Source organism: Microtus oregoni, unplaced genomic scaffold, assembly GCF_018167655.1.
Source record: "Microtus oregoni isolate MIOR12 unplaced genomic scaffold, Mior012 000012F_ref0000307, whole genome shotgun sequence".
NCBI lineage: Eukaryota > Metazoa > Chordata > Mammalia > Rodentia > Cricetidae > Microtus > Microtus oregoni.
Window position 1 is genome coordinate 24,862,906 of NW_024543071.1, and position 60,948 is coordinate 24,923,853.

Genomic DNA, 60,948 nt, shown 5'->3' on the forward strand with positions numbered 1-60,948 from the left:
TGGGTTCAAATCTGTTGACCAATTCAGAATACTCTACAAGTCGCTTGGAGAGACTTTCTGTGTGCTAGTCACGGACTCCTTCAGCTGGGATCCCTCATCATTCACACATTTCTGAAAGAGAGATCCAGGCAGCAGTCCCCATGATTTCAATTTACATCCCTCCCCGCAAATGAAAACATAAGTTGAAGCAAACCAACAGCCAGAAACCAAACTATTCAAGGATTAAAAAGTGGCATTTGATCACATCTGGTGTTATTTCACTTAATAGCTGAGAGGGGAATGTTTTTTAAAAAATGCATGACTTTTGTAAAGCCAGGAAGTTCCAGTCAGAGGTCACTCACTGGAGCTGGGTTATGCAAATGCCTCCATCTCTTTGTCCTCTTTCAAATGATTCCTTGTCATTCATATTCAACCCAGAAAAGTAATGCTGTATGCTTTAATTTCAAGGTGGAGTTGATTTTTATTTTTTGCCCCCTTTTTAAACATATCTCTTCTCATCTTCATTTTGCACAGCAGGATTTATTACTTTCATTTTGTAGATGAGAATGACGACTTTCGTGAGCACTCATAATCAATTAGAGGGACAAAGCTTGACCTCATCATCAAATCCTAAACTCAGCCCGGTTTCTGCTGTGGAATAAAGATGTCTCGGGAGTTAAATCCAGTCGGACCACAGAATCAGAATATCAGACATTGCTTTAACTTTTAAATGCGATTTGAACGTGTTGGACTGTAATCCTCATCCAGACTTCTCAGAAATGTGCCGGTTTAATTGAACCATGGTATTTAAAGATGAAGCCTTTGGGGGATCAGTAGGATTAGACAGGACCTAAGTGTGTCTCCCATAATTAAAGTTTGTTGGATTTCTAAGAAGAGACAAACCGGAACATACGCACTCACTCACATACACAGAGACTTGTGAAAGTTAAGTCTCCCCTTCCTTCATGTCAGTTCTTCCACGTCAGCGGCAGAGAGTGAACATGGGCCGTTAGGGTTGGTAACAAGTGTCTATGAGGTGGACCATCTTGCTGGACCCCTGAGACTTCACTCAAGGCAGTAAGGATGTAGACAAGGTCAGGGTCAGGCAAAGTCAAGAAGAGTCTATGGACGAGCAAGATACTTTTCAGTCGACACTGAACAGTTTATGGTTGTAGGAAAAATAGGGTACAACTCTTTAAAGATGGGAGGCTTTGCCAAGGATGGGGATGGAGAGGCTGGTGCTGGTGATAATAAAAGAGACAGAAAGTGAAAGAAAGGTATAGATCCTTAGTGAAGGCTGAGCCTTGTGAGATTAACCTCCATGTTCCCTGGAAACATCCAGGTCGATTTTATCCCTACCCTCTGTCCATAAGAAACTGTGAGATTTGTGACTGAACGAGCACAAGCATGGAAACCCTAGCTTCATGTTTTAAATACTACGGTAAGTGATCTGGACTTTTCAAACTACTGTGTTTGCTTGCTTGTTTATGGGGAGAGTGCTGTGGGGTTTTTGCCTCTGCTATTAACTCTTGAAAGAAAGCGGTAAAATTTCCTAATGTCTGGCGGGCCTCCATTTCCTTTCTGTAGAATGGTGGGGTTGCACAAAATAGATCAGAGATGACATACTTGTGGCGTGTGGGCTGCTGCCACTCCCGATTCTGATGTCCCTTTACAAACTTAATCAATAGTGATGCCTTGCTTGCTAAGTCTTAGCACATTCTGGGTCTCTTTATAAACATGATGCTTCCAGCCAGTCATGATCCATTGACGCAGATGACCAGCAAAGAAACCAGCTGGGCCCTAGGCAGGGAGTAAGACCTATCTTAGACCCAAGTCTCAGCTCTGTCGGCTACCCTGTGACACTGAGAAAACACTTAACCACTGTGGCTCTTAGCCTCCTCCTCTGTTAAAATCTAAAAATGATCCCTTCTTACACAGTTCTTTAAAGGACCATCTGAGACCACAGACATCAACCTTTGCGGATGACACAGGGTTGGGCACAATTGAACAATTCTTGCTCCTATGGTCTTGGTGAAGTCTTATTTTATTTTGTATTTTATTTTATTTTATCTTTTTGGTTTTTGGAGACAGGGTTTCTCTGTAACTTTGGAGCCTGTCCTGGAACTAGCATTATAGACCAGGTTGGCCTTGAACTCAAAGAGATTCACCTGCCTCTGCCTCCCGAATGCTGGGATTAAAGGCTCGGTGAAGTCTTGCACAAAGCATGTGCTGTGTAGATGACTGTAGACGCTCAGAGAAAGGTAAACAGACGACGTTTGTTGCCAGTTTTCTCTCCAACTGAATTCAGAATGGGGAGCTTAGCCATGAGCATGGGGTTTGAAAGTATAGATGGCAAAGTTAGCACACTGATGTTTGGGTCCCAGATCTCTTCCAAGGAAAGTTTTAAGCAAATTAATTTAAGGCATTGAACTCAGTTTCTTTGTCTATAAAATGGAAAAATGCAGTAAAGAGTTACACTGAGGTTCTTAAAATGAACCAATCAAACATGCCAAGGCTTGGCACCTGGCAAGTGGCCATCCATGGTATTCAACAATTGAGGCTGGGAATAGTTTAGAATTTGTCCCAGGTAGGAACTCTTACATCCTACAGAGCCTTGCTGAAGACTTTAAACTCTTTTAATCAGTTCCAAGAGCTGTAAATTGAAGAGGAAAGTATTTCTGTTTTTCTGGCTTGGGTTCCCCTAGAAAAAAAATTGTAAAAGTAAAACAGAAAACCAGGCCAGGCCTCGCGGTTGGTGAGGTGCTTCAGTGGTTAAAGCACTTTTTGTGCAAACATGAGGACCAGAGTTCGGATCCCCAGCGTGAAGACCCGAGTTCACATCTCCAGCATGAGGACCCGAGTTCATATCTCCAGCATGAGGAGCCGAGTTCACATCTCCCGCATGAGGACCCGAGTTCACATCTCCGGCATGAGAACCCGAGTTCACATCTCCGGCATGAGGACCCGAGTTCACACCCCCAGTATGAAGACCCGAGTTCACATCTCCCGCATGAGGACCCGAGTTCACATCTCCGGCATGAGGACCCGAGTTCACATCTCCGGCGTGAGGACCCGAGTTCACACCCCCAGTATGAAGACCCGAGTTCACATCTCCCCCATGAGGACCTGAGTTCACATCTCCAGCATGAGGACCCGAGTTCACATCTCCAGCATGAGGACCCGAGTTCGCATCTCCGGCATGAGGACCCGAGTTCACATCTCCGGCATGAGGACCCGAGTTCACATCCCCAGTATGAAGACCCGAGTTCACATCTCCAGCATGAGGACCCGAGTTCACATCTCCAGCATGAGGACCCGAGTTCACATCTCCAGCATGAGGACTCGAGTTCACATCTCCAGCATGAGGACCAGAGTTTACATCTCCAGCATGAGGACCCGAGTTCACATCCCCAGTATGAAGACCCGAGTTCGGATTTCCAGCATGAAGACCCGAGTTCAGATCTTTTCATTATTTTTACTGTGTGTGTATCTCTAACATACTGCTCAGTAGCCTCTCTCTCAAGCCCCTCAACAGTAGGCAGCTGTCCAGTGTGGCTGAAGTTGCTCAGTTCAGATGGTTTCCTGTACATTCTAACAGTCTGCATTCTGAGGGCTTAGTTAATCAAAGGACTTTAATAAAAAGTTGATTTCTCCAAAGGTCTGTTAGAAATTTCTCAGGCACCTTTTACTCAGGGGGAAAAATGTTTCTCATATGGGTTAAGTCTCAGGCAAATAAAACTGTCCTTTACTCCAAAGAATAAGAAATCTCAGTGTTCTAGAAGGTTCTTGGCTATAGCCACAGCAGAAAATAATAGGAATTTTTGATATTTTAGAACCCTGAGGTAGCCAAATTCTTTGGACATTCTTCCAAAAAGAGGGTGTGTCAGAAAAATAAACCAACAAACCCTTCAATAGTTTCATTGTTGTACCTGCTCTAATAATCTGAGGGGAACTAAGGAAGATGATGCGTATGTAGCCAAGTGATCATAGCAGAGGCAGAAATGCAAATTGATTTGGAATGGAAAATTGACTGTATTACATCAAGAGGCAACTGCCAACAGAACGCCTTAGCTGCTTTTTCTAAACAGGGCTCTGGCTGTGTCCCTTTCCTTCCGGACCTGAGGTGTCTGGATTTCAGTGGACCATAGTCTCTGACAACCCTTGGTTTCCTTAGTTCTGGGCAGGATGCAAGCATTGCTCATCTGTGGTGATCTCAGCCCTCATTGAAACCTCTGACCATATTTGGGCCTCTGTAGCGCTTGTTCCAGCAACAGAAAATGCAGCTGAGCAGCAGCAGGCAGCAGCCACAGTCAATGTGGAATGCAAAAAAGGAAGGTGGGAGATGGAAAAAGATGAAAGAACAGGCAGACAGCCAGAGATAAGAATACACCATGTCCTGTGGGAGAGACAAGAACACCCTGCTCAGGGGTCCAAGGAAATGAGACCCCGGAACCGCTATGCAGACTCTGGCCGATCTAAGGAGTAGAAGACAGAAAGACTTGAGCTTACTACCTGCTTAGCCATCCACATAAGTATATTAATATAGAATGTGTGGGAGTCCTCAACCCACTCAAACGTCCCCCAAAAATAAAATAAATAACACACACCAACATAGCGTAGCCCCAGAAAGACCTAAACCCCTGTTGGCACAGACTGTGGACTTGGAGATTTGGTTTGTGTGGTTTGTGTATAGAACATGAGGCATAAGGAGTTTGCTTACGTCAACAACCCTTCAAATACAGAGATCCTGCCTCACTTTTGCTGGGAATTTCAGCTTATGCGTGCCAAGTTCTAAGCGGCACCCCAACTTTTGCCTAAATTGTGGTTCACTTTAGCTGAAAGTACCTACCTGGTTAGTTTTTGTTCTTGTTGTTTCTGTCTTTATTTCTTACTTTTTTGGTTAGAACAGGGTTTAATTTTCTGGTATGAATTCTTTCCCTGAAATAATGCCCTGTAGTCCTGAAACTGTAGTCCTGAAATTGCCTTGTCATTTTCTGATGCTGAAATGAGTTTGTTAGAGGAAAATTATGGCATACGCATGCTTGTGTGCATGTGTGTGCGTGCGCCCGCCCACACACACACACACACACACACACACACCATGCCTTGAGCATTGGGGAGTTCAAAAAAGGACACCCCAAGACCCTTCTGGGATTTTTGTCTCTTTCCTTATGATGCTATATGACTTCCATGATCTATTTATTGCAAGTTTTGGAGTGCTTCGCTGATGTAAAATACTCATACAGCATAAATAACTCCTCCCCATGATATTCCAGAACTTTCCAATCTGGAAATCTGGCCTGAGCTCCCTGCTTTAAATAAACCAGAGACAGATTTTTCCAAGGGAAGATAGCAAGTTCCTATTGGGCTAAAAGCGGTCTTTTTTACTATATTTACTCATTCTTAGTATGCCTGGCTACTAAGTGTTGTGTTTTCTCCTTGTTGTTCTATGTATTGCTTTTTGCTTTGAATTTTATTCTGCCTCATACTATTATTAACCTTTCTATGTATTTTAGCAGTGTTTGTACGCTATCTCCTTCCAGCTCTTCTTTTTTTTTTTTTCTTTCTTTTTTTAGAAAAGAGTCCCACTCTGTAACCCAGGCTTATTTCAAGTGCCATGGCCTCTTGCGTCACCTCCTGAATGCTGGAATCCCTGCCGTAGCCACTAACCCTGAGCTCAGTGTGGTTCTGGCATAAGCAGTGTCTCATAAATACCATAGCTTTGGGTTTCCATGATTTTACAGTAAATAAGAGCATCTTTTTTGATGGTTTTAAGATGATTTGTTTTTCATTCATTTTTCTTCTTGATTTTGGTGGTAAGATACACATACGATTTACACATACAATTGTGTCAGTGTTCGGTTCCGTGGTGTAAAAGTCATATCATGTGACACTCACCACCATTCACCTCCACGGCTCCTGACACGTGCTTAAAACCAAACTCCAACTCCCTACTTCTCTTTTCCCCAGCCTCTGAGTACGCTTTACTTTCTGACTCTTTGGTTTTGTTTTAAACTAAGTGCTGAAGATAAGTGAGATAATAAATTGTTTGTCTTTGGGACTTAACCTGGCTCAGCAAAGTTGTCAAGTTTCACTCGTACCTGTCAGTCCCTGGGATAATCTTCCTCCCAAGGCTAAATGGTATTTGATATCTGATCGTATGTAAATACTATACCAGGCTTCTCTCTTTATCTCTTGATGGACACTTGGGATGCTTCCACATGTTAACCCAGGCTGCTATAAACTTGAGTGTATAAATATCTATTTAAGGGAAGGGTGAGTTGGCTCATTGGTTAAGAACGGTGACTGGTCTTGTGAAGGACCAGGGTTTGATTCCCAGCTCCCACATGTGACTCACAGCAGTCTGTAGCTCTAGTCATTAGGTGCTGGACACTTTCTTTTGGACTTTTTGGCACCAGGCACAGATGCAAAACACATACATACATGCAGGCAAAACACCCATGCAGATGCAATAATAAAATAAATATTTAAAAATAAGTAAATGTTAAAAAACACAAATATTTTTGCAAGATCCTATCTTTAGTCATTTTAGGTTTATAGCCAGAGGTAGAATTGCTAGTTCCTAAGGTTAGCTGCCACTTAAGGGACTTATTTAACTCATATTTAGAGATTTATGAATAGATCTGTCTTATATTCCTTCTACTTTAATTCATATATTTTAAATTTTTACTTATTATTATTGGGGGTGTGTGAGTGTGTGGTTTGTGGTGTGCTATTGTACACATGTGGAGGTCAGTGCTTTCGTGTGTATGTATGTGTGTGTGTATGCGTGTGTGTGTTGTGGACATGTGGAGGTCAGTGTGTGTGTGTATGTGTGTGTATGTATGTGTGCATGTGTGTGTTGGGAACATTTGCTATGGTACTCATGTGGAGGTCAGTGTGTGAATGTATGTATGTGTGCATGTGTGTATTGTGGACGTTTGCTATGGCACTCGTGTGGAGGTCAGTGTGTGTGTGTATGTGTGCACGTGTGTGTTGTGAACATTTGCTCCGGCACTCATGTGGAGGTCAGTGTGTGTATGTATGTGTACATGTGTGCACGTGTGTGTTGTGAACATTTGCTCCGGCACTCATGTGGAGGTCAGTGTGTGTGTGTATGTGTGCACGTGTGTGTTGTGAACATTTGCTCCGGCACTCATGTGGAGGTCAGTGTGTGTATGTATGTGTACATGTGTGCATGTGTGTGTTGTGAACATTTGCTATGGTACTCATGTGGAGGTCAGTGTGTGTGTGTATGTGTGCACGTGTGTGTTGTGAACATTTGCTCCGGCACTCATGTGGAGGTCAGTGTGTGTATGTATGTGTGCATGTGTGCATGTGTGTGTTGTGAACATTTGCTCCGGCACTCGTGTGGAGGTCAGTGTGTGTGTGTATGTGTGCACGTGTGTGTTGTGAACATTTGCTCCGGCACTCGTGTGGAGGTCAGTGTGTGTGTGTATGTGTGCATGTGTGTGTTGTGAACATTTGCTCCGGCACTCATGTGGAGGTCAGTGTGTGTGTGTATGTGTGCATGTGTGTGTTGTGAACATTTGCTCCGGCACTCATGTGGAGGTCAGTGTGTGTATGTATGTGTACATGTGTGCATGTGTGTGTTGTGAACATTTGCTCCGGCACTCATGTGGAGGTCAGTGTGTGTATGTATGTGTACATGTGTGCATGTGTGTGTTGTGGACACGTGCATTGTCACTCATGTGGAAGTCAGAGGGCAGGTTTATGCAGCTGGTTCTCTTCTTTACGGATCAAACCCAGGTCAGTGGGCAACCAGTCCTGTACTGCTGGGCCCATCTCCCTGGCCCCTTTTGTTCGTATAGTATACGCATGTATTTACTGGTATAGTCAGTAAATATTTTCTTCCCTCTCTTATTCTCAGAAACAGGATCTTTGGAGACTGCAGATAAATTTTGGTTGTAACCATGGTGATGCTGATGCCCAGCCCAAGTGCACCTTCAGATACAATATCCTAACGGAACCTGTCTTCAAGTTAACAAAGGCAGCCTTGGACAAAGCTCTCTGATTAGTGATTGCCATTTGCACAGGTAGGAGTCGACTTGACTTTGAATTGTAGCTCCTCCCTCCACATTCACTAACTGAATGAGTTTGAGTATTTAATTAGCGTCTGCACCTGCTAATTTCCTCATTTGTAAGCTTCTAGTGATTGAGGAGCTCACCTGGAGTGGGAAGCATTTCTCCCACGGGTCTAGGCTCAGTGCATGGGCTGAGCCATGTCTTTATATATATAAAATAACACTCATCTCCTTCAGTTTGTGAAGCTGCTTCCTTTTCAGAGCTGGGGTCTGGTTGGTATGCAGAAGGCATGTGAGCTATGTAATCTGCTTGTCATCATGAGAGGAGGCAAGTGCCAGGCCATTGGTTGAAGCACTTCCGGAGGACTGTGGTGGGCCTTGGAATTCCGAGATAAGGAAGTGCTAAGCCAGACCGCAGGCTTCTGCTGCTGGCTTGGAGAGGCAGAAGCGTGGTGGCTCTGAAGGCCACCAAATAAGGAAGGACAACATTTTTCTCCACCTTATCTGTGTGCATGCCAGTGAGCAGAGCGACTTGCCTCATTTATGGCAGTGTCCCCAGACAAGGTTTGGAAGATAACTAGGTGCTGCGTTGATCTGAGAGGTTCCGCAAGGAAACGAATCAAACAACTTTTCTTTTCCTTTTCTCATAAGGTTTCTATCCTTTCCTTTCGTTTCTTACCTCCTCCTCCTCCTGTTGACGTACGTCATTTACCTAGAAAAGAGGACAGCTGTCCTTTCCCAGTGCTCCCACGACCCTGCCCCGCCCAGTGTGACTAGCCCAGGTTGGTGATTCTGCTCTCTTGCCAACCCAAACTGGCTCCTCTGGGAGCCATTTGATCTGTGTCCAGGGGCCGTTTCCTCGCCAAGCATTCCTGTTCAGTGAGAGGACATTTTTTTCATCCCTGATAAACAAGCCTGGCCTGCCACAGCTGAGAGGGGTGGGTGCTTGGCTCTCCCTGTTGCTCCACTTAGGCCCCAGCAGACACAGCCCCTGAGGCACCAGTGGCTCTGTGAATTCCTTTGTGAAACCCAAGATCCTTGTCTCCAGAGGAGAGCAGAAATTTCCAAGGGGCTTCAGGCTCCCTCCTCCCTAAAAGCTCTGGTCCTGGCACCAGGAGAGTCTGTTTGCAAACAGGCCCTTCCCTTTCTTGGATTGAGTTTAGAAAGCTCAGGAAGACTCCTTCACTGAGGAGAAAGGCAGGGTCACCTTGACTTTAGGGTCACAAGAACAATGACAAGCCTGGGGTGGTGGCTGGGGTGGGTGGGTATAGTTAGAAGCAACTGAATCCAGTCTCTATCAGAGGATGAATGACAGCTCCACTTCCCAGGGGACTGGAAAGGTGGCGTGTGCCCTCCAAGTGCTGAGCTGGAGGATTAGAGGTGGGGCACCAGATAGTTAATTCTAGCACTTGGTAAGCAGAGGCAGACTGATCTCTGTGAACTCAAGGCCACCCTGGTCTATGTGATGAGAGGTTGTCTGATGAAGGGGAGTGGGCAGGAGAAAAATAAATTGTAGGAAAAGGGTTGGTTGTGTAGCTCCTACCTCCGCTGGTGCCTCCCGCTCTATTACCCTCATTCCTGGGCATTTCATTGACAGTTGAGGCTGGAGAGGGGGCTCTTCTGAGAACACTGTTTATAGATCTCGCAGGGGAGCTGGGTTTAGTTTCCAGCATTTACATGGTGGCTCAAGGCCACCTGTAACTCCAGTTTGGGGGATCTAATGCTCTCTTCGGACTCCTCGGACACTGCCCACGCGTGGTGCACAGAAACTAAGATGTCATTTTGGTGGGGTGAAATGTAGAAAGAACTCAGCTCTACTGTCCGAACTAGGGATGACGCATGTCATGGTCGCTGAGGACTAATGGTCAGTTTTTCTCCTGAATATATAGCGGTTGGCTGAGTCAGTGTGCCTGTGCTTGTACTGTCATCGGAATACACCCCAGGCCATGTCCAGTGCCACTGAGGGACAAGAAAACAGGTCATGGTGAAGCTCTTTCTGGTCCGATGTGTCTTTTGTCCTAATCTGCTCAGCTGGCCTGCCACACGGGAAGCACTACGCCCAGAGGAGCCTGGTTCTGGGCATTGCTGTGTCTCCATGGAGTCTCCGAGAAAGTGACTGCTGGCGTTGTAAGAGCAGACTGGCTACTCCCTGGTTTGCACCTCCCAGTGACCTAAGCAGGAACCTTCTTCTTTTTAGCTTAAGTACTCAGTGCCTAGTGGGTACCAGGATTGCTGTAAGAGCTCAGGGTATGGGGAAAGCAAGACTCTTGCTTCAGGGAGGGAGCGTGGTAGTTGATACTGATTCCTTGGCAATTTTCAATTTTTTTTTATCTTCGAGTAGCAGAAATTATTGTAGAAAATGATAAATGCTCTTGATGGTGATATTCTTCCCTGGTGTTAGTTGAGACAAACAGAATAACTACCAAGGTTTAGGTGAGCCACAAGAAACTTACATCACAACACAGTTCTGATGAGTCAGAGGTCTTAGCCCTTGGTGTCTCCCTGGCTGCCCTGGGTATTCCAAAGGGCCTAAGGATAGACAATGCCTTGCCAGTGTCTCCCCTGGTTGCAGAAGAATTCATGGTGAAGATGACTTGTAGCAGTTTCTGTTTTAGAAAACTCCTAACTCTACCAAGACACTTTTTTCTTTTTTTGCCACAATCTCTCTTGAAGTCAGAAATTGCATTTTGAAAACTGTTTTCCCCCACTTTAATAAATGGCTAAAAATGCTCAGATGGATTTTCTTCCTATGTTTGCAGTCACAGAAGCGTTTATCTCTCATCCCAAGCGGATGTCCTATGTAATTGGGTGTGAAGTAATTCCAAAGTTGCATCAGAATCTTTTCAGGGCGTTGCTATGGCAATTGGACTTCTTTTGAAAATATAATAATAATAATAAACCAGCCCTGCTTCATTAGCAATTCTCTACCATCCATAATAAATTTAGCCTTCAAAAACTTGAGGAGAAATAATTATGTGATCATATTTTAACTCATTCTTTTTGAGGTTGTAATAGATAGTAAAGTCATCCTTATCACAGCCTGAGAAAGATGGTTCTTTAGAATTTTTGCCCTTCTAAAACTATGGAAATCAGTGAAGAAGCCTAAACAATAACCTATTGTTTGGGGGAAATATGAATTTTAGAAAGTCACAGGCAACCTTTCTGAACCTTATCACAAAAGAAAGGGCTTTGGGGAGGCAGAACAGAGACAATAATGCAGAAGTTTGATCAGAATATCTAATTTGTAGTATGGTGGTACACCAGTAATCCCAGCACTCAAGAGAATGAGGCAGGGAATTGTGAGTTCAAGGCCAGTATGCACCTCACAGTGAGACTTCTGCACCTCCTCCTCCTCTTTGCTTTCTCCAATCTTTGGGCTGTTTAGTAAACCTGGAAAAAAATATACTCAAAGTAATCACGATGGTTGGTTTGGTTTGGTTCCCAGTTTGATGTTGATATTTTAATTCATGTCAATAGAAGGTGTGACTTTTAAAAAACTCAGATTCGAGAGATTTGGCCTTGGCTGCTCACTGGGCTAGTGAAAGCCTTACAACCATGTTTTCTTTTTTTTTTTTTTAGACTTTGGAGAATCAGTGTTGTAGTGTATATGTATATGTATACACATATATATGTATGTATATATAGTGCATATATGGTTTTGCAGTTTCGGGTACTTATTTCTATTGTTTTTTCATTCTGTGATTTTCAAGGTTTCAATTCAACTTTAGACCCTGTGGTGGTTTGAATAAAAATGGCCCCCATAGGCCCATAGAGTGACGCTATTAGGAGGTGTGGTCTTGTTGGAGAAAGTGTGCCACTGGGGGCGGCCTTTGAGGTCTCAGATATTCAAGCCATCCATACCCAGTGAAATCAGTCTCTCCCTGATTTCAGCAGATCCAGATGTAGAACTCTCAGATGCCTCTCCAGCACCATGTCTGTCTGTGAATAATTTTCTTTTAATTTTTCCTCTCTCTGTCTCTGTCTCTGTCTCTCTCTCCCCTAGTGCTGGGAACCAGACCTAGGGACTGGACCATGATGGACTGGACATGTGAGAACTCTACTACCAAGTACATTCTCAGACTAGAATGAATTAATTTTATTAACTTGTTTCTCATGATCTTCATGTTCAGGTGGAAGTTCCATCCCCTGGGAGTTGCCTCAGTTCAGAATCTGCCCCCAAGAAAGCCCGCCAAATGATGACCCCTCCCCAGAGATGCTCAAGACCACTCCCACAGCTCCTCCAGAGAAGAAACACGTGGTTTTCTGATCTTTCACATCTTCTCTTTGGGGGGCTGGAAAGCCATACAGGAGCATTGGTGTCCATTAAGCCTGGTCTTTTTCTAATTCGGTTTGATTTGATCTGATTTGGATCATTGCATTGGCTTATTGAACTGTAGAAACTTTTTACTTCATAGAGACAGTCATTAATAATCAGATTCTGAGACCAATATCAGGACAGCTGGACTGTCTAGTGCAACTTAAAGAGCACATGCGTATGTAGATCTGCATCCTGGAGTGACATTCTCAAGATTGAGTGGAAGGTAGAACCAGGTGGAAAGGTTTCTTAAACACCAGTATTTGTTCGGTAGTGCAGAAATTTGTATTTTGTTTATCTGAAATCGTGGGTGTAAGTTTTCATGTGTTAGTTTGTTTTTTAAACTTCAGAACCCTCTAAGATGCACAAGTCCTCAGAACCCCCACCCTAGGAAATGTTAACTTACATCTCTGGGGCTCTAACTGGGAGGCTGAACTCTTTGGGGTTCCTTAGTATTTGAAGGATTATAATGCAGTGCGACCCTTCAGGGTCCTCAGCCATAAGCATTTACCTTTAACTTTCTTTATGACTAGAGGATTGCCTGTCAATTAGCATGAGAAATGGTGCAATTTATTGCACACAAAAAGGAGAATTCAAGCTATGTGATTTGGCTGGAAATGAATTTCAGAATCTCACTGGAGTTCAGCTAAATATTTATTTAGCCCCATGGCTTACCAAACGTTTGTCTATTCCTTTGAAGTCCTGGGCCCTTAGTGAATGCTAAGAGTCAGTCAGATCCTGAAAGTAGCTGAAGTCAACTGTTGGAATGGAATTATCTGCGTTTGCCACCGATAAACATTTTACATGGCGCATTGTGCATTGACTAGACTTCCTTGATCCTGGTGTCTGTGTAGCTGAGATGAGATTATATCAACAGCAGAACTGACAGCTAGGTGTTCTCTTCACTCTTACACATTGTCTACTGTCAGGCTGAGAGACCAGGAGCCAGACAGACTCACTGGTGGGCAGACAAACAAGGAGGGGGGGCCATGGTTAGGTAAGAAAGGTAGAGAATTTCCAAGGTGGTCAGCTTCTCCCTCAATCTCCTGACTTGAGACAAAAGCCTACCAGCTTTTGTCTCAGGTCAGCGGGTTCCCTGCTAATGGATTGGCTCATCAAGTTCACGGCTGGATCAGGACATGTCACACAACAGTGGCAGACCAACCAATCATCCTGCCTGTCTTCAAAACTGACCAACCCTGCCGGGAGGTGGTGACACACACCTTTAATCCCAGCACTCAGGAGGTAGAGGCAGGCGGATCTCTGTGAGTTCGAGGCCAGCCTGGTCTACAAGAGCTAGTTCCAGGACAGGAACAAAAAGCTACAGAGAAACCCTGTCTCAAAAATCCAAAAAAAAAAAAAAAAAAAAAAAAAACCAAAAAAAAACAACAACAACAACAAAAACTGACCAACCCTAAATTTTTTAGGGGAGAAAAACTCTTCAGAGGCTTTAAAACCCCCAGGCCTCCAGGAGAGACTGGGTTTTTTTTTTTTTTTGGCTTCCCAAGTCTCCCCTTTGCTCTCTGTGTGTCTGTTGCATGTGTGTGTTTCCTCACCCCAATAAATGTCTTTCCCGCTAATTTTGTCTGTTGTAAGAATTCTCTACCACTGCATGTTGTGCTTCAGGATTCTCCTGCCCTTTAATTCTTTAACTGGCAGAGAAGACAAACCCAACCGAGAACCCTAGACTGTATAGTCATTTCTAGACTGTACCATTTAGGGGGCTTGTCTGGGATTTCTTTTGAAGACTGTGTCAAGGCCTCTGAGATTAGACCTCCAGCCTTCACTTACTCAGTGTCAGAAGGCCTCTAGCATTCTGGACAGGAACTCTCTGTCCACTCAAGACAGTCCTATCGAGAGCCCAGAGTAGAAACATTTCAGTTCTTTTTTAAAAAAAACATTTTATTTATTTATTATGTGTACAACATTCTGTCTGTGTGTATGTTTGCAGGCCAGAAGAGGGCACCAGACCTCATTACGGATGGTTGTGAGCCACCATGTGGTTGCTGGAATTGAACTCAGAACCTTTGGAAGAGAAGGCAATGCTCTTAACACTGAGCCATCTCTCCAGCCCCAACATTTCAGTTCTTATGCCCATCTCTTGACAGGGGATGCCACAGCTCTGTTGAAAATGTCTCTAGCACTTTTCTGTTGTTCATATATGGATGGTTCCATGCCTGGTTGGCAGGCAAAAGGAGGCAACCTTAAAGTTTGTTTGCTTGATTTCCTGCCTTCCCTTTGGCATTTTCCAGTGAGTCATTCTTGGCTGTAAAGATACTTGGATTCAGGGCATTTATCTGAGCCAAGGAAGGTGAGCAGGATCTGGGAGCAGGAGGCTATTAGGGGGTGGCAAAGAAACAAGTATAATAAGTACAACAGTGGAACAAGATGTCTTCCAAGTCAGGATCTGGCTGCAGTCCTTGGGGCTCTCCTCTTAGTGCTGACTTAGGTTGTTTAAGGTCAAAGAATATTAATAACAATAAAATTTGGTGTGCTTTATAAAATGCCTTCAGTTACAGCAAATAAAGGCAACCACTGTGAAAAAGTGCCCTGATCATAAGTAGAAGTCAAGTAAGATATGCATTGCAAGTGCAAAAGTCATCTAGCTCCTTAAAATAAGCAGGTAGATTTGTTTGTGCTGGTAGAGAAGGATCTCCAAGGCCTATTAGTAAGTGTGAAAATCATGTATCAAATAAACACTCGGCAAGAGCTCAAGAGAGCAATAATCTCTATGTTATTGATCTTTTAAAATGATATGCATGTTACCTGTGTGATTAGAAATAGACCCAGATGTGTGAAAATAGAATATTTGATATTTATGCAGAAAGACAAAATTGCCCTTGGAGCTGAACTATAGCACCTGATCATAGGAGGGGTCTGAGGACCCTTTCCAGTCCTGGGTACTCGTCCTGACTGCTTCTCTGACTCACATGTTCTCTTTCTCTACCATGGATTATAATTCTGATCATCTGTCATTTAATCCATCAATGCATAAATCCCGAGAAGACAGCAAACCTTGCCCAGTCCTTCCAGCTGAGCTCCAGGGCCAGTGTCTTGCTGGTTCTTATCAAAAATGCCTGCTATTATGTTGCCAAATGATCGGAGATTCAACTAAGAGATTTGTTGCTTTAATCCATTTTGGCAAAGAAAGATTATGCCTAGAGGCCATGATAAAGCCCAACACACAAACCTCTGAATTTATCTGCTCTGTGAACTTTTATAGGAAGGAAGACCCTTAAAATCATGTGACAGGGGCTTTCTCTTCCAGTTGAGAAGTTTTGCCCTCGATTTTGACAAATACAAATGATTTAAAATACAGTTTTTTTTTCTTATCTGTTGTTGGAACCAAATACAACTAGGTTCAGAAAAATCTACACTTAGGATTAAAATGCAGCTCAGTGGCATAGCCCTTGCATAGCCATGCATGAGGCCTGTGTTCATGCCCAGCCCTATGAAAACCAGACCAGAATATACACTCAAGAGAGGATCCTTTCATGTTTAATAATGACAGATCTAACCCACTGGGAGGAAAGTCTGCCTGACAGTGACTTTGCCAGTCATGAATGCTTCCTAGTTCATCCATCCCTCTGTGAAATTTAGTTCATTCCAATGCCCCTACAAGCCCAACCTCTACAAAGTGTTCATTCGGATTCTCGGAGCTTCTCATTCAGGATAGCCTGAATCTAGCGGGAAAACCAGAGAGAGGAACGGTTTGGGTAAGGCTTCCTCCCCATTCTTCATTCTTGGAAGTGCTGTGTTCACAGAAACGCTTTAATCAGGTTTGTTTGGGGGCTGAGTAAATCTGAGTAGGTACCATATCAGGAAATTTGATCCGGTCTCGTGATTTTCTGCTTCTCACGGGTAGAACTATGAGGACCTCACCCTCTACATCTGCATCTATAGCAAGTTGCCTAGTGTTTCTGTGCCTCAGAATCTTCTGTAACACCCGATCCTTGACTTTGCTGAACTTGGAAGGCGCAAAGAGTTCTGGGATTTAAGGCTGCTCAACAACCCATAGTCCTTCCTCAAAGGAATGCTCGCACACTCCCATTGGTTGTGAGTCAGGCCCGAAATGAAGGTCACAGGAATGAAGAAAGCAACAGAGCTGCTTCTCATTTCTAGCAACCAAAGAAAATAGTGTTAGCTCTGGAAAAGAAGAGAGCTGCAGTTGGCCTTTGGTAGCCTCTCCCAGGACAGGACATTAGGAGAGGTGAACCCGGAGAACACAAGGTGTCAGTCAGAGTGCTGCTTTTTAGGACAATGTCTCATTCTAAACGTTCTAGAAACACAATTTATTGGATGAACATTTTAAGCAGGGAAAATGAGAATAACAACCATGTTCGCTGGCTAGTGAATTTGAAAAGGGACTGACATAAAATGTCGATATAAGAAACATACCATCCCAGTCGACTCTTCCCCCAGGACTACCACCCTCCTTCCGTTCTTCTTTCTTAAAAACATCTTACAGGTGGCTTTGAACATAGAATTTTTTTCCTTGAACTATAAAAAGACAAATATTTATATTTTTAATAATTTAACATCTCAGCAATGTATTTTTATTTCTCTAGGGAGCAAAGCTTGTGGCTTTTTTGTTTCAGAACACGAAAGCCTGATGCGTCTAAGCGGATGTTCTAACATTAGCCCACCAATCTCTAGCCTAGAATCTGCATTTTTCTTGGGCTTGCTCAAGCTTTCTCCACAGCATTTGAAAACTCAATCTCAATGACAGCATCAAGGTCGTGCTTCTGCTAAGAACTGGCCTCATATCTGTCTCTGGACCACTCTGATCCATTTTGAGGGAAACACTCTTGCTTGGCCTTTGGTTTTGGAACACAGTAAGCATGCCATGTACTAATTACGGTCGGTGACGCCATAAAACGAAAGTGCATTACCGAATGCTTTTAATTACTTATAATGATGGTAAGGTGGCATGTCATGGAGCCATTTTAGCCCCAGACATCACTCCAGAGAATTCCAAACAGATATAGACCTGTGCCACCAAGACCCAGATCCCTTCCCTCGGGGCTGTTTATCCACAGGAATAGGATGTCCTGAAGCAACACTTCCCCCCAACTTGAGTGCTGATAAGTCCGGTTATCAGAAAGATATTGCTGTGGGTGTGATGCACAAGCGCGTGCATTTTCCCGATAGGTCAGTCCCGTGAAAGCTGGCAAAGACGGAAAAAGAGCCGCGATGTGGTGCAATATTAACAGACAGCTGTCCCTGGCTTCCCGATAAGTGGGATGACTCGCATTGCTGAGCCGTGCGGTCACTGCCAAAGGAATGGCCCTCTCACATTTCCTCCTGATTCGTATACGCTGTGGCCAGCTTGTCATCTCCCTCTTGGGCTTCCCAGACACTGAGTCTGGAATGAGAATTCACCTGCCTCTGAGCTGGCCATCGGTGGGGGCAGGGGTGATACTTGACTTCCCAGGTTGGAAGATTATCTCACCCAGCCCTAGCTATATAACCAGCTGGTGTAGAGGGGCTCCGTCAGGACAACTCCAGGGGTTCCTCCACGAGACAGAGACACATCCAGACTCATCGCTGCCAGCATGATGGTGCTGCGAGTAGAGGAGCTGGTACGTAAGACATCTTTGTCACCTGACCAAACCTGGTTCGTCTTGGCTTTTATGCGAAAGCTCAGAAGCTCTTTCTTTTTGGGGCATAATTTAATGTAAGGGAAGTCCGCAAATGTCAAGTACGGAACAGGGTTTGTTTGCACCAGGAAACAAGTGGAAAATCTCAGAGCTGATAGCTATGCATTTTCTGCATATTTCTTGTTTATTGTCTTCTCCTTGGGTTTCATTACTGTGATATGCAATACTGTGGTTATCATGCCTTGGGGTACAAGTTTTATGGCAAAACTAAATGTCTGGACACTGCATAACTCAAGACTGAAATGAAAGAATTGAAAAGTAAGTGGGGGCGTGTTGGCGAATTTTCTAAGAGAAAGCAGATTGAGTGGCTAAAAGTAATTTTATGTGTTCCAACCTGATGTACACCTTGTCTTGCTCTTGAGAGAGCAGGTCATCCTGGGAGATCTGTAGTTATGCCTCCGACAGTACACTGCCTGAGCGTGGTGCTCATCAGGGAGGAGGGATGGAGGATGTCCAACAACATCCTTTGTGGAGAGGGACCCTAGGATGGGTAGCATTGGCACTGACTTCACCGTCTTCCTCACATATAGGTAACAGGGAAGAAGAATAGCAATGGGGCTGCTGGGGAATTCCTTCCTGGGGATTTCAGAGATGGAGAATATGAAGCTGCCGTTGCTTTGGAGAAACAAGAGGATTTGAAGACACTTCCAGTCCACCGCGTGAACCTGGAGGAGGAACAACGGAAACGTGAGAAACAGCGAGAGGCAGAGGTGAGGACCTCCCATGGAATCTAGCAGTGGGAGACTGGGGTAAGGAGAGAAGGAAAACAAACCCTTCTAAAGATGTTTCTTCGCCGAATTTGAACCCACAAAGATGTAAAGAAGCAATATTCTTGGAAATGATTTGAAAAATGATTCTTAGATGAGACCATGACCTCTGGATTCTGAATCAATGATTTTATGTGCTATGGCCATGTTTTGATCAAAAGACAGAAAGATAGTCATAATTAGGGAAGCCCCAGTGGGACACATTTCTTCATTTTGATAACATAGTTGCCATGGATTATTGTCAGAATAAGTTTGCTGTATTTACTGGCATTTGTTTTTGTTGACTTTTTATTGATATTTTATTGCTTACTAACATAATAAGAAGTGCACTAGTTGGCGGTGACTTCTGTTCTGAGTCTCTGAGTAGTCGGGGTCACTTAAGAGAGAACAGCATCAATATTTGAGCACTTAGCATGTATTTTCCTTCCTAGGTAAAGCATACGTTAGTTTTTGAGAGTGAGAACACATCTTCTTTAGAAATCTGGGACTTATAGTACTAATTACAAAATGATCACTGAGAGACTTCATTGTGCCTCCATCCAATTAGTCAAGGGCTAGTTCTACAAGCAAAGGAAGTAAATATGACTTAGATTAAAATTAGACCCCAGATACATTAATGAAAAAAAAATCACTAAAGTCAGACATTTACTTAAAAGTGTTTAAATTTCCTTTCTGAGCAAAGCATCCACACACTTCCTTCAGAACTTCAGTCTGTTCATACACCACCATAGTTAGAACTCATCAGACTTTTAAACATCTGATTTATTCCCTTACCTCTCTCTTTTAAGCTCAAAAAGAAAAAACTAGAACAAAGGTCAAAGCTTGAGAACTTGGAAGACCTTGAAATAATCGTTCAGCTGAAGAAAAGAAAAAAGTACAAGAAAACTAAAGTTCCAGTTGTGAAGGAGCAAGAACCGGAAATTATTGTAAGGATGGTTTGGTTTCCAGGACTGTGCACCCAAGTGGGCTGTAGGGGTGTGTGCTGTGGAGAGAAGACGTCTGCAAAACCCGTGACTATTTCTCTTTTCTTTCTTCTCCTTTCTCCTCAATATCTCTCTCTCTCTCTCTCTCTCTCTCTCTCTCTCTCTCTCTCCTTTGTTCTCATCCACTTTCCCCTCCACTTCTTTACCACCCTCCTCTTCCTTCTCCTGCTCTCTCTCCATCTGTCCCCCCTCTTCTCCTCTCCCTCCTCCTTCCTCTCTTTAGACTGAACCTGTGGATGTGCCGAGGTTTCTGAAAGCTGCACTGGAGAACAAACTGCCCGTCGTAGAGAAATTCCTGTCAGACAAGAACAGCCCTGATGTCTGCGATGAGGTAGGGTTCATGCCTTCCTGCAGGCTGGCTAATGCAGTCTGTGATGCCTTCCACTTAAAAGTTTCTCCAGCTGTTGCTACATCTGCCAGGAGCATAAAAATGAATGTTTTGTTCTCCCCCACCCCACAACCCCCAAATACTAGATTAGTATGATGGATTGCATGGAGATTTTCCTGTTCTCACATAATTCTGTCTGATTTATATGAAGAAAGCTTGTCTTTAACTTGGATCCTTTGGAGAGACTTCCATAAAGGCAAGGCCAAAAAGTTTCTCCTAAAAAAAAAAAAAAAAGTTTCTCCTGAAGAAAGATATTATTAGCAGCATCATTGTTTAGACCCAGATAGCTCAGCATTAGAAGCGGGAGGTGGAATTCCTAGTTTAGCTCCTTCTCCGGTGTGTTATCTTTGCCTGTTTATCTGTAAGCACGGTCTCATTCTGTTAGCCTAATGTCTCGTTAATCCAAAGCCAACTTGCCAGAAATCGCGACTTTGTATTGCATCTCTGGTGAACTGAGAGGACAGTTCATACCAAGGCTGAGTTTCCTTTCTTTTAAAAATTAACTTAATGGTTTTCGATATTCGATCTAGCACCGATTCTGGATGGGAGAAAACCGTCTGCCATACTTGGCATGTGCAAATACAAAAGGTGACATTTCACCGTGGAGATGGCTTTTGAGGTTTGAAGTCCACATCCCTTTGCCTTGGCCTTCAACACTTAGGAAGGGTCTAGGCCTGGAAGCTCAGGTTCTAGCTGCCAGATGATTAATCCTGCAATTTCAGGAACTTTGGTATTCTGATTCATAAAAAAAAAAAAAAAAAATCATGGCCTTTCTATCACTTAGGTCATCACAGGCCAAGCTTCATAGCTCTTAAAGGATTATGCGCATTTTTATATGCACCACTATCTCTTGTTTTAATCTTCGACAGTATAAACGGACGGCTCTCCATAGGGCATGCTTAGAGGGACACTTGGCAATTGTGGAGAAGCTAATGGAGGCTGGAGCCCAGATTGAATTCCGTGATATGGTAAATATATTTCTTTGTTTGGAAATGAGCCAAAGCAAGCAGGCCATCTGAAAGCTCGGGAAAACATACAATGAAAAACCGGCCTGATTGGACTGAAAATTGATCTGAGAAAACTAGTCAGGAGCTCACTTCCCCATACAAAGGGATGCTGGGCGGTGGGGCTGGGTCATGTGGAAAGTATTTTCCAGAGGGCCTGAAAAGGAGAGGAGTGTTGCAGAGAAGAAGAGGAAGTGAAAGTTGTTGGGCAGAATTCAACAATCTCACCAGAGAGTTTGGGTCATTATCAAGTCAGTAGCATTCCTGGCCTTTCAACACCCCACTCCTTGCTTCAGACAGCGCAGCCTACTCCTGGCCTCTCGGCTGCCAGCAATGCACACAAATTTCCTAGCTGTGAACTTTATATGATGGATGCCAATTGCCACCGATGAGATTTCGAATCAGGCTGCATACTAAATGAATCATAGCTAAGGAAAGTGACTGCTATTCAGACCCTAACAGTCAGCTGCTACGACTTCCATAAAGACCAGTAGACAATCTATTTTATACCCTGAAGATTGAACTGGGAAATGCTTCATTTATTTATATGCAGCTCAATTTGACATTATGGTAAAATGGAAAAGGAATAAAAAAAAAATTCCAAAGAACCTAGCCTGAATTGAATCAAAGGGAAAAATATTGAAAACATTGAAAAGTCTTAAGTAACTAATAATAATATAGTTTGGATGAAGAGACACACCCAGGTTTGGGAATCTGGAAGTCCAGAGACATACCAAACAAAGCAGAGAGGTGGCCATCTCTTCTAAGTGCAGCGTGCAGTGACCACAGTGATTGACAGCTGAGGTCCCTAGGTTGTGCTGGTGTAAACACAGCAGAGCCAGCAGGAAATGGCCAAAGAAAGACAGGGACCTGGGATGAGGTGTTCGATCCAGATTAAGATATTCTGGGATATGATCAGACTTATTAAAACGCACACGATTCCAGCCACTCCCACACAGTTTAGCTGAGCTATTTAGAAGAACCTCAGAAGTGCCTCTCAAGACCAAGAATGCCCAGAGCTATCAGTGGCCCATATTCTCCAGGACCTTTGAAACCAAAGACTAACTCCCATTCCTAACAAAATTCTCCTTCACACTGTCTTGTCTTGTGTTTTTCCTTTCCCAACTAGCTTGAATCCACAGCCATCCACTGGGCATGCCGTGGAGGAAACCTGGATGTCCTGAAACTGTTGTTGAACAAAGGCGCCAAAATCAGTGCCCGAGACAAGGTATTTCCCTGCCTTAGGCTTCTGCTCCCTGCTTGCCACAGAGGTCCCTCTGCTAGTCCTTATTCTGTGGACAGCACACACACACACACACACACACACACACACACACACACACACACACACACCCCTTTCAGGTGCCTCGGGGCCTCAACAGTGTCTGTTCTCATGCCTTCCTCCGTTTTCTAACTTTTTAGCTGCTCAGCACAGCGCTACACGTGGCAGTGAGGACTGGTCACTATGAGTGCGCGGAACATCTCATCGCCTGCGAGGCGGATCTCAACGCCAAAGACAGAGTGAGTAACCGACAAAGCTGAGACACCTTATTGAAAATCCCTCGGGCAAACCAGGATACCCTGGCAGGATCCACTTCCTGGCTTCACACTTACCGCCTGCTTACCCTGCTTCTAGGAAGGAGATACCCCACTGCACGATGCTGTGAGGTTGAATCGTTATAAGATGATTCGGCTCTTGATGACCTTCGGGGCGGACCTCAACGTCAAGAACTGTGTAAGTAGTCAAAGCAAGGGTGCCACTGTTCGGTGTCCTACTTTCCAGAATTTCTCGAGTATTTGCAAGTATAATTCCCATGGTAGTAACTTTTGCGATACACTGATGGTTCAAAGGTATCTGTTTCCATAAGGACAGGGTGTGACTTGGCAAGGACCTGGGTCACAGGGTCAAATATAGGGGAAACTATATGCTCTGACCTTAGAACCTAATAGTTCTTTGAAAGATTAGTCTTGAATAAAAGATGGTCAAAATTGTTACATTTAAAATACACATTGTGGGGCCGGAGAGATGGCCCAGGGATTACAAGCACTGTCTGCTCTTCCAGAGGACCTGAGTTCAATTCCTAGCAATCACATGGTGGCTCACAACCATCTATAATGGGATTCAATGCCCTTTTCTGGCTCGCAGGTGTACATGCAGAGAGAGCATTTACACATAAAATACATAAATAAATTAATCTTACAAAAATAAAATAAAAACCACATTGGATAATTCCAACCTGCCTTGGTCATTCCTGGCTGAATAGAGGTAGGAATAAACACACCTGCCTTTCTCGAAACAGCTCTGAATAACATAGAGATTGAAATTAATCAATAAGCAGTCTGAGGGAATTCCAAATAGTCCTTCTTTCCTTACAACAATGCAGAATGTTGCCCTTCTTCCAGGGCCCACCACGCTTTTTCTGATTTTTAAAAAAGGTAACTACTATTCATTCCCCACTTTATATGCATATGTCTTGAATTAATTTCTTACATTAGATTCCAAGAATTCCTACCTAAGTATACATATGTATTAATTTAACTTCATCTGTACATGGGGAACGTAAGCAACTTACCCTCATGGCTACAATTTCCAGACAAACATCTTTTACCATAGCTTAAAGAAGATCATTAGGAGGATAGTCATATATTCCCAAAGAAATGTTCTTGAGAGTTTTGAAGAATTGTTTAAAAGAGGAAAGGTCTTCTTGAGGCAAATGACCACCACCTCTTCTTGTGTTACTGTGAGGCTGAAGGGACAATCAAAAAGGAAACTGATCCCAGGACTGTGGAGGAGGATCGTAGGTTCAAGACTAGCGTGGGCTATGTGGAGGGGGATCCTGACTTGATGAGAAGAAAGGAGTGAGTAGGTGGCACCTGCTCCGCTTGGGGAATGTTAGCAGTAGGGGCCCCTGCTAGGTACTGGGATTAATGTCACCCAATATTTCTCTCTTCAAAAATGAACCTAAGGTATATTCAAGGAAATCTTCAAAGATGCAGAAGATAAGGGCTTATTTATTTATTACAAGCAATGAAAGACCATAAGCAGAAATGAATGGTAATGTATATTGTCACTAGGGCATATGAATGACATCAGTGAGTGACTACTAGGCTCTGGGGTTTCTTGATGGTGGCTCTTCTCCAATCCAGTACCTTGAGGCACTGTAGAATCGGAAATCTTTCTTTGTGTTTACTTGTTTTTGTAACTCACAAATTTACATTAAAAAAAAAAAAAAAACCTCTTGATTCTCTCCCTTCCTCTCTTTCCTGACCTGAGCAAAACCAACTCTCTGTGTTGATTAGCATATCAAAGCAGCCAGTCTACAACCTCTGGGATCAAGAGTACTTCCCAATACAGATAGAAATACTTAGGATTTCTCATATCTAAAGAGAAGAATTGCAAAGTGCTGTGGTTTTAATATGTGTGAATATCTTGAGAAATGTGCATAAAGGAGATCAAATTTGGGACTGAAAAAAATTATTTCTTTACATGTCTCTAACACCAATTTCAAAGAAAGTAAATTTTATAAGAAACCCTGGTGAAAATTCTGAGTTGTGAAAAACCTATAGAGCAGTCAGCAACTGGATGGTTACCCATAGCTTGGTGGTAGTATACTTACCATAAGTCTCCAAATAATGCCTCCTCACATCCCTTCTGCAAGGTCCTAGAAATAAATACCTACATACATTTTTGAATTTCACAATGACTTGAGGCTCTTTGTTACTTTAGTGCCTAAGGACCAGAGATTTTTACCAATACCTGGGATAGTTCTGGGGATGGTGAGAGGAGAACAATAGAAACAACATGAAAATCAGTGACAGGAGAGGTAGAATAAACAGTACATCACTCACAGCAAAAAAGCAGATGCTTTAATAATATGCCTCATCAGATACAGAGGATGTGGACTGACGCCCCCCCCCCCACCTGGAAGTCAAAGTTCCCTTTCTTCTGTGTAGGCTGGGAAGACCCCCATGGACCTGGTCCTGCACTGGCAGAATGGAACCAAAGCAATATTTGACAGCCTCAAAGAGAATGGCTACAAAACCTCTCGCATAGCTACGTTCTAAGGAAGGAGACTCTCGACAGGAGCTGTTCAGAGGCGTTTTCAAAGCACTGCCTACCGGAAGAGCAACCAGCTCTAAGATCCAGCTTTTGTTTGCCAGAGGGTAGAGGAGATAGACTTAAAGTTGCTTCGAGAAAGCACCAAGTTATAGGTGTTCAAATTTCCTTTAGTGATGCTCACCATTCTTATTTATTTCTATTTATTTATTTATTTCGTAACACTGGTATTCAGGCTTTCACGAGCATTTTGGGGGCGGGGGAGAAAAACTCAATCTGTATGCAGCATTCAGCATCTTCCCATAGATCTTATACCATGTGGGTGAGTGATGTCTAATTGCATACTTTTCTCCTCTGTCACATAGAGCTATTCAACGTACTTTTAAATGGCAAGGGTGATCATTGCGGCACTCTTCTGAATTCTTACTGCTCATCTTTGAATGGAGCAGCAGAAGGCATGTGTGTTGATGGGGAAGGGGGTGAAAGGGATTCTGCAGGACAGACACTGAAGCCCGCTGTTCACCCAGAAGTTTGGTTTGATTGGTTGTTTACCAAGTCACACCACTCTCTGTCCCGAGGGGGAGGACACTACATGGGTGAGTGCAGGAAGGAGGTGGAGGGAGTGGGAAGTGAGGCCAAGATGAACTGCGTTCACTGAAATCGAAGGCAAAAGGAAAACAGACACTGTAAATGTGTAAATGTATATTGTGTTGTATGTATATTTTATATTCATAATAAATGCAAACAAATTCTAAACTATGCTCTAAGCTCTTTGTCAGTGCAGTAGTGGGAATCTCTCTGGTAAAGAGTCCTTTAGGAAGATGCTTGTTTATCAGTGTTTTCCAGCTTTCTCAGGTTACAAAAGTCTAGGGGTTTGGGAAGACGGTTCAGTGGTTAATAGCCCTTGCTGTTCTTGCAGAGGACCTGAGTTTGGCTCCCAGCATCCTATAATGGCTCACAGACATCCATAAAGCCAGTCTCAGGGGATCGGATGCTCTCCTCACTTCCACAGGCACCAGGCACACACATGGTACACATAATACCTGCAGTCAAACGCTCATGCACGTTAAAATAAAATAAATCTAAAAACGATTCATTAGAAATGAAGAAGGAGGAGGGGAAGAAAAAAAAAGAAATGTCCTATAGAAATCATAGTTTCAGAACTTAATGTGTTGACCGGTCACCCCAGATATCTTAATAAACTGACGAATTGCCCTCAGCTGGTCTCAGGTGGGGCCTGCAAATCAGCATTTTTTTGTTTTAGTTCAAGTTTTTTATTTCTACAGTTGTGTTTATACATCCAAATGTTTTTACCTGTCATGTAATATTGTAATTGTCCACCCTTTTGCATTTCTTGAGCTCTTTAATGATGAAAATCATAACTTAAACATATCTTATCCTTGGTGCCTAAAAATACCATTTTAACATTTTTAAAAATTTATTTATTTTTCAAAAAATGATCTTTTCTCATTTTACATACCAATCTCAGTTCCCACTCCCTCCCCCTTCCCTCCCCTACCCCACTTCCCACCCACTCCTCAGAGAGGGTAAGGGAGTCAACAAAGTCTAGCACATCACTTTGAGGCAGGTCCAAGGCCCTCCCCACTATATCTAGGCTGAGCAAGGCATTCCTCCAAAGAGAATGGGTTCCAAAAAAACAGTTCAAGCAGTAGGGATAAATTCTGGTCCCACTGCCAGTGGACCCACACAGTCTGCCCCACCCAAACAACTGTCACCCACACATTCAGAGGGCCTAGTTTGGTTCTATGCTGGTTCCTTCCCTATTAGACTGGAGTTGGTGGGCTCCTATTAGCTTAGGTAAGCTGTTTCAGTGGGTGTCCCCATTATGGCCTTGATCTCTTTGCTCACATTCTCACTCCTCCCACTCTTTCATTGGACTTTGGGAGCTCAGCCCAAGTGCTCGGCTGTGGCTCTCTGCCTTTGTTTCCATCAGTTGCTGGATGAAGCTTCTATGGTGACATTTAAGATATTCATCAACTCGACTACAAGGCAAGGCCATTTTGGGCACCCTCTCCTCTATTGCTTAAGGTCTTAGCTGGGGTCATCCTTGTGGATTCCTGGGAATTTCTTGCTAGCCCCATAATGGCTCCTTCAATCAAGATATCTCTTTCCTTGCTATCCATCTCTGTTCTTCCCCCATCTTGACTATCCAGGTCCCTCAAGTTCTCTTCCCCCCCTCCCCCTCCTCTTCTCCTCCCCTTCCGCCCTCCTTTCCCCCCAACCCCAACCTCCAGGCTTTCTTACTAGCTTCTGCTGTAGAGGCCAGAGGCAGAGAACTAAAAAAAGGCTGTTGTTTCCACTCCAATGGTGTGGAAAAAGAGACCCCTGGCGGGAAGAATGATTACTGCAGGTTAAGCAAGCACTTCTTGAGTTCTCATCAGGGCTTAACTCACTAATTAGGGGCTTATTAACCTTTGTATTGTGGACAGGTGTTGACAGGGTCAAAGGCCTCCCATGAGAGAATATTCTGGATCAATGGCTTTTGACCTTCAGTGGGAAAAGTTTGTTGGCAAATGCTACGTGAGGCACTAACAACATCTGGTGAGAAAAATGCATCGGACCATCTCAGCCCCACTGGGACAGACAAGCAATAAAGAAATAAGTAGAAATAATAGATAATATCAGTCTATTTTAGGTCGAGTGAAGGGGGAACCCCACAGTGCTCTCTCAGTATCAAAAATGTGGAGGACCATATGTGGTGGAGTTTTGTTTTTGTTTTTTTTTTTTTTACGACTTCTTGGAGGTGTCAAGCTTGAGGGAGATTCTAAAAAATGAACAGGGCTTATTCAACCCTGGAGTTCTGCAGGCAACAGCAGAGCGTGGACAATCTCAAGGGTGTAGCGAATGTTTGGAACTCGGGACATAAGATGTCTGAGGAAGACTCATGTCAAACCCCAGCACTGTCTTCCCATAGCGTCCTGGGTCTCCTGGTCAGAGATCTAAGGCAGCAGTTCTCAACTTTCTTAATGCTGCGACCCTTTAACACAGTTCCTCACATTGTGGTGAACTTCAACCATAAAATTATTTTCATTGGTGCTTCATGCTGTTATGAACCATAATACAAACATCTGTGTTTCTGATGATCTTCAGTGACCCCTCTGAAAGGGTCCCCATAAAATTATTTTCATTTGTGCTTCATGCTACTGTTATGAACCATAATACAAACATCTGTGTTTTCTGACAATCTTCAGTGACCCTTCTGAAAGGGTCCGGAGGGGTTGCGAGCCACAGGTTGAGAGTCAGTGATCTAAGCCATAGGATGCAGTAGTACTTCCAACACAGTCAGTGTTTCTCTTGCTCATGATGACATTTGGCTGATATTATTTATCCCATTTCTATCACACCAACAGTTTTTAGAAGTGCCTATCTTCCCCCTGAACCAGCTTTGCTTTGGGTCTTTTATCTTGTGTTCCCTTTCTCCCTGAAGAAAATACTTCATCGGCTGATGGAGAATTCTGGAAGTTGTTCTTGACTTTATTTTTATTCAGTCCTTTTGATCAAGACATATCAAACATGCTGACATCCTGTGAGACTCTGCCCAGTACTCTGTGCCCTCCAATCTGGGCAAGGCCTGCAACATCAGGGTTAACATTCCTCCTGCCTCCTGGCCTTCAGGTTTGCTTACTACTCTCTTTGTAAAAAGAGTGTGTGTGTGTGCCGGAGCCCACGGAAGCCAGGAGAGTGTGGGATTCCCTGGAACTAGAGTTACAACATATTTGAATTGCCCAAAGAGGGTGCTGGGGATTGAACCCAGGTCCTCTGGAACTGAAGCAAGTGCTCTTAACTGCTGAGATCCTCTCCAGTCCCACCTCCATTCTGCTGTTTTTAGTTACAGCCTGAAGTTTCCTAAAAGGCAAATCTGATCCAGTAAGTTCCCTCTTTCAAACCATTCAGCGGTGTCCCATTTTTCTTGGGATCAAGAGCAAACTCTTTAACTAGACATAAAATGCCCTTAACATTTGGCTGCTGCTAGTCGTTATTCTTTTCAATATTGGGGTTTAAACCCAGGGCCTCATACACAGGCAAGTGCCCAAGCCTGTGATGTACTTGAACTCACTTTAGTCTAGGCAATCCTTGAATTTGTGACCCTCTTACCTTGGTCTCCTGAGTAGCTGGGATTACAAACCTCCAGACAGCCGGTGAAATCGGCTCAACGTTATTCCAGATTATAAGGAAAATACTTGGGGGACAAATCCTAATTCGCATTCAGTGGCAATGGTCCCATTATAAGGTTTCCTATGTGGCAGTGGGGTCCTATAGCACAGCTCCTAGCGCAGGTCTCAGTTATCCTCACGGGCAGCAGGGGAGGCTTCCAGCAGGAATCTCTGCCAAGGGTCACCCTAGAGATAAATCAGGTATCTGGTTTCAGATAAGGTCAGTCCTCCAGGCCCAGGGACATTCTGCAGATAAGGGGAGGTAGCAAGCAGGAAGTTTCACTGGGGATGGAGGGAGTCTTCTTGTCAGAGCTTTTGGAAAAAGCTGCCAGGCCGATAGACTGCAACCTCTGACTAGCCAGCAAGGCCTTCCAACGTTAGCTCTGCAGTACAATTTGAGGTCAGCGATGGTGATAACTCCAGTAGTTTCATTATTTTTGTTTTAGCTATAGTATATGTGTGTGTCTCCTTTTTTTTTTTTTTTTTTTTTTTTTTTTTTGGTTTTTCGAGACAGGGTTTCTCTGTGGTTTTGGAGTCTGTCCTGGAACTAGCTCTTGTAGACCAGGCTGGACTCGAACTCACAGAGATCCGCCTGCCTCTGCCTCCCGAGTGCTGGGATTAAAGGCGTGCACCACCACCGCCTGGCTATGTGTGTGTTTCCATATGAAGCTGAGAACTGGTCTTTCAAGAGCTGTGAAGAATTATGTTGGAATTTTGATGGGGATTGCTTTGAATCCATAGGTTGTTTTTGGTAGGATGGTCAATTTTACTGTTTTAATCATAAAAAAAATTGTAGCACAGGCTGACCTTGACCCTCCTGCATCCATGTCTTTTAGCAAATCCTGCTGCTGTGCAGCACCACTATCTAAATAGAATTCTCAAAGAAACACAAATGGCTGAAAAACATTTAAGGAAATGTTTAACATCCTTAGTCATCAGGGAATGTGAATCAAAAGCACTTTAATTTCATCTTACACCCATCAGAACGGCTAAGATCAACAACAAAAGTGAGCAGCTCATTCTAGATCTGGAGTAAAGGATACTCCCTCCATCTCTGGTGGAAGTGCAAACTTGCACAGCACTATGGAAATCAGTGTTGCAGTTCTTCAAGAAGATGGGAATTGGTCTGACTTAAAATCCAGCTACACGACTTTTGGGTATATAGCCAAAGGAAGCTTCATCCTACTATAGAGACACTTGCTTAACCATGTTCATTGCTGGTCTGTTAATAATAGCCAGAAACTGGAAACAATCTAGATGTCCCTCAACAGAAGAATGGGCAGAGAAAATAGCACATTCACACAAGGGAATATTACTCAGTTGTTAAAAAAAAAATGAAATCAGAAATTTGCAGGTAACTGGGTGGAATTAGAAAAAAATCCCCGTGAGGTCAGCCAGATTCTGGAAGACAAATATGCTATGGATTTGCTTATTTGTGGATATTAGCGGTTAAATAAATGACAAACAAGCTATTATCCATAGAACCACAGAAATTAGGTATAAAGTCAGGGACTTGGGCGTGATGCAGATAAATCTCCCTAGAAAGAGAGAATGGGATAATTACAAAAAGTTATGGATATGATAGATAGGGGACAGGAAAAAGAGGGTCAAGTAGGGTCAATCTCTATTGGGAGGGAAGAGGAGGACAAGGGAAGGAATACAGGAAGAGACATAAAATTAAGGACCATTTGAGGGGTAGTATGAAAACTGAATACAATAGCTTTCTGAAATACATACACACATGGAGCTGATTTGAATGAAATTGCCTTCATTTGAATGAAGGAGACAGAGCCCCAACTATCACCAAATGAAGCTTTCAATACTTAGATTGAGTTACATCTACTCAAGCTCTTGGCCAAAGGTGCCCCATGGGAATCCTCAAACAACCCAAGCTGTTGCCAAGTCTATAGGTTGCTCTCCATAAACTGACAGCAAGGCTCCATTGCTGAAGACAACACCCAGACAACTCACTCAACATGGAGAAGCCAAGCTGGAGCCTACGTAGACCTTTCACCCTTACAGGACAACAACTTTGGTACAGGAAGGTACTCTGCATGCTAGCCACAAATCCTTTGTTCTACAGAGGTGTCCTGCATGCAAGACGGCAATGGAGGTACAAAGCTTGTGGAGTAACCAGCATCTGATTTGACTAAAGATCCATGCCATGAAATGGAGCCTATACCTTGGGTGACCAAGAATCTGAGGATATTCCAAGGACCTAAGTTAAAGCCAAATACTACAGTTTTAAAAAAAAAGTGGCAATAAAATGACTCTTAATGATAGTCTGCTGTACGCAGATCATTGCTTTGCTCAAACATCATCAGAGAAGCTTCCTCCTTCAGCAGATGGGATCAAGTACAGAGACCCACAGCCAGACAAGCAGACCTTGGAATACTCAGCCCTAAATTTGATCTTCCATCAAATGTCTCCCCTTAGGGCTCTGGAACCCTGTGGAAAGGGAGGCAGAAAGAGTGCAGGAGCCAGAGGAAAAAGAGGACACCAAGAATAAAAGGTCCTCTAACCACAATTGGGCTGACACACATATGAAACCAGAACCTGAGGCAGTATGCACAGGGCCCGCATGGGTCTGCACCAGATGGGGGCCTAGAACTAACACAGCACATGCCCCCATCCCTAACCCAGAAGCAATCTCCGATTGATAGTCACTTGCATATAAAAAATTAGTTTTCTCCAACGGAGTTTCACTGGGGAAATAAACCACTCTTAAGGGTAGGCTGCAAGCCAAGCAGTGGATGGCTAACCAAAAATGAACTCAACGTCGTCTTTGGAGGTTCCTTGTCTCATAATGTCGTTAGGGCTCTTCCTTTTTTTTTCCAATTTTTAAAATTTTATGGATACATAAAATCTTGAGTATGCAAACGAGTGGGTCCGTGTCTATATCTGTTTCTTGTGCCTTTTCTTGGGCTCTTTCCCTTCTGTTGTTTTATCCTATTCTAATGTGTTACTTTTATTTTATTGTATTATTATCCCTTAGAAACCTGTTTGTTTCCTAATGAAGAGACTCAAATGGTATTGAAGAGGGGAAGTGGGAGGAACTGGGAGAAGAGGGGAATCCATAATTAGGAGATATTATGTAAAAATCTACTTTCAATAAAAGGAAATATTTAAATGTATTTGTGTATGGGTACATGGACACTGTGGGGAGGGAGAGACAATATGGGGTACATGTGGAGGCCAGAGGTCAGTTTTCTCCCTCTAACATGTGGGGTCTGGGGTTCAGGTCATCATGACAAGCAGCAGGTGCAGGAGTCCTGATTTGACTCTTTTTTTATGGCTGAAGAGAGCCCATCATGGAGAAGGCACAGCTGCTGCAGCACGAGGCTCTGGTCAAGTGCATCCAGTCAGAAGGCAGACGGTGATGATGTCTGTACCTCTAGAGGCTAACTTCACGACAACTCCTTTCTATGAAGATCTAGGACCTCGGCTCATGGAATGGTAACGCTCACATGCAGGGTGAATTTTCCCACCTTATGAATTAATCTAGATAATTACTCTCAAGGCATGCTCACAGGCCTGTCTCACAGTTGATTCTAGATCCTGTCAAGTTGATTAGTGAAGTTAACAACCAATGTACGCACCACACTTTCTTATCCATCCATCTGGTGATGGAGGTCTAGGCTGGTTCCTTATCTTGGTCACTGTGAATAGTACTCAATGAAAATAGTCAGTGAGGTCTGATTTTACAGAGGCCATCATGCTTTACGTGCGTACACAAATCACACAGAGGCACCTACATGACATTCCTCCACTGTTCTCACTTTATGGTACCTATGTGCGATCCTCCTGCTCCAGCCTCCCCAGTGCTGGGATCACAGTTGGGAACCACCACGCCTGGCACTTGTCAAGGGTTTTCATTGTTATGTATAGAATTAAAAGTAGATATTGATTTTTATCACGATTTCCCTCTCACTTCTTCTATTAATATGGTAAAGCATAATGCATTAAAAAGAACTGCTATATCCTAACTTTAAAATGGAGATATTCTTACATTCCTGGACTAAGCTTCGCAATGCTCATGACTTGTTCGCTGCTAATGTTTGCTCTCAGCAATGCTCTTCATTCTTTTTCTTTTTTCAGTTAATTGCACTATGTCTTGGTCCTCACATCAATACAACATAAATGCAGATTTACAAAAATGACAATTTCAACTCAGCCTGGTGAACTTGTTATTAAAAATGAATTATTCCAAAGCTTTTCTTTTCGAGTCAAATGCTTTGAACTGTATACCATTAGGAAAGTCACTATTAGGTACTGAGGAGTTTCTAACAAAAACAAGGCATCTAATTGCTGCTTGAAGGCAGCAAGTGAAGGGGACAAGTAACCTCGTGTGAGTGTCTCTTCTGCTTCTACAAGGTCAGCAGTCTTTTAGGAAGAACTTTAACTCAACAAATACATAAAAGAGAGGTTAAAAAAAATCAATCAGATAAAAGTGACCCCCATAATAGGGTTTAAAATCTTCAAAATAACTTTTTTTCAGATAGTAAAATACAAAATCCATATGTATCAAGTAGAAAAACATTAGTTTATTTATCTTCAATATCTTAAAATACTGAAACATCTTACTTTGGTATACTTACTATGGTTTATTATTCACAAAAAGGATAAAAAAGCTTTTTATCTTAAAGTATATCTAAATGAACTGAACTGCCAGTCTTTAGAAAGCGCCTCACTGGATTTTCTTTGCCACTGTTATGGTCTGAGATAAAGCTGTTTTCCAGACTGCTGGTTCTACTTTAGTGAAAACATCCACTCAGCACAAGTTTACTTCCACTGTGAGAGAAGAGCTGTGACAGGAGGAGGAGGCTGATGGAGACCGCGCCCTCATCACCCCTCACATTTAGCTTTCTTGCTAGCTGGAAGAGAATCATCATCCACTTCTGATGGCCGGGGTTTCTTCACTGTAGAAATAATTCCAAAAGCAGTTTTTCTAGTTTCTGTAAAATAGAAATGACAGGATCTTACTACGTAGCCTAGGCTGGTCTTAAACTCCTTCTATAGTCCAACTCCTTCTATATGATCCTCCTGCCTTAGCCTCCTGAGAGCTGGGATTACAGGCATGCATCACCACACCCGGTGTAAGATACAATTTAAGGAGAAGTGGTTTAACCAGCACTAACCCATTTCTTTGGCCTACAGCACAGTAAATAAGAAAACCACAGAGAGCACTTACAAGTGCTGATGCCATTTATAATCACTTTTCCCAACATGCACAAAGAGCAGCATTTCAGCATCTGGGCCATTCCTAAGGATTACCTCCTAGGTTAAACTGCAGAGCAGGGCTGCTTCTCCAGTGCTCTCCCCATGGCATCCTATGCAGTCAGAACCAGCCATAGGCACCGGTCTAGCGACTGCTTTATGTATGGTAGAAAGACGGACAAATCACAAGCACAGATGTAGGAGTCACGTGTACTGCTCCCACAGCGAGGGCTGTGCTGAGCTCATTTTATAGCACATGCCACCACTCTCGTAAATCATAAAATCCCTCTGAACATGTGCGGCATTGACTACCAATGGCCTGCTAGCCAACACTGATCTAACAAATGCTTGCTGAGCAAACTATAAAATCACACTCAGGTTTATCAATCCTTTATGCACTGTTAAAGAGGAATTACTTTACATGCTCAGGTCAGTTTGGCAGCAGAGTTGAACTTAAATTTGGTCAACCTGCCTTAAAAACATGCTAAGAGACCAGACACTGTTATATAACGATTCCCAACAGTGATTTTTTAACTGTTCCAAATGTTGGGATTAGTACCCTAAAAATACACATAGTAGGAATGAAGGCACACAGGAGAATCAACGGCCTGGATGAACTAACGAAACGCCAGTGACACGACTAGAAAGAGCACAGCCAGGAAACAGGAGGAAAAGCAGCCTCTGCAGGGAAACAGGAGGAAAAGCAGCCTCTGCAGGGAAACAGGAGGAAAAGCAGCCTCTGCAGGGAAACAGGAGGAAAAGCAGCCTTTGCAGGGAAACAGGAGGAAAAGCAGCCTCTGCAGGGAAACAGGAGGAAAAGCAGCCTTTGCAGGGAAACAGGAGGAAAAGCAGCCTCTGCAGGGAAACAGGAGGAAAAGCAGCCTCTGCAGGGAAACAGGAGGAAAAGCAGCCTCTGCAGGGAAACAGGAGGAAAAGCAGCCTTTGCAGGGAAACAGGAGGAAAAGCAGCCTCTGCAGGGAAACAGGAGGAAAAGCAGCCTTTGCAGGGAAACAGGAGGAAAAGCAGCCTCTGCAGGGAAACAGGAGGAAAAGCAGCCTTTGCAGGGAAACAGGAGGAAAAGCAGCCTCTGCAGGGAAACAGGAGGAAAAGCAGCCTTTGCAGGGAAACAGGAGGAAAAGCAGCCTCTGCAGGGAAACAGGAGGAAAAGCAGCCTCTGCAGGGAAACAGGAGGAAAAGCAGCTTTTGCAGGGAAACAGGAGGAAAAGCAGCCTCTGCAGGGAAACAGGAGGAAAAGCAGCCTTTGCAGGGAAACAGGAGGAAAAGCAGCCTCTGCAGGGAAACAGGAGGAAAAGCAGCCTTTGCAGGGAAACAGGAGGAAAAGCAGCCTTTGCAGGGAAACAGGAGGAAAAGCAGCCTTTGCAGGGAAACAGGAGGAAAAGCAGCCTTTGCAGGGAAACAGGAGGAAAAGCAGCCTTTGCAGGGAAACAGGAGGAAAAGCAGCCTTTGCAGGGAAACAGGAGGAAAAGCAGCCTTTGCAGGGAAACAGGAGGAAAAGCAGCCTTTGCAGGGAAACAGGAGGAAAAGCAGCCTTTGCAGGGAAACAGGAGGAAAAGCAGCCTTTGCAGGGAAACAGGAGGAAAAGCAGCCTTTGCAGGGAAACAGGAGGAAAAGCAGCCTTTGCAGGGAAACAGGAGGAAAAGCAGCCTTTGCAGGGAAACAGGAGGAAAAGCAGCCTTTGCAGGGAAACAGGAGGAAAAGCAGCCTTTGCAGGGAAACAGGAGGAAAAGCAGCCTCTGCAGGGAAACAGGAGGAAAAGCAGCCTCTGCAGGGAAACAGGAGGAAAAACAGCCTCTGCAGGGAAACAGGAGGAAAAGCAGCCTTTGCAGGGAAACAGGAGGAAAAGCAGCCTCTGCAGGGAAACAGGAGGAAAAGCAGCCTTTGCAGGGAAACAGGAGGAAAAGCAGCCTTTGCAGGGAAACAGGAGGAAAAGCAGCCTTTGCAGGGAAACAGGAGGAAAAGCAGCCTTTGCAGGGAAACAGGAGGAAAAGCAGCCTTTGCAGGGAAACAGGAGGAAAAGCAGCCTTTGCAGGGAAACAGGAGGAAAAGCAGCCTTTGCAGGGAAACAGGAGGAAAAGCAGCCTTTGCAGGGAAACAGGAGGAAAAGCAGCCTTTGCAGGGAAACAGGAGGAAAAGCAGCCTTTGCAGGGAAACAGGAGGAAAAGCAGCCTTTGCAGGGAAACAGGAGGAAAAGCAGCCTTTGCAGGGAAACAGGAGGAAAAGCAGCCTTTGCAGGGAAACAGGAGGAAAAGCAGCCTTTGCAGGGAAACAGGAGGAAAAGCAGCCTTTGCAGGGAAACAGGAGGAAAAGCAGCCTCTGCAGGGAAACAGGAGGAAAAGCAGCCTCTGCAGGGAAACAGGAGGAAAAACAGCCTCTGCAGGGAAACAGGAGGAAAAGCAGCCTTTGCAGGGAAACAGGAGGAAAAGCAGCCTTTGCAGGGAAACAGGAGGAAAAGCAGCCTCTGCAGGGAAACTGGAGGAAAAACAGCCTCTGCAGGGAAATGAGGGCTCTGCCTCACTTGTGGGCCTTCCATTTTACAAGGGTACATAAATCATACATGTGCAGATCACATGGAAGTAGAAGTCCAGGAATCTAAGGAAACTGTCTAAGGAACACAGGGGACCAATGTGGGGCCCAACGAGGATACGCACAAAGGGACCAATGTGGGTTACTGGAGGAGACTATGAACAAAGAGGACTAAGGGGGGGTGAGCAAAGGAGACTAATAGCTATGTATGTGTGTGTGTCTGTGTGTGTGTCTGTGTTGGTGGTGAGTAATATGCACAAAAGGGACTAACGGGGTGAAAAAAAAGAGGGTAGAGGGGCATGGGGGGAAGAATATGTTCAAAGTACATGTTATTATAGTTACAAGGAAATGGCCTTATGTAACTTAGTATAATATATTCAAATAAGCAATAAAACAAAATAAAGTAAAACAAAAGCAAAAAACATCTTGGGGGAAAAAACACCCCAAATATATACTCAGTAGATACATGCTCATGTAAACCAAAACAAGAAACGAAGCACCCTGAGTTATAATAAAAGCAAAAGTTACAGACTGACTTTAGATAGTCTGATTCACACAATTTTTTTAAAAAAAATCTGTTTGTTTTTCTTCTCAATGGTTTAGCATGCTTCTTTTGTTTTTCTATTCCTGTTACAAAATACCCTTATAAGAGCAACTTAGAGAGTAATAGGCTTGTCAGCCCACAGTTCAAGGGTAGAGTTCGTCATGGCGGGAACTCAGGGAGACAGGAGCTGGAAGTGGCTGGTCAAACCATCTTCACAGTCAAGGAGAAGGCTGTCAACACTGGTGCTCAGCTTGCTTCCTCCACTTCATCCAATCGGGAACCCCACCCAGGGGTCTTTCTCACACACATTAACCCAATCTTACGTTCTCAGGGGGCTAACCGTTAGCAGGTGAGTCTGAAGCCAGGTGCTTTTAGATCCTGTCAAACTAACACCACTATTCCCATTTCTGTTTCTGAAACTCATTATTGTTAGCAGGGAGCAAGCTCATCCAGAGAGAAGCAAGCAGGATGGATGTTAAAAACCTGTGAAGATGTAGGCAGGGGACACTGTGTTGTTTGAAAGAACACATTTACTGTTTACTCCTGCAAAGTAAACCCTACAATGCATACACTATAGAAAGTAAAGTGTAATGTCTAACGGGAGGGCAAGGAGCAGAGTGCATGGTTAGAACTGGCTGAGAAAAGATGGTCTTGGAGTACTCTGCAGAAAGGACAATAAAAGCAGATGTGTCAATTGCTTGTTAGTGACCTGACTCTAACATGACCTTGCTCACCTCCATGGAGAAACGCAGCTCGGCAATTTGTGGACACAGCAGCCTTGGCTTCGCTCTCAGACAGCCCAAACAGCAGCCCTCTGATAAGTTATTAAAGATTTCAACCCAGAGTTGGCAAGGATATGAGCCAACACAAACACAAATGAAAATGACAGCTCACCCGGTCAGCAGCACACACACTAATTCTACGGCAGGTCTTACCCAACGGAAACCTACAGCTGAGAGTCCCATTTAACTGTCTTTGTCACACAGCGAGAGCCCCTTGTTTCTCAGTTCTGCTGTTTAATTCAAAACCAGAAGGATGAGGAAGTTTACAGCCTGCTGTAATCTGCTTCTGAGGCGACTGATCAGTAAATTACAACTAAAGGGTAAGAAAACATCAGGCTAAACTTTAATACCACTTTTGATTCAATTTTCTAAGGGAAAATTCCAGTCCAGTGTGATGGCTCAGCAGGTAAAGGCACCTGCTGCCAACTCTGATGATCTGAGTTTGATGCTCAGGACCCACAAGATGGGAGGGAAATGAGTCTTGAAAGTTCCCTACTTGACACATGCATCTCTCCACCTAATACCAACTGCTTTTATGCTTAAAAAGAACACTAAGAGGATACAAGTTTGCCACATCATACGGTCCTCTTATTTCCAAAGGCTAAAAGAAGAAAAATGGAAAATAAAATGTTATTAACATTTTAACTATTTACAATAAATAAGATATAACTAAGTATCCAAAAATAGGTAAACTTCATAAGGTTCTTATAAATTGTGATAGGTTTCTAAAAATATAAACAAATCATGAAAAGCATTTTTAACAAGGTAAAGGGAAAAAAATAAACTCATTTTCTTCTAATTAATGTACAAATATAAGTATATATAGGCAAAACCTGAAGCCCAATGAATAGGATACATTTTAGCAATGGCAGCCGGGCAATGGTGGGGCACGCCTTTAATCCCAGCACTTGGGAGGCAGAGGCAGGCAGATCTCTGTGAGTTCGAGACCAGCCTGGTCTACAGAGCGAGTTCCAGGACAGGCTCCAAAGCCACAGAGAAACCCTGTCTCGAAAAACCAAAAAAAAAAAAAAAAAAAAAAAAAAAAAGATACACATTTTAGCAATGGCTATGGGCAAATGCAGTTAAAGACAGGCAATACATGACACTGCTATTTCAGTTCTAAAAACACAGTAAAGCTTTACAACTACAGAGACAAAGCACTACAGGCCATACTTACCTTCTCTGCAGCACTGGACAGAATTACATTCTATAAAAAAGAAAGTGTGCAACATTAATCTTACAACTGATAAAATAATTCAAGAACTGCATAATGCAATTGACCAGCAACCCCTCTTTGGCACTGAAGGCTCAAATACCAACTTCTTTTAAAGGTAAATAATTCATGTGCAAATACTGAAAACTCTCATACCCAAGGCAGCCAAAACAATAGGCAGAATAAGCTTCATAAACAAATCCTATTTGTGCAGATGAATGAAGTTTAAAAGCTGGATCTTTAATTCACTAGGAGATAACAACCATTATCTAGAGGAGGCTTTTCATTGTGGCAAACTGCAAATTCCTCATGAAAAATAAAGGCATTCCAAATATGTTACTTCTCCCTTGGGAGGCTTTTTGTTTTGGTTTGGTTTTTCAAGATAAGAGTCAAGCCCGGAACTCACTAGGTAGACCATGCTGGCCTTGAACCTACAGAGATCTGCCTGCCTCCGCCTCCCAAATACTTTTGCCACCACTGCCCTGCTTCCCTTGGCAGTTTTTACAAGGCCCTGTAATATTCACTGAAACGGAGCAAATTCAGCCTCAGGAAGAGCTGACAGCACCAGCACATCACTAGTAACCGCAGAAGTAAAAGTGTCCTTGGCTCGGCGACTGTACCTTTCCTCTGCAGATCTGCATCAAACTGAGGGCGTTGGAAATTGTGTACCTTCTCATCGTGGCGTCTCTGATAGCAGGGCCATAGACAAGCTCAAAGCCCAGACCCCGGTCAATTGCCTTCAGCAGAAATAAAGAAGACACATAGAAACTGTCAAAGAGAAGCACATTAACGAGTCCCTCCCACCTTCTTTCCCCTATGCACATCTCCTATACAGCAAGGGACTGGCTTACACAGGGGGGTGGACCCCACACCTCTGCACTCCAACCCAAAGTGAGGAAAACAGACACAAAACTCTATCTGATTGACAGAGCTGATGTTAGTTTCAGAAAGCTAACCGCACAAACAGGAAGTACAGAGGCCGAGGACAGCAAAGTCAGTTCAGGGCAGAGGTGCAGAGGGCTACTATTCCATGAACGGTGCAAGGAAAAGGATGTGCTTCCCACAGGCAGGGAAACTGAGCAACTTGACCCAAGAATGAAGGAAAAAGAGGAGAGGATCTGAAGGGTCTGGTGAGCAGGAATGGGAACCTTACAGCTAAGTCACTTACTGCATACTACTGAATAGCAAAACAACCGCCATGGCTGGCTAAACACTATGTCCGAGGAAATGCACTAAGAACTGTGGCTGGTACATGTCCCAGCCCATTCTGCTTAAGTAACATTGTTTAAGGTCACTGTAGCTCAGGAAAAACGGTGAAAGAGATCTGGGCCCTTCAGGACTTGCCTAGCTTGCTATATGGGCCTGGTCTTTTCATGAGGGAAAAAGTTCTTTCTCATTCTAAGGTTGGAAAGTCTACAAGGCATAGGCGTGGGACTGAAATTCTCCAATACGTAATGCAGCTTCCCAGCCAAAGACTACAGTGACTGTCCGTTCATAACAGATGTGTTCACACCAGTCACTACTGTCAAAGGCTGCAGTGACTGTCCGTTCACAACAGATGTGTTCACACCAGTCACTACTGTCAAAGGCTGCAGTGACTGTCCGTTCACAATAGATGTGTTCACACCAGTCACTACTGTCAAAGGCTGCAGTGACTGTCCGTTCACAACAGATGTGTTCACACCAGTCACTACTGTCAAAGGCTGCAGTGACTGTCCGTTCACAACAGATGTGTTCACACCACTCACTACTGTCAAAGGCTGCAGTGACTGTCCGTTCATAACAGATGTGTTCACACCAGTCACTACTGTCAAAGGCTGCAGTGACTGTCCGTTCACAACAGATGTGTTCACACCACTCACTACTGTCAAAGGCTGCAAGACTGCCCTTCACAATAGATGTGTTCACACCACTCACTACTGTCAAAGGCTACAGTGACTGTTCACAACAGATGTGTTCACATCACTCACTACTGTCAAAAGCTACAGTGACTGCCCACTCACAACAGATGTGTTCACACCAGTCACTACTGTCAAAAGCTACAGTGACTGCCCACTCACAACAGATGTGTTCACACCACTCACTACTGTCAAAGGCTGCAGTGACTGTTCACAACAGATGTGTTCACACCACTCACTACTGTCAAAGGCTGCAGTGACTGTTCACAACAGATGTGTTCACACCACTCACTACTGTCAAGGGCTGCTGTGATTGTCCGTTCACAACCCGTGTTCACAAAACTCACTACCTGTCAAAGCAGAGACCTTCTCAGAGCTCTGGTGCATGCGAGCAAGGAGACGTTTGCAATGAAGAGAATTAAGCTATTTCTTTTGCTAACTCTAACTGGACAAAGGAGCCGGACTCCTGTTTCCCACCTTCTAGTAGCAGGGGTAGAGCATAGGGCAGTAGGATTAGGACAGGAATTAGGGACGTGAGCAATGTGGTGTGGGAGATCAGATCCCTGAGGGTTTCTAGCTGAGTCAATTTAAATTTTAAAGCTGTCTGGGAACCACAACAAAATAAAAACCCCTTTGAGGGAGAGCACTGGGGAAAATAGGATACAATTACCAGCTTAATTCCTTTCACATATGATTCTGGTCTTGGTACGTTAATCAGGTTCACTTTAAAATTGCTATGAACACTCTTTAGAAAGAAATTAAAGATAATGTGCTATTGAAGGCTGTATTTCTTTCATAAAACTTTACTGATTTAGATGAATAAAATGCAGTCATTACCTGGTCTCCTGCTCCTAAGAGCATTTTTATGTAAATTGTTGTAAGTGCATCATATGATTGTTCATAACAATGTCTTTACAGAGAGTGACAGCATCGGCCTGATTGCCTTTTGTTCTCATGTCTGAACAGAAGTGCCTGAATAGGCAGAGGATGAGAGATTTTTCTTACTAAGGGGAAATAATAGTCACAATGATGTCACCAAGGGCAGCCTGTGACAACTGGATCAGGAGATACTGATAAGAAGACTGCAAGCACTAAAAGCTGAAGTTAAGCTTTGGAGAAGGAAGAATGCAAACCAAGAGTTTGTTCCAGGGCAGCATGCTGATTGCTTGCCTTAAAATCAGTGCCTGCGCTGAACTCAGGGTAGATAGCCTTCCAGCGCATCATTCGGTAAGATTCCACCCTCTCCTGACTCACTGATCCAATCACAGAAGGAAGGAGCAAGTCCTCCTTGCATCTGCTCTTACTGCCCTATCCCCACTGCTGGAACTGCTTTCATGGATTTTTTTTATGCGCTCCTCCAGCTTCTTCACACAAATATAAGCAAGTGTGAATACACATCAGTTTCCTTTTCTTACTTAAAAGGTAGCCTGTTAAGTTATCTTGCCTGATTTGAAAGCTTCCCCATGTCCGCTTGTAAATTTAATTTTCTTTTACAGCTGCCTAGCATTTACTGTAGGGGTGCAACAGGTACAGCGCTTCATAAGCTTCTAACAGAAGTGGGCTGTTTCCAATTAGCTGCAGGATAAGCAAACACTAGAGTGGGTCAGCATATGTTACATTCCTAACCTGCAGGATCTCAGATCTCAGACTGTAACCGTTTATAGAGACAGCCAGTGCAGGTATAACCAAGATGAGGAGGTCATACTGAAAACAGTGGCTCCTAATCTCAATGGTGTTCTTATAAGATAGCTTACAAGACTCACAGGAAAGCTTGCTGATGACAAAGACAGAGAATGGCGCTACTGTGGCTGTAAGGCGCTAGCTGTCAACAAATCACCGCTGGCCTGGAAGACTCAAAAAAAAAAAAAAAGGCTCCCTTATTAATATCTGGAAGGAGTACAGCCTGCTCACACCTTGATTTCAGACTTGCAGTCATATGCATTTGGAATGTGTAAATGTCTCCCACGAGTCCATGTGCTTGACATTTGGTCCCCAGCTGGTGGCACAGTTCTGGGAAGTTGTGGAACCACAGACCACCCTGCCTCCTGTCCTGCACCTCCATGTAAGATGCTGCAGCTGCACTGCCGTCACCAGGCAGCTGCCGGCTGCCTGGCCTTCCCGACCATGAACTGCATCCCCACACACTGTGAGCAGACACACATGCTTTCTCCATGACACTGCCTCTGTCACATTTCAGCGATGACAACAACCGACACAAACCTGGAGGAAGGAAGAAATATCTTTTGGGGTAGCTACTGGGAAGAATGTCAGGACCGTGACCTTGTCCTTTCATTTCCTGGCCATCATGAAGCACGAATTGCTGTTTCATTAAATTTTAAAAGTGCGCATGGTGTGCACACACCAGTTTCTACCCTGACAGACTCAGTGTCTTGCTGTACACACCGATATAGTACAATTTTCCCCAAACAAAAATACAGGCACCTGGCTCTAGCTTTCTCTCTTTCTCGACGCTGAGTGAATAAATTAACAGGAACTTTCCTGCTTCCTGGCCAGCTCACACTGCAGACTTACACACCAGATGAAGACTACATGTAATCCTATGCAGCCTTCTGTCCACACCTCCATCTAGCTTTTATTAAGCAACATATGCAAAATGTTCATACGGTTGTGTCTGTGTAAAACAGACACTGTTAAATATTGCATATTCCTCCTGTCAATTTTTTTTTTAACTCTTCAGAATTTCTAAAGTGAAAATGTGGAAATCATGCCAAGAAGCATCAAACACTCAGCAACTTTTCTGCACTTCCAGATGGAATTGGCAGGTGGTGGTGTCCTGGTGCCTGCTGTGAGGGCCACTTTCCTAATGCTAGCTTAGTACCCTACTTCCCTCGTGCATATGTTCCTGCCCAACACTGACAACTACCTAGTGACTAATAACAAGCATCTTGGCCAGACTCCCCAAAATACTTACTGCTAATTTAGATATACCGATTCGATAGCATATTTCAGGTAGGTCTCATAGGTCAGCTAGCACTAGGGTATCTGGAAAAGCCTTGCCACAGCTGGTGTACTATGGAAGCTCACAGGCTGCTTTCATGGTAAGGCATGCTCACGAGAGACTCAATTATAAACCCTCACTAACGTAAGTCTCTAGGAATCTGACCACTGTCATGTGCCACAAGGAATTAGATGGTGTGCACTGTTCCTTTCCATATTTTGACCACATGTTACCATTCCCTCCTAGCCAAGGTCACAGAACTGTGCATAAGCTTATTCAGGCAAACTGCCTAGAAAATGGGCTTCCTATTTTATTGGGGTAAAATGTTGTTAAATGTAACAAAAACTATGCACAGTGGCTGAGCTGTCTAACTCCAGGAAGCTATTTTGTGGGATGTACTGGCAGTCTGAGACCAGTGAAAAGTAGAGGCAAACTTGCAAGGCAGAGATTGTCTTTTCAACTCAAAAGAGATGACCATAAACTTTGGTCTTTTGTACCTAACAGTACCTAGGCAGCAAGCGCTTGGAGCTGTTCCCAGGAGTAGAGCACACAGATCTTACCTGACAGGCACAATCAGATCTGTCTGAAGCCTGTGACTGACGCCGGATGACTTGACAGTCTTCATTTCTCATTTCTGAGAAGTGAGCTGCTGAATGACATGGACCCCCAGGACTGAGGTGTGTGATGCTTGGGGCTTAGAAAGCTCACTTCTTAAGTGCTCCCAGCATCCCAGTTGGGGTTCAGGCTCTGCAGCACACTCAGAAGAGCTCTTCCAGGTCTCCCTACACATTTCTGGCACTTTTCCAAAGCCCTCTTAGAAGCGTAAGTCCAAGGTTAGAATACAAGTCACCTTATGCTTTCCCTACACCAAACAGATAACTCTTACTGTTGCCCCTAATACAGGATCAATCAGAAATTCTTTAGGAAAAAGGAGACAAAAGCAAGGAAGATATAATTCTATGAAGGCTAAAGAATAAGGCAATTGTCTACTTTGAAAACAATCGAATTCTGACATAACTCAACATGGGATTTGGAAAGCTTGTTAAATCTTTTCTTGGGTAATAGTTTTAATAACATAACTAAGTTCTGGAAGTCACTATGCTAAACAATATTCCTATGTTCTGGCTAGCAAAGCAAATAGTTACCAGCTGCAGTGACCTCATAACTATCAAATCAATTACTGGTGCGAGGCAATACTACCTTTCTATAATGAAAATGGGGGTGGAGTGGGGTGGGGAGGGGTGTGAGACTTAGAAGGCTCATGGCAGGTGGAAGATGAAGGGTACAGGGAAAAGAGAAGCTAACAAGGTAGGGCAATGAGGAAACATCTCAGGACCCTGAGCACATGGCTGCCCTGCTGGAACGGCTCTGCATGGAGCTGGCACGCCACAGTGCATGCTGTGATCTCACTCACCATTCCTGGGGATTTCACACCATTTCCTTTTGTATTGCAGTTTTCAGGTGTCTCAAGGTCTCCTGTCTTTTTTATCTTTTCTTTTTCTTGTTACTTTTTGTTTGCTTGTTTGGTTTTTTACAAAACAGAGTTTCTCTTGTAGCCCTGGCTATCCTGGAACTCTCTCTGTAGACCAGGCTAGCCTCGAACTCAGAGAACCACCTGCCTCTGCCTCCCAAGTGCTGGGATTAGAGGCATGCATCACCTACATGTGGCCATTTTTTCACCTTTTCTTTTCCATCGTAACACAATGTTGAGGTTTTAAATAGCTATCATCATTAAATATCAACTTGACAATGTTCTTCATAAATCTGAATTCCTAAGTCTTTCAAAAAAACCCTTAATAGTTAACAGTAACCTTTTTATTCATTAATATTTGGTTGTCGGGGGGTAGACAAGGTCTCAGTGTTGCTGTTGGTCTTGAACTTCTGGCTCAAGTGCCTCTTGCATAACCAGGAGTACCACATAATCATCTTAGATATTTTATTTGTGTGTGTGTTCATGAACAGCATGTGTGGAGGCCAGAGGGAGACATCGGATGCTGGGCCTCACACCTGAACCCAGAGCTGGCTGATTCAGTTTCTCTAGCTACCAGATTGCTCTTGCCTCAGTTTTCCGCATGCTGAGATTATGAGCAGGTTACCATGCTGCTGGCGTTAGTGTGGGTGCTGGGATCCACACTCCTAGCCTCATGTCTGCACAGCAAACACTTTACCCACTGAGCTACCCCATGGCTCCCAGCTTAGACACTTTCTATTTTAAACTTTCTCTTTTAGTCAGATTATAAAACCAAAATTCTCTTTTCTGAATCTGCTCCAATTACCAAGTACCCAGGCGCCGGTCCCTAAGAACACAGGTTTCTTTAGCTTCTTTTCTAGTCTGCAGACACTGTTTCTACAGATTCAAGTTTAGAGCAGAAAGAACAGCACTTACCACATTAATAGGGGGTCTTTTGAAGTAAAATGGTAATTTCTCGGTTACAGTTATACAGACTAAATCCACATCTAAATGTGTGCAAGCAACCTGTCAAGAAGAAAAACTAGATTAACAGAAAACTGGCATGTGGTGGAATGAGAGACATGGCCATACCCAGCATATAGAAACATAAACAGTAGGGCTGACTCTACAGGCGGCATGACGGTTCTGTGGTGACTGTCTAATAAGCCTATTACAAGGTCAGCTGTTTACTACTCCTTCAGGCTTGGCTTTGATGGTTTAGTTCTCAAATGCTAAGGCCCGAAGGTCCTTTAATTCATAAAGCTTTTTATATATGACTGAACTGGTGACTTAAATCAGTATCTAGAATATTACTTTTAATTATTCCAGAAAGCAGCAAGTAATTGCAAACTATGTTGTTTTGGCAGAAACTCTTGGCTCCTAAAGCATCTGCCCATCCCAACTGCTCCAGCAGTCTAACTCACAAAGAACAACAGAGACTTTGCTCGGAATGAAGAAAAGTCCTGCAGAGGAATGGAGCTGAGTTAAGCATCTGTCCACTTTTAGGAGCACAGTGAAGGTCAAGACGACAAGAGCATCAATATTTCACTCCATTGTTGCTGAGGACCAGACCAGGGTGTTGAGCATGCCAAATGCTCTACCACCAAGTCACAGCCCCAGGAAACATTAACAATTCATATGTTCGTATCAGCACTATCACTTACAGAGACATATCGTATAGGGACTTTACTATATTCTATAGCTATAAATTCCACACAGACTAAAAACAATAATGCAAGAACAGTCACTGCCAGACCAATCACAAAGACAGGAAAGAGTAAAAATAGTTTCCATTTTACTTAAGTAAATTACAATCCCCTTGGTCTCTTATAGGACAGAATGTGCCAGTGTTTTAAAGGATGACGTACATTTGTAATTATGGAACTCACATACTATAAAAGACAAAAAGCATGGTGACAGGAAGGAGAGAGTGAAAAATGAGACAATGAGTTCAAGAAGTAGGTAAAAACATTTATGAAAAAATAAAAAAGAATGCTTGCGGTGGTTGCCTCTGAAGTAAACAAGCAAGAAGTGTTAGTTGGGGAAGGTATTTCTAGGAGATGCACAAGAAAGTCAGTATCGGCTGCCTCTGGAGAAATTTGAGTTTGGAAAGCATGCTTTTTATACATATACTTCTGTGGTATTTAAACTTATATTATGAACATACTTAGTTTTAGTGAAAAGATGGCTTTAAATGACTGCCCTAATAAAGCTGAACTGGCTTCCTTCTCGTCATACATTTTGTTTCTTTCTCTTTCCTATGGGGGAGGCAGCTAACCAATGGATTTGTATTGGCTGAAGGACAGGCACTGGAAAGAGCTTTCAGCCACAGAGGAGATGCATATGGGATCCTCTGACCTCTTGAGTTTAAAATGTTCCAAACTAAAGTACTTTGTGATTAACTTTCCATTCATCTAAGTGTTCAACTGGGTCACTCAAAGAACTATGTGAAGCAGGAGCACATGCCCATATTCCTAGCACTGGGGAGGCTTAATCTAATATTCCCCAAATCATTAAAACAACTTAATTATGTCTAAAATAGTTTTGGAGCTAAGTATCTCAGTTCTCTCTGAAAATTGGTAGACTGTATATGAATTCACTTTGCCATCTTTAACTTTTTTTTTGGAAGAGGCAGAGACATATATGATAGTTTAAAAAAATTGTCCCCACAAAAATGTACAAATATATGCATATTTTTGCTGCTGTGAACACAAGGCACAGGAGGGCAGGGCTCAGCATCCCTTCATCCTGGGTGTTTTACTGGTGTCAGCACTTACTATACTAGACAAGGAAAAGTCAGGCCTGCCAAGGCAGGGGGTGCCCATTGACAGTAACTCTCAACTGCACAAAATTCACCTAAAAACTATGACAGTGACTGATTCAGTAAATAAAACCTAATAATCTGCAATTGAATATTAATCCCAGATAAATCTGAAGCCAAAAGACTTAGAGGCTATCTCTTGAGAGATGCTCCCTTCGTGCAGACATTCTACAGCAGCATCCTGCAAAGGCAAGGTTTCAAAGATTTCAGGAACAGCACAAAACCAGAACTTTTTAAAGCTACTTCCCTGCCGGATATGGTGGTTGTCCTGGAACTCACTATGTAAACAAGCTGGTGTCAAATACAGAGATCCATCTGCCTCCACCTCTGAAGTGCTGGTCCACAGGTCTTTGATGATTGAATATTTGCTTCTACTCATTCCTTAATTTATAATCAAATACTGGAGAATTAATACAATCTTTCATTTCATAAAAGAAGCTACCAAAAACCAGGTGCTGTGGTGTGTGTGTTCGCACACAGGCAGCCCAGATAACCTGTGGTTCTCTGGTGTTTCCCTCTATTAACATAACTAGCAATTAACCTAGGACGTGGCACCAGTCTCCTTAGTCAATGGCTCCCTCTACTGGATAAACTTAGGGTAAAAAGAGCTGTCTATAATTTTAGTACAAATTTTGCTTAAAAGCCGGTCAGCTCTGAAAACATACATACAAGTAACATTTAAATGATATGGACTCAACAGGTTATATTTAGAAATATATATGTATTTACAAATACACATATGTATACAATAGAAATTAAAGAAGAAAGAGGACATGAATTTGAAAGAGAACGGGGAAAGGTATATGGGAGGATTTGGAGGAAGAAAAGGGAAGAGAAAAACCTAATTAAGTTATAATCTCAAAAATAAACAACAACAAAAAAGAGAATACTATAGTTAAAAGAAGAACGTGTAAAGTTAAAAAGATGTGAGACCAGTATTTTTTCCTGCAATATTACTTTGTTAGATGGATCCTTTTTGAGACTTTAAGAAAAACATTTATAATTCCATCTAAAAGTAATTATGCTTCTTTTTTCTCAGTAGTCCTTAAAAAAAGCATTCCTTAAAAGCAATCCTTAAAAGAGTATTTCAGTCTTTTTTGCCCACTGTAATCATTTGAAAGAATAGGGCATCTATCTGGAAGACAAAATGAGCTCACGTGCTAAACTCCTCTTCTAAAAAGTCAACAGGAAATTTTAATAGAATAAGAGGAATTCAATTCACAAAGGCTCTCAAGAATAGGAAGGGAAATCATATTAGCATATAGTGATTCTGAGGATTTCTGGAAAACTAAGGGCTGACACTCTCACTGGCATATATATATATATATATATATATATATATATATATATATATATGCTATATCTCAGAGCTGGCAAAGGAGAAATCTGGATCAGAGAGGTGCTTGCTTTTTTCTTCTATCAAAGGCAGGAGTAGATAAGGCCAGAAATTGAAGTGGATACTGAATACAAAGTGATAAATTTACCAAGGAGCAATTTCAAATGAACAAAGTATAGAGAAAGAAACAGGAGAAAATTCAGGAGCTCTTCCATACTGAATCCATCAAATGTCTATCAGGATGACTAAAGCCAACTGACATGCCACTTAAATCTGCCCCTATGAAACCCTATGACTTTTGAGCACAAAGAGAAAATAATAAAAGTTTCCAGATAGGGCCTCTGACAGTTGTTTCAGGAGAGAGCCGCTTATTCGTTCCCGGCTGCCCAGCCCCGAAATAATCTCACAGAAACTATATTAATTAAACCACTGCTTGGCCCATTAGCTCTAGCTTCTTATTGGCTAACTCTTACATATTAATTTAACCTATTTCTATTAATCTGTGCATCACCATGAGGTTGTGGCCTACCAGCAAAGTTTCAGCATGTCTCTCTGACTCTTCCTTTCTCCCAGCATTCACTTTAGCTTTCTCCACCTAGCTCTGTTCTTTTGTCCTATCACAGGCCAAGACAGTTTCTTTATTCATTAACCAATAAAAGCAAAATATAGAGAGAAGGACCTCCCACACCAGAAGGTTAGCTCTAATTGTAAACTTTACACAACCCAGAATCATCTGGTGTGGGAAAGTGATCACACTGACACACCCAAGAATGACAATAAGGTTTACTTTGAATCAGAAAGTGGAGCTAACTACTAGCTGACCAAAATTTGCCAGAGAGGTTTTGGAAGACAGAGGACATATAGACAGACACAGGAAGTAGTAGGGTGGGGCTTAGAAAGATGCTTGGCCCTTTTGGAAGGGGAGGGGAGAGAGAGGAGGTCACTGGTTACTCCTCCGCCACTTCTATGATCATTCAGGTTCTTTTATTACTATTATTATTTAATTAAAAATTTCCACCTCCTCCCCTCCTCTCATTTCCCTCCCACTCCCCTCATCCCCTTCCCCTCATTCAGGTTCTTAACTCAATATCTGACTCCTGAGTTTTTATTGACAAAGAATAATTAGATAAACGCTTAAACTTGGGAAGACAGTCTCAGCGAGGGACTATGTTGAACTGACCATGGATTATGAGGAATTACCTTAATTAAGACAATCAACGAGGGAAGATAGCACACTGTGGGCAGCACCATTCCCCAGTTGGGGGTGTGGTCATGGTGGTGTCTTGAAGAATGGAACAGAGTATGATCAGCAGCTGTTTGAAATTCCTGCTTTGATTTTCCATAACAATGAAAAGTAACTAATCCTTTCTCCCCTGTTGCTTTTTGTCCAGTTATGTTATTATAGCAACAGAGACAAAACTAGAACAGAGAACAGAGGCATCTACTGTGGTATAACAGCAGATTTACATTATTACATTAAAGAGAAACATTATTCTCTTTCACTGGTCACTTACATGAAAAAGTTTTTCTGTCTTTGGAAACACAGCAACAATATCATACAGCCGGACCCTTGAAGAAGTTGCTCTCTATAAGACAAAAATGAATGTTATCACACAGTAACAAAATACATAAACAGAAGCCTGGTCATCTAGCAACACTCCACATCCTCAAACTTAAACCAGTCCTGCTGCCTCAGCCTGCTGAGTGCTGGGGTCTGAGTTACCACACCTGGCTGCAAGCCCTGTGTTCACAACTGACTCAAGAGCTGACACAGAAGACTATGAACTTGAATCACTGATAGTGGCTGGATTTCCGTGACTGACCGAAGGTAACAAAGGTGGGAGCCTTTTAGGGAACAAAGGTTCTTTCTAACGTAGATTTCAAACCATTCACCTTTGGTTTTTTTAAATGTCACCTTTTTTTTTTTTAAAAAAAAAATAGAACCAAGAGTAAATGCCAAGACAGTTTTATATTGTGCAAAGTTATTAATCTATGTACGTGTGGATAAACTTTTTTCCATGACAATAAATATGACTGAGCTCTAGAAGGTACTGTAAGCTTGCAGCCTTGTGTGTATAAGAAAAGGAAACATGAAGACAGCTGGTCTCCAGTTTCCTGGAGTAAGACAGAACGTAACTTTTTATTTTACAGAGCCCATAGTTAAGAGACTGAGCAATTTTACAGAGAATTTGGATATTTTAGAGAAGATTGAACTTTGAAAAAGACTTGGGATATTTTAAAGAGACTCAATTTTAAAACTTTTTAATCATTTATGTTTTTTGTATACATTCTCTGCATGTACACCTGCAGGCCAGACAAGGGCACCAGATCCCATTAGAGAAGGCTGTGAGTTAGTCACCATGGGGTTGGTGGGAACTGAACTCAGGACCTCTGGAAGAGCAGCCAGTGCTCTTAACTCAAGTCATCTCTTCAGCCCTGTTATTTGTTTTTGAGACAGGGTTTCACTGTGTATCCTTGGTTATTCTGGAACTTGTTCTGTAGACCAGGCTGGCCTCAAACTCAAGAGATCTGCCTGCCTCTGCCTTCTGAGAGCTGAGATGAAAGGCGTGTGCCACTACTGCCTGGCAAAACTGAACTTTTAGAGTGTTGAATTTGTAAAGACTGTAGGAATGTTAAAAGTTGGAATGTTTTATATTATGATACTATTACATATGTGAGATCCCGGGGATGAACAAGATAGGAAAGTTATGGTTTAACAGTGATGTTGTGTGTTAAGTAACAGGAGGTCAACTGTGCTGGCTAATTGCATGTCACCTCGACAGCTAGAGGCATGTGGGAAGAGGAAACTTCAATAGAGAAATGCCTCTATTGGACTGGCCTGTGGGCAAGCCTGTGGTGCATTTTCTTGAATGATGATTGATGTGAGAAGGTCAGCTCGCTATGGGCAGCGCCACTCTTAGGATGGTGGTCCTGGGTGCTCTAAAAAAGCACACCGAACGAACTATGAGGAGCAAGACAGAAAGCATCATTCCTCAGGACATCCCTCCAGGTTCCTGCCTCAAGTTCCTGCCCTGGCTTTCTTTAATGAAATGGCGGACTATGATGTGAAACTGTAAACTGAAATAAACACTTTCCTGCCAAAGTTGCTTTTGGTCATGGTGTTTTATGACAACATAAATCCTAACTAGGACAGCCATCAATGGAATTAGCATTTTTCCTAGATAGAGCCAGATAAGACTATTTCACGTGTTGTGGATAATTCACATGATTGTGACACACAAGCTCACAATAAAAATTCTGCTCAATAAAATTAAAATGCCAGATGTATAAGAAAAAACTTCTGTTCTAGGAAAGGAGACTATATCAGTAAAACACAGTTATTGCTTAACAGGGAAAACCCCAAACCTGATGCTGCATATGAGAATGAAAAAATACTTTCAAAATGTACAATCCCTTAGTGCTGGAATAATGTATGGTATTTCTTCTCTGTCCATTGGCACCTTCTAACTTTTTGGAAGAGACACATTACATATAGTGGAGCTTCTACACAGAGAAAGCAGGCAGGTGTCATGGATTTGAGGCATACAGGTGGTGGGAGAACGGGGTGAGATAAAATGTGATAACGTTAGTTAACATAGTGTAGAAAGTCAAACGTAGAAAAATAATGAACTCACCAAAACATTACAGTGAGACGGATCTGTAACTATAATTGTCAATCTAGTTAAAATTTTAATCGGTCTTGATTTTCCCTACAAACAAAAATACATTATTAAAAAAAAAGCAATTGATTCATTTCCTTTTTATCAATGGAAAACAGTAAAAGTTACAAAGGACAGTGAAGATCAACAAAGCATGCTTGCCCTACAGCTATTTATAAGAGCAGAAGAAAATACTATGTACATCTAGTAAACTACACGATGAGATAATTTAATAGCTGTCGGGCTTTAGGAGGATACCTAACAAGCACTGATGGACAGTAAGAAAGTGATGAAGAGGGGAGCCCCAGTGGAAAGGTGGACCTGGTGGGAGGCGGGAGCCGCTGAAGTTAGAGAACACCTCACGAGGGTGGGCATGTCTGAATTAAACGAACAGACTCTACACTTAAAAAGTAAACCACCTACCTGTACAATTGGTAAAGTTGTGAAGAGTTCAGAAACTGCTACTGGCTTTTCAATCTCCTACAATAAACAATAAACAGGAATTCCAGCTACATGTTACAGAATAAAACACATGAAACACTTTAAGAGCATCTCAGGGGAAAAAAAGAAACTAATTTCTGGTATTCAAATTTACCAACTAGTTCTCTCTCTCTCTCTCTCTCTCTCTCTCTCTTTAAAGAAAGAAACTAAAGAGCAGAGAAGCTGCTAAGAACATCAGAAGATAAAAATAAGAACAATTTTTGAAGCCAGAAATGACCTACAAGGTACAGTTGTTTGCCTAAAAAGAAATACACATATCTTAGAGTCTAGTAAAGAGAAAAAAAATCAGTGAGTTAATAAGACCATGGCAGCAAAGTAAACAACAAGATATTGTGGTTAGAGTTCATTTACAGCAATGTAATTTTAAACATCATTGAATTTGTATGAATATATACCAGTTCAATTATTAATGTAAAATAATAAGCACAGGGTGTTTTTAAGAAATATAATTGAGGGTTGGGGATGCAGCCCAGTTGGTAGAAAATTTGGAGATTCACTGTTGTGAGATATTTGATTACACCGTGTAAAGATATGTCACTGTGATTGGTTTAATAAAAAGCTAAATGGCCAATAGCTAGGCAGGAGGTATAGGTGGGACTTCTGAGAAGAAAAAAGGGGGAGTCGCCAGCCATACTCTGAGGAAGACATGTAGGAGGAGAGGTTAAAGCCACGAGGCACACGGCAGCATGCAGATTAATAGAAATAAGAGCTAGCGAGAAACAAGCCTGAGCTAAGGCCAAGCTTTCATAATTAATAAGTCTCTGGGTCTCTATCTGGGAGATGGCAGTACAGAGAAAGACTTGCTACAATGCAGTTTAGTTGGTTGAGTGCACACAACTTTGGCATTTCATAAATTGGGCATGGGTTTGTAATCTCAGCAGCTGGAAGGCAGAGGCAGGAGGTCATCTTTGGCAACACAGTAAATTCCAGACCAGAAAACATGACTTATCCTTTACTACTAATTTAACTTGATTTAAAACGATGGGAGCAAATCTCTGTATTTCTATAATGGTATTTCCGTAAAGGATTAGCCCAGGAGGGAGGATCCACCCTGAATGCGAGCTGTGCTATTTCTTGGGTTGGGGTCCTAAGAGAACTAACTGAAAAGGAGAAAATGAGCTGAGAGCCAGTATTCATCTCCTCCTGCTTCCTGACTGAGGAAAAACTGACCAGCCACTTTATGCCCCTGCTGCCATGATGGACTGTACCTTCAAAGGAAAAGCAAAACAAACTCCTCCTGCCTTATATTGCTTTTGTCAATACAACGCTTATTTCAAGCTCCTTATTCTCGACAGACATAAATATTTGTAAATTCTTAATATTTATTAACTAATTAATCTGAGAAACCATATTTTACCTGTTTCTTGTCCTTAAAGTCAACAATATGATTGATGGCAACAACTGAATATCCAACTGAAAAAAAAAATTGAGTATTTAAAAAATAGTCTTTCTTGTTCACAATGATGATCCCAATCTTAGATTTAGGAGTATGAGATGAGGTTCGGGATGTAGCTAACTGTTAGAATGCTTGCTTAGCATACAAGAAGCCCTGGGTTCTAGTTCCAGACCTGGAAAATAAGTGGGTGGGGCAGGAGGCAAATCTAAGCACTACCGTTTACTATTACTTAAGGTTTCAGGTTCTTCACCTGCCAACCGATGTTAATAGCAGACAGAACTTTCAAGTGTCATGAAAATTCAACCGATGTTAATAGCAGACAGAACTTTCAAGTGTCATGAAAATTAAGTTCAATAGCCCTTGCATTTTAGGAGAGTGCCAGGCACATATTCAGGCTCTGATTTATGTTCACACGATACTAAAATGCCACACAACATTCCCGGGATTTCCTGTCTCTGTTCATTTTCATTCCATCAAGTTTATGTGACTTTCTGTCATCTCCATTACCATTCATTTCTTCTGCGATGCTCTATTTCCTCTCTTTCCTAATGCACAACGGAGGAATGACTCCCTTATACCTCTTTGGGGTGCTCTACAGTAATGGGCAGGGAACAAACTAGGGGTTTGCCTTATCCCAACAGTTAGCGCTGTGTGAACAAGTGTGATGAGTGTCTCTGTCTCCCTACATCTAAATCACACCTCCTGTCTTTTAAGTTGTCTAAATACTTAGGGATGATAAGGTATTAGCATTAAAAGATAATGCTAGGTAATGACAAAATAGCGGTCCTTCCTCTTATCACCTAGTCCGGTAACTCCCTAGTTTCCTTCCTCTCAAAGGTATTTGAGCATCCGTCATTTGACAGGCCCTATCCCAGGTGAGAGCACACAAGAGCAATGCTCACCCTGAAGGAACTTTCAACGTATGAGAGAAATAAGGTAATAGCCTCCCCATTCTCTAAGCTTCCACAGCAGTTCTTGCCTGTGACCCTGTTTTCTGTATCTGACAGATGTCGTGTGAGTCAAAAAGGACTGATATTAAAAACACCGGCTTGGGGGGTGGGGGTGGGGGCTGTACACCTGGAGTCCAGTCCCAGTTTCTACCATCCATCACTCCACAGGCCCCGTGCCAATCCCTCGGCCGCTTTGGCCTCTGTTCTCTCCCTCTGAGCGAAAGTCGGGGCAAGCACAAGCAACAGCAGCTTCTTCAGGAGCCTGTGAGTCTCCCACGCCGGGGATCCGGGAGACACGGCAGGCATCTTCTGCTTCTATGGAAATCAGGCAGACCCCACGAGAGACAGAAATGGCGCCTGGAGAAACTACCGAGAAAACTGGATGGTATGAGGGATAGCGAGGGCAGGGCTCGGACGCGAAGATAACAGACTCACGGTGAGCAGCGGTCTCCACCAGCCCGCGCAGAGCCTTCAGGTCCGAGCCCGCTCTTATGTCCAAATCTGCGAAGGCAGCCATGCTGACGACCCAGGAGCACCCGCGCGCCAATCTGCGCAGCCACTGTGTTCCTCCTCGAGCATGCTGGGAGTTGTAGGCTGTCACTTGGGCATCCTGGGATTTGTTGTTTTTCCTTCTAAGTAGTCTAGTCTCAGAGACTACCTTACTCTCTAGGAATCGATCTAAATTAGTGTGCTCGAACCTACAGCTTCACTTATTCCCTTTTGGTCGTGATTTGAACGAGGATATTTGGTAGACGCTGTAGGGGCTCCCCCATGAGCCTGCCATACAACAGTGTAGAAAATGATTCATTCTGAATACACCCATTCTGAGATCAAGCAGATGATCTTTAAGATCTTGAAGTCCTGTTTAAAGCTCTGGGAGAGCCTGGTGTGGTGGTGCACGCCTTCAATCCCAGTGAGACAACTCTGTGAGATCAAGGCCGTCCTGATCTACACGGCGAATTCCATGCTAGTGTGGGCTACATAATCTCCCGAGTAGATAAATTGGTAAATAAATAATGAGACAGGGGAACTGTTTTTCTTTTTGTTCTCTAATGTACTTTCCATTTTTTGAAAATGGACTTAAAAGCCCCCTTGAAGCACTTGCTCTGGGGCTAAGATTGTTTTAACTCTTTGGGCTAAGTCTAAGAAAAGGGGCATCTGTTACAGCTGACATCTACAACACAAGACGGCAGGGTGCTCTCAATGATGAAGGCTTTGCACCAGCGTGTTTTTTTTTTTTTTTTTTTTTTTTTTGTGCCAGAAATCTGACAGGAAGGAGAAAAACTAAAAACAATTTTTACAAATTTTTATGAGAAATACACAAATATCATTTGATGTTTCTTCTTTAAAAATTTACTCTTGAGCCGGGCGGTGGTGGCGCATGCCTTTAATGCCAGCACTCGGGAGGCAGAGGCAGGCGGATCTCTGTGAGTTCAAGGCCAGCCTGGTCTAGAAGAGCTAGTTCCAGGACAGGAACCAAAAAGCTACGGAGAAACCCTGTCTCGAAAATTAAAAAAAAAAAAATTTACTCTTGAATATTGACAGATCAGTTACCCAACAATATAAAATGCTGGCATAGTTTTCAGTCTACTTGATTCCGAAGGCCAGTCTTTTACTCCTTTCCTCTCAGTCTCTAGTTGGCCAGCGTGTGAAACCTTTATACATTACCAAAGAGCACCTCCAGCCTTGTGCGGCTCAATAATATGATATCTGAATCGTTGGGTTCTCAGTTAACAAAAGTTCACCAATCAGGAACTTGTCCATCAGGACAATGACAAAGTGCTGAAAATGTTTAGAAACATTTTTAGTTTCTGTACTGATCACAAACAATATGTAGACTTCCCCATCTTACTACATTTTAGGTAATACTCCTCAACATAACGGTCTCTAATTTCATAAAGATTATTATTATTATTTTGAAATGGGGTCTTATTAGTAGCCTAGGGTGAACTCGAATTCACAATCTTGCCTCAGCATCCTAAGAGTTGGGATTGCAGCTGTGCATTGTCACAACTAGTTTTGGTTAATTTTCATAAAGAAGAAAATATCTGGTTGTTTCTAACACTTTATATTCCCCTAAACAAAACAACTTCTGCCACTATAGCAAGGCCATACAAAACAAACCCCTTGCTTTTCATCCGAATGTCTAGTGCTAACTTTTGTAGGGATGGAGAGGCATCTTCTTATATGATCGCAAAATCTAGATTGGTCAGAAGTAATGTAGTGGACGTAGAGAAGATTAAGAGCTTGAATTTTTCGATGCTAAGATTAGGTCGAAGAGGACACATTTGATTTAAAATCATGGTGATGTTGCTCTGGACTTCACCGCTTAGAATCCCTTTGCTTTATACTCCAAGCTTAGCTGAAAAGAAGGGGAAAGGGTGAGAAATAAAGCAAACAGATAGAAATCATTGAGCGCTATGGGACAGACCATCTGCACGTACTTCTGTGTGTGTGTTATTAATTTTCTTTCTTTCTTTTTTTTTTTTTGTTTTTTTTTTTTTTTTTCGAGACAGGATTTCTCTGTGGCTTTGGAGCCTGTCCTGGAACTAGCTCTGTAGACCAGGCTGGTCTCGAACTCACAGAGATCCGCCTGCCTCTGCCTCCCGAGTGCTGGGATTAAAGGCGTGTACCACCATCGCCCGGCTTGTTATTAATTTTCAAAGCAATTAAGTTTTGTGTGGAGGCCTGAAATCATGAGCCTATTTCCACGTTGACCAAGTCAGAGAGTTGGGACTTTCCTCTAGTTCTTTCAAGGTTTGGTGTTTCTATCTCAAAACAAAGGTCCCACCTAGCTGTTGGTCAGAGAGTTCTGCTCTCTCAAGGTTATTGTCATCAGGTGTGGCTGATAGCCAGACTTTGTGCTCCAGGAATAAAGAAGTATATCTGTTCCTACCTCAAACAAAAGTCTAAGGATCCAACTAAGTTCCAGTTCCCACCCAGAGAGTGGTTTGCCTACAGATTGTTTTGGTCTAGGGTGTAAGTGTGACTCGCTTTGTTCTAGCATCAGAATGTTTAACTATGAAGTAGCGTGAGACTTTCAATTGGTATGTTCATTTCCTTGTGTCGTGTTAATGCAGTTTTTTTTTTCTTACTCCTACCTTTAGGGGTCAAGGTATTTCAAGCCGTTGGAAATTAAACAGGGGCAAATTTTCAGACTCACTGGAATTCCCTCCTGATACTATTCTATATATTTCTGTTTTATTATTTTCATTCACATCTTCATATTCTTTACCATATTTCTAATCCCCACACCATTACCCTGGCGAGAGGTATTTTTGTCATGGCTGGTCCCCGACAGTATTGTTTTTTTTTTTTGTTTTTTGTTTGTTTTTTAACATTTGAGCACCTGAAGGTTTGGCAATATAATGGTGGACTGAAGCATTTTGGCTCAGTTGCTGCTTAGAGTACTGTCTCCTGAGAAAAGCAAGCAGAGAGGACAGTTGTGGATGACAGGCAAAGGAGAGAAGAGAACAAGAAAGAAAGGAGAGAGGAAGCAGGGAGTGGGAAGGAAGTAAAAGGAGGTAGAGGAGGAGGCAGGATTGAAAAGATGGAAAATGATGGGATAGGGAAATGACAGGGAATAAAAGGTCAAATGTTGGCCTGCATGGGTGGCAGAGGCAACAAAGATGCAGTTGGAAGAAAACATTAGAAATTCTGAATGGAGGCAGGCGGTGGTGACACACGCCTTTAATCCCAGCACTGGGAGGCAGAGGCAGGCAGATTTTCATAAGTTCGAGGCCAGGTTGGTCTACAGAGCTAGTTCCAGGACTGGCTCCAAAGCTACAGAGAAACCCTGTCTTGAAAAACCAAGAAAAAAAAAGAAAGAAAAAAATTAAATAAATTCCTGAATGGAACACAACTGTACTGTGCTCTTGCTGGTTTTATTATCAAAAGAAGTCCAAAGGGGTGGTGGTGGTGTGAAGATGATGTTGCTGTTGTTGTTGGTGTGCTGATTGCGGTGGTGTGGTGATGGTGATTGTGGTGGTCGTCATGGTGGTTGTGGTGGTGGTGGTTCCTGTTATCCTGGCTTTAAGATAATGGATACTAGATAATTTTCTCTTCCGTAGTGGAACTTAGTGTCATGTCCAAAAGAAACTGGGAGCAAATGGCTAATAGTGGTGCCTGTTAGCATACCGAAATGCATGCTGGCCTCCAGACTGTCTCAGCATCTCAAGTAACCAGTTACAGAGTCCACCCTACCCTCTGCCCTAAACTTGTCCAGCTCCTGGGCTTCCCTGTGACAGTGAATAGTGTGTTCTCAATGTAAACCCTATTGTACTTAAAGAATCCATGAGAAAAATG

At 43.0% G+C, this 60,948-nt stretch overlaps 2 protein-coding genes across 2 annotated transcripts; one reads left to right on the forward strand and one right to left on the reverse strand.

The window, feature by feature from the left end:
* Nucleotides 1-17,770: 17,770 nt before the first annotated feature.
* Ankrd1 (ankyrin repeat domain 1) lies at nt 17,771-25,954 on the forward strand. Its single transcript, XM_041660717.1, has 9 exons — nt 17,771-17,921; nt 18,530-18,709; nt 19,555-19,692; nt 19,973-20,080; nt 21,007-21,105; nt 22,271-22,369; nt 22,564-22,662; nt 22,778-22,876; nt 25,096-25,954. Exons 1-9 carry the CDS (start codon nt 17,895-17,897, stop codon nt 25,204-25,206), a joined length of 960 nt encoding a protein of 319 aa, XP_041516651.1. The 5' UTR covers nt 17,771-17,894; the 3' UTR covers nt 25,207-25,954.
* Nucleotides 25,955-33,897: 7,943 nt separating this feature from the next.
* Rpp30 (ribonuclease P/MRP subunit p30) lies at nt 33,898-57,190 on the reverse strand. Its single transcript, XM_041661649.1, has 11 exons — nt 57,079-57,190; nt 55,655-55,710; nt 54,220-54,276; nt 53,773-53,847; nt 51,652-51,723; nt 46,917-47,006; nt 40,294-40,410; nt 39,638-39,667; nt 39,024-39,061; nt 38,413-38,492; nt 33,898-34,328 (listed from the first exon to the last, which is right to left on the reverse strand). Exons 1-11 carry the CDS (start codon nt 57,158-57,160, stop codon nt 34,219-34,221), a joined length of 807 nt encoding a protein of 268 aa, XP_041517583.1. The 5' UTR covers nt 57,161-57,190; the 3' UTR covers nt 33,898-34,218.
* Between the last annotated feature and the right edge of the window lie 3,758 nt (nt 57,191-60,948).

Excerpts from the sequence above, each read along its gene's own strand:
- Rpp30 (XM_041661649.1), bottom strand. The coding sequence starts at position 57,160 with ATGGCTGCCTTCGCAGATTTGGACATAAGAGCGGGCTCGGACCTGAAG. Across the intron at positions 40,411-46,916 it reads AAAGACCCCCTATTAATGTG|GCAATTGACCGGGGTCTGGG; the intron begins GTAAGTGCTGTT and ends TTTCTGCTGAAG. Across the intron at positions 38,493-39,023 it reads CCGTATGATGTGGCAAACTT|AGGGCTGCTGTTTGGGCTGT; the intron begins GTATCCTCTTAG and ends ATAACTTATCAG.
- Ankrd1 (XM_041660717.1), top strand. The coding sequence starts at position 17,895 with ATGATGGTGCTGCGAGTAGAGGAGCTG. Across the intron at positions 18,710-19,554 it reads AGAAACAGCGAGAGGCAGAG|CTCAAAAAGAAAAAACTAGA; the intron begins GTGAGGACCTCC and ends CTCTCTTTTAAG. Across the intron at positions 22,370-22,563 it reads AAATCAGTGCCCGAGACAAG|CTGCTCAGCACAGCGCTACA; the intron begins GTATTTCCCTGC and ends CTAACTTTTTAG.